General features: G+C 50.3%; 1 protein-coding gene and 1 long non-coding RNA gene across 3 annotated transcripts; one reads left to right on the top strand and one right to left on the bottom strand.

Moving 5' to 3' along the window:
• Nucleotides 1-29,196: 29,196 nt before the first annotated feature.
• Nucleotides 29,197-41,173, bottom strand: GATA2 (GATA binding protein 2). 2 transcript variants are annotated; one of them, XM_086755532.1, is made up of 6 exons: nt 40,863-41,173; nt 39,889-40,362; nt 38,623-39,225; nt 35,840-36,018; nt 32,726-32,851; nt 29,197-31,878 (listed from the first exon to the last, which is right to left on the bottom strand). In XM_086755532.1, exons 2-6 carry the CDS (start codon nt 40,115-40,117, stop codon nt 31,579-31,581), a joined length of 1,437 nt encoding a protein of 478 aa, XP_086611658.1. In that variant the 5' UTR covers nt 40,118-40,362; nt 40,863-41,173; the 3' UTR covers nt 29,197-31,578. The 2 variants fall into 2 exon arrangements, with proteins under 2 accessions (XP_086611658.1, XP_086611659.1); XM_086755533.1 differs by having other exon boundaries at nt 35,840-35,985; nt 40,863-41,171.
• LOC147599532 (uncharacterized) lies at nt 39,884-47,864 on the top strand. The gene is made up of 3 exons (XR_015259550.1): nt 39,884-39,996; nt 45,441-45,754; nt 45,840-47,864. It is a non-coding gene; the product is annotated as an uncharacterized LOC147599532 (long non-coding RNA).
• The last annotated feature ends 22,070 nt before the right edge of the window (nt 47,865-69,934 follow it).

Raw genomic sequence — 69,934 nt, 5'->3', positions numbered from 1 at the left:
TCTGCAGGGCTGTCAGTCCAGCACTAGAAAATTCCCCTTTCAACAATTCTCTTTTTTTTTTTATTAAAACAAGAAAAGCCTGAACAGTCAGACAGGAAGAAGTCATTTTTCCAAAATAGTCAGTGATGAATTTGGGAAAATTGGAGGGAGGCCAAGGAGCTGCAACAGAGAGTGAAAGTTGAGTGACTTTCCTAGGAGTGACCAGGGAAGGTTTCAAAGCCACCCCCGCTTCCCCACCACTGCCATAGGAGAACGAAAACCTTGGCGGGCAGAGCAGCCGCTGCCACCACCGCTGCCTCCTTTTCTTGCTGCCAGATAAAGAGGACAGACTCTCCTTTTTCAGCCCATTCTCCTCACACAATGGGAGAGGGGGATCAGCGCCAAAATTACAAGTGTGAGCCCTTAATGCATCAGGTTGAACAATGGGCTTTGGAGGCGTCTGCCTTGTCGCGAGGAGCAGTACAGCTAGTTCTGACTACCCAGTGCCATGGAAAAAAAAACCTCATTGTCCTGGCAAAATGCTCCCCAGAATGAAAACACCCTCCTCCTCCTTTCTTCAGCTTCCTGATGGGAAGCAAAATAACAAACCAGGCCCACAATTAAACAAACATGCCACTAACCAAGCAGAGCTCAAGTGTAACAGATGTTGTTGCAGTTGGACCAGGCTGGGGGCCGGGAGTGAGCTGTGCTGTCTGGCTGCAGCTCCCAGGACGCTGTCACTGCAAGGGTTTCTTTGCCACACCACAGCCTTCTCCCTCCACTGGTCTTTATTCCTTTTTCTCTGGTGTGCCTTTTCCTTGACCTCATCCTCCTCTCAGCACATCCCTTCCACTTGTCCCACCTGGCCATCTCAATTCGTTGCAACATCTCATTCCTTGCAGATGGTGATTTTAATTTTTTAACACTCAAACTCACAGATTTTATTTCAGAAAAGCTCAAGAGAAGGGGCAAAGCCCCTTCCATGTACTTTTTAGACCATTTTGGTATAGGAGAATATAACATTTTTTTTCCCTCGTTTCTTTTTTTCTTGCTCGGATCCAGTGCAGGGACCAGCTCTATCCCCTTCCTGTATCCAGGAAGACGCTCAATGCCACCTTCCAGTTCCTGCAGCCCCTTTGAATTTGATGGTTGCAGAGCAGGTGGTTGTGGGGCTGCAGCTGGGCACATGTGAGATCCTTGCCCTAAAAGTGCTGCCCCTGCTTTTGCTGTTCTCAAAAATCACTGGCATCTCTGCAACACAAGAAATTTGGTGTTAGAGAGGTGACAGAGATTGCTAAAAGAAGGGCAAGCAGAAGGGAAGCCGTGTTCTTTCCATATTTGGCTGAATCCATCTTCTCTGGGGCTTCACAACTCTGGTGTAGTCCATGATGGGGGTCTTAATACCTTTGAGGCTTAAAGTCCCTAAATTCCCATCTGGCACCAATTGATGCTTCTGACAGCCTGTGCATCCCTCATCTTTGCTGGGATCTGTTCCTTCCAACTCTGTGTCAAAGGGACCAAAATAATTTGGTGTGTCCCAGAGCCAGAGGCTAGCTGGTCTTGCTCACTCCCCTGCAAAGCTGTGCCGGGATCGTATGCTGCTGGAGGAACCAGAAGAACTCAGGGGTTCAGTGAGAGCCCAGCAGCCCTTCGGGCTTGGGCACAATCTTCTCAGGCCTTTAGCTCACTCCCTAGAGCAAAACCTCCCCCTCTCGTTTGGGAGCCATAGTCACCAACACCTTACTGAGGTCTTTTGAAGAGGAATGCAGGGCTGTAATGTGGGGCATCTGTGCCTACACACATTTTTGGCTTGTCTTTTGTCTACTTGCTCTTACAAGTACAAAGTCCTGTGCAGTGGGGTTTTGCCTTGCCCCAGGCTGCTGTAGCACAGCAACTTCTGCAACTATTAATAAAAGCTTGAAGATGTAAGAAAAGTTAATTCTATTTCTCCTTCAAGCAGGGGAGCTGGAAGAAGTGGGAAGATCCCTGAAATCTTCCCTGAGCTGTCTCAGAAGAGGGACTGGACCAGCCTGAAGGCCCCCAGAGCTATGGCTCACCAGCAGTTTGGGACTGTAGCATCCCCCACCTGCCATGCCCAGCAATGCTGTGGAGTGGAGCAGGTAAGCAGCTCAGAGTGAAGCCTTGCTTGGTTTACCCTTTTGTTAGATGAGACGAGCTGGATACCCTGGGGCGTTGGCAATATTAAGCCAACACCACCTCTCAGTTGCTCTGTTTGGGTGAGGAGCCAGCCAAATGCACAGCCTCTATGGACCAGGTCTGCTAGTTCCCCACTCCAGTGGTCAGAGCAGCACAGCCACAGACAGCTCTAGCCAGAACTGGCTCTCGTGTGCTCCCAGATCTAGCGCAGCACTGAGTGGTATTTCCACTCGTACAACAAGCTTGTGAACAAACAACAGGGAGCCCTTAGCAAAAAGCACCCCTGCTGTCAAAACCCCCTGCCAGTTCAAAATGAAAACTGAGTCCAAGTGAACATCCAAGTATTCCAGACCAGAGTGACACTGAAGGTAAATCACAAGTAAAACACGTATCAGTTTACTTATCACCTAAGATTTTATTTTTTTAATATACTTTTGAACTACTTGCACAGAGGCAAAGCACCTCAGATGGAAAATTTGATCAGGGTATTGGGTTTTAGTTCCTATTTCACAGCTGATAGGCACAATGTGTGCACATATGTGATGGCATGTTTGATAAATACAGCAGCAATTTCACAAGGTTGGCTCCGTTATAACAGTTGATGACATGAGCTAAAATCACTAGGAATTACCATCCAGAAGTGGATGTAAAATTACCGGACTCAAGAAACTCAGGAGAAATCCTGTCTTACAAAACACTGGTGCTTTGTTCAAAAAATGCATCTCTCTTCTCACTGCCCTTCATTCTTCACCCCCACCCCCTTCTTTCTCTCATTTGAAACTCAAATTTACCTCTGTTCAGTTCCCATTCTGTTGCCCATGGCATCTTTTATTTTCACAGCAGCTTGGCAATGCAGGTTTGGAGACTAAGAGCTAGAGACACACCTTGTTATAGTAATGTATCCGGGCTGCGGCTGCACAGCAGCCTCCACTCTCTCACTGGCTCTGGGGCTCTCTGGATCCTGCTCTGAGCCTGCTCAGGAAGCTGAGCAGCAAAAAGAAAGGGATTTTTGGCTGGGTTAGTTTTATGCCAGCTCAACATGTTGAAGGAATTCTTTACAGGGTCAAGTGAGAAAGCGAATGGAAAAGAGGAGACCATGTAGGTCAGCAGAGAGGTTGGCTAGGGATGCTGCAGAGCTGCTGCCTCCAGCCCTATTTTTTTAACACTTATATATCTTGTGTGGATGTTTGTCCTGGTTCTTGCTCGAGGCATTGACCTAAACACACTGTCTAACAGCAGTCCTCCACTTAGTCCCATCCCAGTGAGGACCGATGTGGCTTCGGTATTTTAAAGCCCATTTAATTTAGATCTTCTGTAAGCAGGACTATTTTGATAGAGCTGGGGAAGTGATGACACAAATAGATGACAACACAAATAGTTATGCTGGCAGATCAGAAGAGGTGGCAACCTCTGGATGGGAGCCATGAAAAGCAGCTGTGGACAGACACCTCTGCCTGGAGCTCAGCTGCAGCTGAAGCAGGATGCACAACCTAGGGCTTCAGTCACCGTTTCATCAGGTCAAAGGAAGGGGCAGGGTGAATCAGTCCAGAGCAAATGAAAACTATTCTGAATGCCTGCTCACAAAACCAAAGGGAACTTTTTTTTTTGCTGAGATATGAAAAGATTTGGCTAATCCTCTGCCCCTCTGTTATTTCTATTGTTGATCTAGTGCCTGGTTTAATTCCCATCCCAGACAAAAGCAGAATTGCCAGGATACCACAAGTAGTTGTTGGTCTCAGTAGCTCTTCAGGCCAGGTAGAGGCAGAAGTAGTGGGGATTTTTCATGAATTATCCACTCAGTTTCTAAAAGTGTATATGTACAGTCTTGAGTGGCTCAGCCTCTTCTAGAGCAGATACTGTAAGGTACCAGCAATAGCAGCATTTCTGACCACGATTCACTCTGATTTGGCTGCAACATCTCAGATGACTTGGATACCATGAGTTCCTGAGAAGTATAACCTCCATGCATTGCTTCAGGTTCAACTGAGCATTTACTGTAAAGCGAAGGGGAAGCACCCTATGTGACAGAGCAAGGAATGAAGGCAAGACTGAGCGAGACTAAAGGATACTGCATGACGGCAATTCCCAACCCTTGTAACAGCCCTCAGGAGAGCTGCTATGAACTGGAATAATTTGTAATAGCCCCAAGGGACCAGGGCCCAGAGCAAAGGAGATATTAGCCAGCTTTGTTCCCCCTCACAGGACTGAAGCTCAGCATGACTTGGAAAGCAAAAGATCTGGTTTGTTTTTTTTTTTCTCTCTGGGAAATGGGAATCTAAAGATGCCAGCTGATTAGAGCTCTTCTGATAGAGAGTGTAAAATAGGAGCATCACACAACCCTGTGATCCCCTCACTCTTAATCCAGTGATCGCTTTCTCTTTTAGACCCTTCTTCTGTCCCTCCTTGATGGAACCTCCACTTTTGCAGAGCACTGGAGACGTGATGCCTCCTCATGCAGGCCTGGAGAAGCCTTGCTCATTCCTGTGCCGCTATCAGGACGAAAACCGTGCCCTTTCTCTGCAGCTGGACCAGCTCTGGAGAAACCTGTAATCCTTAGGCCACTGGTGACAGGATCACCTGTGCCTACAAGCATACAGAGACCTCTCTGATGCAAAGCCCCTTTAGCCCTGTGCTACTATGTGGGGCATCGGCGATACTCTTTGCATTTCAATCGCATGCATCTACATTCTCTCATCTGGGAATCTTATCATTAAATCGCATAAAGTCCCCCCTGCGTAATTACAGGGGCCAAACTAAGAGGGTCCTTAAACTGTCTGTGAGTCAGGTGATCAAGATATGGCCTAAGGTATCAAAACTTCCAGCAATAAAGGGGACATCATCCTTAGCTAACCCCCTTCAGGGGCTGCTATGTGGCAAGCACTGGAATGTGCCACTTTTCTTTGTCTCCCTTGATATAATTACTTGCAGTGTTATTTAAAGCTCTGACTAATCACACGGCAATGGCCAGGTTTATAATGCAACAGTGTGTAGCCTGGAGCAAATTCTGCCATAATTACACTGTATAAATTCCCCCATTAGAAATGACACTGCATTGGCATTGTGTACAAAGCAGCCACGGTCCAGTCAACTGGCTCTGTGAAAATCTGTATGACAATTGTTTACCCTGTTGGTATCTTATTGACACTTCCTACGGTGATGAAACTCTTACATGACAGCAAATGGGAGCCAGAGGCCTGAACGAGTCTCTCCTTTCCTCTCACTTGCATGGAGTGTGGTTGTTTTCTTGGTTTTCTCCGGATGAGGGCCTGCTCAGTTCTGAACGCTCTGAAATAGAGAAGCGTATGATCATGGAACGTATCACAAAAGCCCACAGAAATCCTGGTTGGGGTGGCATCGCTTGCCACAAGGAGCGATTACTCCCCTAGGCCCTGTCCCTTGACTGCGGTGTGATTATGGACCATTTTAGGATTCATTCTGACCTGGCGTTGCCTGGCGCCATGGCAAGGTTAGCAGGAACCATGCTGTGCTCCCAGTGCTTTGTGGCACATTCCCGCAGGGCGTCACTATGGGCTAATTTGTCGGACCCTGCACTGCAAAATGATTGCACGCTGTATTTGTTTCCCACCACAGTGTCAGGGCTGTGGCGGGTTTGAAGGGTCTGAAGAGAAAGGGAGGCTGCCCTCTTGGTTGGAGGAGGATGAAGCTCTCACGGCTGTGGGCAACACTATTTGGGCAAAGGAAGCCAAACTCATTTCCAGTTTCAGAGCATTGATTCAGGGTAGGACGAGGATGGATTTTTCCATTTTCAGTCATTAACTTGTACAAGGATTGGGGGGGGGGGGGCAGGGAAGGGAAATACTCAGTAAGCTGGAGAAATTCAATGAATGCAATGAATATTGGTTACAAAACCAAAAAGTTGTAGAGTGCTTCAAAGGCAGTTTTATCACCTCCCTGAGGAGGTTTCAGAGGGAACCCACTGAAAACGTATCTTAAACAACAGGCTTGCTAGCAACAGAATAGCAACAAATGGTGACACGGTTCAGAGGACAGGGGATAGAGGAGTATGATTCCAGACCTTCTCTAACCTGGGAGACCTGAGATAACTTGAAGTATGAGGAATGGTATCTGGAGCCTTTCCAGATCTTTAATTTCAGGCTGGCTCAGGAGACCAGGAGGCCTCCAACATAGGCAAAATTGAGGGTGTTTTGAGTTGGAGCTGAAAAAGAAGGAGAAGTTGAATAGAAGTGTGCCTACTTGTGGAGGATTGTTCCTTGCAGTGTGTTGTCTATACCAGTTAATTTACAAAATATAAAAGACTGAATTTCTTAATTTCTCTGTGGAATAGACTGTTCTTTAAAGGAAGTATTGTCATGTCCCTTTGGAAATCTCTGGGGCTTTGTGCAATACAAGTAACTTTGGTAGCATTTGTTCATTTTCACCAGGTAAGAGCCGAACCTGTTAATCCCCCTTAAGCCTGGAGAAACAACCCATGTCTTTTTATTTTTGCGTGTGTGTGTGTGTGTTTTTGTTTGTTTTGTTTTTGTTTTGTTTTCAGTGTCATCAGGAAAGTTGTGACCCCGATGCACTGCACAGTCTCCTTCCTTAGCAGTATGTAATGCCCCTAAGACAGAGATTTTTCTTGATGGTATTCAGAGGCTGGAGCAAAGTACTGAGATGCTGTTGCATGCATGTCATGCGGTCCCCTGCTTGTGTTCCCAGCCCCAGTGTCCCCACACTGAGCTGGGTCCCTATGGGAATACAGTGTTTCCCCAGTCCCACTAGTGGTACTGTGCGACCTGAGCAGTGCCTCCCTCTCTGCGGCGCATGTCCTTGCCTCGGTGAGGAGCAGCATGGAAGAAGTTAGCACTGCTGTTCCCTATGGCAAACCAAGCTGTGGCTAAAGGAGAATTTAGATACCCTGGGCTGCCAATTCAGAACTTTCCTAAAACCAGCAGTAAAATTTGCCTCTGATTCCTTTTTAGGAAAAGAAGGCTGTAGTATAAAGTCCCATTTTCTAGGCATTAAAAGTTTACAACCCGTACCATTAAAAGCAGCATTCTGTGTCAAACTTAATGTTTGGTCTTCAGGAACAGCTAGGAGGAAAAGAGGTTCCCTGTTTGTTCTACAAAACAGGAAAGTGGTTGCTTTCTATACTGTAAATATGCATTATAAAGCTCTTATAGGCTCGTGCTGGGGATTTGATGTTTTTAACTGACTACATTCCTTACATTTTTGTATAACTGCCAAGAAAGCTAAATAAAATGGCTTTTTTAGTGTTTTCTCTAAGAATAGCCCTGCTTCTTTGTAAATATAGCAAAGGAATTGTTGATAATAATTCTTTGGGAGAATAACTGGTGTTATTGATGTTAAAAGTAGAAAGATTGCTGTTTCTCTGTCTCAGAAATACAGCTAACCAAGTGGGCTGGGACTTCAGAAAGCCTAAGCATTCCTTAGCCAGTTACTGAGATTAGACTGGTTTCTTTCCTGTGCCAGAAGGTGTAGAATCAGAGAAGACTGGCACTAAAGCTCAATTAAAAAAAAAAAAAAAAATTGCATTTTCTTTCAGCATGCAGAACTGAACTTTTTCCCTCCTTGTTTGCATTTCTCAGTTTGCAAATGGTTCTGCCTTCTGCCAACTTACCCTGGAAAGCTGGAGTTTAATCGACTCAGTCTGACTCAAATGCGCACAATTAATACTTGGGTACCCCTAAACCTCTGCAGTGTTAGGTGAAGTCCTGTCCTCCTGAGATACCAGCAGGCAAAGGCTGTCACTCTCATTTAGAAGGTGACAAGTTGAGCCAAATTTTAGACTACAGGCCCCTGGCTGTTGCTGGTTTGATGCCTTTCATGTCCCGAGATCTTAGATTTTTTTTTTTTTTTTTTTTAATGCCATATAACAAACTACTGGTAAAACCAGGATTGTAGCATGAGAGTTTGAACCAACCTATGCCATGCTTTGACTGCTAAATATTGCTGTCATCCAGGATCGGTGGAGGGCTCATAACCCACTTGTATGTCACTTCCAGGAAACAAAAAGGATAAAAGGTTGACTTGAAAGCATCTGCCTTCCCTACAGTTGAGACAACCTCTCACAAAGGTTCCCTGTCGTTAACCAGAGCTGCACTTCAGTTAAGCAAGCAGAGATTTGGTGCTTGTTCAACCCAGCCTCATCGGGGCTGGTAGCCCTCGTTAGGATTATTTTTCAAAACAGAGACTCAGTGGGGCCAGGCTGTAGCGTACGCTGCCCAGATGCTGCCTTCTGTTTGTTTAGTTTCCCTAGTTCCTCCCTACCTCTGCCGGAAAAGGAGGTAAACGGTTGTTCCCAATTCACCTTTGCCAGTGCCACTCAGCAGTTTATAGACCTCTATTATATTCTCTCACTTGTTTACTTCCCAGACTGAAATACCCCAGTCTCTTTAGTTATTCCTCATAGAGATACAGTAGGTAAAAATAAGATAATTTGGGGAAAAGAAGTAACCAGTCAGTCCTATCATGATTTTTTTTTTTCCTCTATTGTCAGTTTGGTTACAAGGTCTCCTTGTCGGTGAGATTTACTCTGTGCCAGATGGCATTTGAGGCCAACCATCTTGGCATCTTTTGAGCCAAAGGAATTGTTCTGTGTTTCACCTTCAAGCCTGTGCTTGTGCCACAGCTTTGACGATATTCTCTATCCAAAGCTACAGTATCTAGAATGACACCATAATTCACAGAGCCTGTAAGGGAAAGGCATCTCATCATCTCTACGAGTGACTTATGAATGTGAGGTGAAGAAGGCTGGAAGGCAGAGTTCCCACCCTGTAAGGATTTTCAAGATTTAAAAACTTCAAACAGCCCCCAGTGGTCCCCTTAGCTATCAATTAAAAAAAAAAAAAAAAAAAAACAAAACACCAAAAAAACAAACCCCAACCAAACAAAATCAACAACACCGAAAACCAGTTTGTTTTTATCAAGGTTGAAAGATGCCGCACAAGCTGACTACAGCATTAATAAACTTGTCTGTGCTTCAGGAAATTCAGATTCAGATCCTTCACCTGTTACGCTTCTGGGTTGTTGGCTGCTCTGAATATATCCCTAGATCTCATGTTGTCGCTGCTAGTTCCAAATTCAGGTTGAATCTCAAGCAGGCAAGGCCTTGTTCAGGTCCAAATAGCAGCCAATTTACCAGGCTTACAGAACTTCCATCTCGGAAGAGGACAAAATTATGAAAATTTCTGTCATTCAAAGCCCAATCCACATGCTAAACTTGATTTGTCTATTCCTTTTACTGCTCTTTGGAAAAGTCTGAGTATTGTGATAAGGACTGTGTGGAGTACGATGGGAGAAGAATAGGCTAAAAGTTGCAGATGTGCTCAAATCAGGGTTAGGGACAGAACCCAATGGGAGAAGTAGTCTGGGATCCAAACCACTTTGTGACTTCTGCATAACTGGAGAATTGAGCTGTAATGGGATGAAGAGCGTCTTCGTGTTTGTCTGCCCATGAGAGGCACAGCTTATTTTAAGTTGCCTGGACCACAGGCCCCAAAAGATCTCGTACTAACTATAGGATAAACTAACTGCTGCTTCCCCAAATCCCTCCATGTGCCAAAGTAAGAGGGATGTGAGTGAGGGCTGCGTTCCCAGAGTGGGTGCTGGGAGCACAGTGTGAGAGCGTGCGATGCTGTGCAGAAACACAGCTTAAGGTCAGACTCAGCTCTAAAGCTTCCCTAGAATCCCAAATCCTCTTTTTATATGAGTTTTACTCAAACACAAACAATTAAAGAATTTCATCTTCTCCTACTATGGTGGGAAAGCCTGGATGCTTCTCTGGTCTCTAAACTTTATTAAATAGCTCCAGAATGTTCCTTCGATGAGGGTCTCACTTGGCTTCAGACTATCCGTATCTTTTGTGTTTGGTGCAAATAAGTTGGCCACTGATGCCAGTTGGCAGTGAGGAAGAAAAATAACACAGCCTGTTGCAAAGAAGGAAAAAAAAAGAAGGGCAGCTATGAGCCTTGCATCTGCTCGTATGATCAGAGTCATTTAACGAGTACTGCCATCAATGGCAGCTTTTCAGAGGCCCCAGGGTGGGCTATTGCACATCTCTGCTATCTGCCCCCTTTTATGTTTCCCCTCCTAAGGACAACACACATGCCAGCTTTTGAACTTAAGCACCGTATATTCTGACGCCTGCCTGGAGCACAGGGAGACACTTTTTGTAGTTTTAATTTTGGAATTTGCCCCTTTAATAGCAACAGTCTGACGGAATGGGGAGAAACTGTCCCCCTGGGCTGGATTGTTCTGGACGCCAGCAGCTCTCTCATCACCAGGGGTTTGTCAAAGCGTGCAGTATGCTAACATCCTGCCAGCTCACCTTTCACAAGCTGAGTCGAAAGCATTAGTCCCACCAGTGCAAATAAGGTGTCTGCCGCATATCTGCTGGTTTCTCCCTGGTGCACTGAGGCAAAGCAGCCCTTCCTTGTCAGTCATTGACCAAAACTGTTGATTCTGGAACCACTGACTGTGTTGGTTGTAAAGGATGCCAAAACCTCTTGCAGGCTGGGAGGCAAAGGTGTTTTCTTTTTAAATGAATTAAGCTGTAGAAGGAATTTCCCTGAGAGCTTGTTTGATATCTGGAATAGAAATGGCTTTCCTTCTCCATCTCCACCTACTCAACACTCAGAGTCACATCCAGAGAGCCTTTAGACACATCTCTCCTCTCCTCTCCAGACTCCTTGTGTTGGAGTTCCTCTGCATTTATTTCTAGACAACTGACAAATGTCCCAGGTGAGTCCAACTTGAATTTGCTTGCTGGGTTAGTGTAAGGGACTTAGCTCAGCCTGGGGATAATGTAGCAGTTGTAGAGTGCATTTTCTGTTGTATCCAACATTTGTGGCAGGGCTGAGCTGGAGGAAGTTTGGTCCAGTTTGGTTAAACTGTCTGTTACTACCATAGCCAGTTCCTGAACTGCCTGTTAAAGCTCGGGTCTGGTACATCCCACTTGATGTATGTGTTCTCTGTTTTCCTGGGAGCCACCCCTGCTCGGTTCAGCCAGCAGTTCCCCCCTCTCTTCCCTTCCCAACAGCAGGCTGAGAGGGGCTTTGTGCCCAGCTCCAGGCCCCAGGGTCTCCCAGACACCTCCAGACCCCCCCAGCTCCCTTGAGAAACATGGCCGTGCAAATGGAAAGCACATTCCAAGATCTGCGTATGCCCAAAGCAGCACAGACCTCTCACATTGCTAAATGCTGTCGCGGGTTGTGCGATTCAGGCAGGAGCTTGCAACGCAAAAGGCGTTTTGCAGACACATAGGAAAGCAACCCCGTGATAAGAGTGGCTTTTAAAAAGCAAGTCTTATTGAGAGGAGTAGTAAACCCAGCCTTACCTGTATCTAAAGGCACAGATAACACGTGGTGGCACTGATAATGCACTGGAGCTATGAGCCTAATGCCCCTTGGCTCCTGTAGGAAACAGGACCTCTACCAGCATCTGTAAATAAATATCCCCCTGTGTCTTTACACACTGAAATACCTTTGCAAACCTGGCTCCTTGCATGTTTCCCATACTAGGCTGCTGCTTCTTTACTTTTGCACAGCAGCAGGGGCAAGGAGCTCAGCTGTAATTTGGAGTTGTGTTGTGCTAAGTGTAGTACAGGCACAGAACAAAAGACCTCTGACCACTTCCCAGCATCTAGCTCTTGTTTTAAAAACAACCTTCCCTGCTTCTCTTTTTTTTTTCTTTTATTCATTGTTTTCTTGCTTCCTTTATATTCCTGGTGCCTCCAAGCTAGAATATCTTTGCTGAGCTCCTGAGTGGGCCAGGAGAAGCAGCCACATGGAAAGGGGAAAGGACCTTTTACCTGTGTCACACTTACCTGCAAGTGGTAAGTGCAGCTGAGGCAATGCTGCAAGGATTGAAATGAAGGGTGTTAGGGGTAATGCTGCACAACAAACTTAGTGCTTCAAGGTTCCCACCGGGATTAGGGAACATACTGCTGGGAAAAAAAAAAAAAAAAAAAAAAAAAAGCAAAAAGTTTAGACCATGGAGAACTAAGCAGATGCAAACATGTGACACAAAACTGAAGAGCTGTGCTCCAAGAGGCAAATGTACCCCAGCTGCGCCTGGAGTGGGTAGGTCGTGCTTTTCCTATGCCCAGGCTGTTTATTCAACAGCAACTACCAGGATGGGATTTCCTCCAGGTTTATGTCAAGGAGCTTCATTTGTTGTGTCTTGACCCTTAACTAGGTAAAAGCTATTGTATTAACAATCAACCAACCTTGAGTTCCAGCTCTGAGTGATGATTTGCATCCATCTCTGAGTTACATAAATCTAAGCCACCATATTTTAAACAAAAAGTTCTTCAGCTGGTGTTTCTTGTGAAATCCCAATGGAGACGTGTGTTTTCTGGGTGCTTTGATACATTTCAGGTTCATTTTGGGGCTCTGCAATTCATGGCAGCTGGTTCTCTGATTATTTTATATTAAGGACCAACTTCCAGTAACATCAGTGGGAGCAGGATTTTAGCTCTAAAGCTATTATTAACTAATGCAGCACAACAATGCCTGGCTTTCGTTCTGTTTTGTTTTCTCCCAGGGTCGGAACGTGTGTGTATCCCATTAACTCTGTCCTCGCTGCTCTCAAGATGTTCCGCACAAATGATTTTATTTTTTTTTGTAAGAAAATATATTTTACTAGGCAGTTTTATGAGAGCTGACAAAATGGCTCGTAAATAACCCAGCAGGAAATATGGGGTAAATAAAATTTTTACAACTTTATCATAAACCTGAGAAGTCTTTGGTTCCTTTTCGAATGGAATGAGCAAGGTATTTCATTAAAGGAAAAGACATGCTCTCTAAAGCCCAACAATTATAGACACAATGCCTTTTTAACCTGCAATTCAGTCAAACAGGTTTGGTGGCAGTGGAAAATGTTAAAGGCCCTGTTTTGACACTTTGGGTCATGCTCCCCACAGATCAGTTTTGTGCTGTAGGTTCCCTACACAGCAGAGCTGGAGAACTTGTGCGTGCCTGACCTGCCCCCAAAGTATCCAGGACCTTTAGGGAATCACGTATCTGGGGGAACATGCTTAGGACAGGCTGAGGTTTTCGGTTACCTTTGTATATCTCCTAGCACAGGGGGCTGTGGCTGGGCCCCTAAGTGCAAAGGGAGTACCAGCAAATATGGTACTCAGGTCTTCAGCACAAGCCTGAAATGCGATGATTTGGTCAAAGACCAAGAGTCTGAAATAGAAACGCCTGGAACAAGCCTCAGTCCTTGAACTTTGCGTGAAGGGGGAATTCAGCTCTCAGCAGGAGGATCTTTGACATGTGATATTTTGGTACTGTGGGAAGACGAGGGGGGTGTCACTTTTAAATCCTTTGCACTTGTAAAAATTCATATTGACATCCATGACTATTTTCTACTTACAGTGAAACAGAAGTTTGGCAAAATACAACCTGTTCCCGGGTGTGTAAGAGGTATGGAAACTACCTCCCAAAGGAAGTGATAAAGTGCCATTGTATGCCTACTTGGTCTGATGAAATACCAAAGGAAATGATCTGGAGTGAAGTTCTTTGCCATTTCTCACACCTCTGCTCCTCTGATCCACCCTATTTGTGTCTCTGAGTTGGCTAAAAACAGAGAGAACAGTCCTGGAAAGGCTGAGCTTCACAGAAGAATTGGAGATGTTCAGATATGCGCGTTATCTTCCCTGCATTGAGAGCAGGGCTCTCAGACTCATCAGAGGAAGACCAGAGTGGACTCCACCACCCAGGCCTCACCTTGCTGGCACCACAGGTTGTACGGCACAGCCCCCACCCCTCCTCCAGGGCCCTATTGCATAAAGCCCACCACCTAGGGTGGTATGGGCCCCACCTTCCCTTAGAGGCACTGTTGCATTCCCCTGCCTTCCCTCCCAGTCCCTCCCTGCTAGATAGCCCTTCCCCACCCACCCACCAAATCACCTAGGTCCTCAGGACATCTACAAGAACTTCCTACAGGAATGTCATGTCAGGAAAGCATTTAAAGCTTTTGTAGCTCTAATGCCGTGTAAACAAGGAGGTAAGCCCACCCTACATCACCACTCCAAAACCCTTTTGATGTTGGTTTCTTTTATGGCCACCAGCCACACTTTGGGAATGCGGCACCTACAGGAGAGGCAGTCCTGTAGCCTGATGAGACATAACGCTGAGCGCTCAGAGCCCCTGGCTGACTTTCAAGCCAAGTCAGGGTGTCCCTGGGAGCTTTGCCTGTATAAGGGCTCCAGCCTCTGGCACATTGTCTGGAAAGCGCTGTGTAAATAGGAGAGACAATTATTGCAGCCCTTTCCCGAAAGGAAATTCCATATTGGCGCCGAACATCACGCTGGTATGGCAGAGCACAGCCCTGACGGAGCAGGCTGGGCTGCGCGCAGGGCTCTGCCCTCCCCCGGCAGCCACTGACAGTGTGTCGAGGGAAATTGCTTTTTTGGTGGGACATGCTGCTTTAGTGAAAGCCCATATGTTATTGAGTTATCTGTTCTCAATCCCCTGTATTATCCCCACGCCTCTGTCACCGCCCCCCTGCCTCTACCTTCCCCTCAGGCCCCCAGCCTGATGCAGAGGTCAAATAAAATATAATTTCCTTCTGATTTAGTCTTTGTCATTGGCAATCAAAATGCCCTTCAGGCCCCTGTGGATTCAACCTTCCAGGTCAGGGTAGGACATGGGAAACCCCTTCCCAGGCATTTCACTGTAGATAATGTCGTAGCTGATTCATGACACCATTCAAAGCACAGCCTTCCACTGCGGCTGCTGCTTTCGGTGCTGATGCTGCTTGGCTTGGGCTCTACCTCCTTTTCCGTCCCCGCAACACCACCTCTCCTTCTGGCTGCATTTTACAAACCACCTCCCAGACAGCTGGGAGACACAGGAGGGGTGCTTAGAAGGAAAAGAAAAATAAAGGCCAGGTTAGGTCTGCTGCAGCAGCCCTCTTGCAGGGGGAGGAACAGGCTGAGTGAGTAGGGAGAGCCAGCGAACTCTGTCCCTGCTCCGGGAGGGGCTGAGCCAGGGAAGCAGCACTGCTCCTGCAATCCTGCTGCTCCAGTTTGAGCCCCTGAGCACCAGAGTGGACGGAGAAAGCATGAGGGCTTCTGTTGTAATGCTGCTGGGCAGATATGGCAAGAGATGGGATAACATATAGACAGCAACACTAAGCATCACCTGTGTGGCATTCCCCAGCTTGAGGGTGCAATACAAAACAATGCCATGTATTTATTTATTATAGCTCTTCTAAATTCCTGCTCAGCGTGTTCCTGGAGACTCCCTTTAACATAACACCCAACAGAGATCATGCTGGTAAAAGCACCAGTGGTATAAGGGGAAGACCTATAAAGGACCATATATTACCTGTCTTTTATTATGGAGTGCTGTTACTTTAACCTCTCCTTCCTTGTGTAGTTTTACTTGGGTTGAAAGTGCACGGAGGCAGCAGGGAGATAGAGAGCACTGACTTCACTCTGTAATGAGCAACATAGGTTAAAAAGGGAGGAACGTTGACAGTGATTTTTGTAATGTGTGTGGTCTCCAAGGTAAGTAGGATGAGTATGGAAGGAAAGTCTCCAGTATTGGTGTCCCATGCACTTTGGCCAGGTTTGTCCATTTCTGAGTGGTTAAGTGTGCAAATATGTGGCTAGAGGGGAGAGCATGCTGCTGTCCTGGACGTGCAGCAGGTATACACAGGGATGCACCCTAGATTAAAGCCTCTGTGAGTGCAGGGCTTTCATCCACCTTGCTATTTGATCAAAACTATTCTAGTTCAGCCCCATACAGGGACACATATTGGTAGAAAATCATGCTGGTGAAAATTGTCCAGGAGTTGTTAGCTGTCATCCCCAAACCAGTGTCTATTGGCATGGCTCAGTTACTGATACAACAGCCAGGTCTGTCCTAGGACTCAGCTCTAAGCATCTCTTCGCTGTCTGCTCTGTGTAGGAGACCAGGTAGGGATGCAGAAAAAGGCAAGAACGGAGTAAAGGACAAAATACGGGTCGTGTGTGCATCCACCTCACCACGGGGTTATCCATGGGCCAGAGCACCCTGTTTCTTTGGCAGACAGAGCTGTGGAGGGTTAGCTCACTGGATTTTGGGCTGTGAGGGCGTTCTCTGGTTTTCTTTGCAGAAATACAGCCTATTTATCTATTTCTTTCTTTCTTTTTAATCAGCAGCCTCCTAAACAACTGTCTAAAGCATTTCAAAAAGTCGAGCTGGCAAGATGTGAAAATCAGAGGGAGACAACAGGGAGGGGAAAGGCCGGAGAGCCGGGAATAGAGGACAAATGGCCCCCACCCCAGCAATGGTCCCAGCCCCACATTCTCACCCTGCTAACATCCCTCCCTTTGGTAAACAGAGACAGGCAGGTTGGCACCTTGTCTCCTCTGACAAAGGAGCTGGCCCTTTGTTTCAGTATGTGACTCCCTGGCAGATGGGGGCTGGAGGGTGCCTGAGGGGTCTTGTTCAAGGAAAGCCTCCAGTATGCAAAACACGCCCACAGGCAGACAGGAGAGCGATGGGTTTCCTCCTGTGAAAGAGCTGGGTGAAACAGTTTCTATCTCCTGACCGTTCTTTTTTGACTTTGAGACAACAGAAATAGGCTGTAGTTTTTGTAATTGGGCCTCTTCTTTTTATAGGAACTGAGAGGGAAACTTGGGATTTGGAGCCAAACTTTATTTCTGGGGAGGAAGAAAGCCAAAATCCTGACAGCAGAAATGTGTGCATATCTTAAATATTTAAAATTCTTGCACAAAATTTCTTAGGAGGTGAGAATCTGGCCCACAAATCAGTGACATGCAAGTTTTGCTAAGTCCTAATACTTGCAAATCCCTGCTTCCAGCCCCAAGGGACTTACTGGGTTTTATTCTTGTTGATTTCAAGGGGGGTGAGCAAGGCAGACAGAGAGGAAAGAGCCAAACCAAGGCAGAAGAGTTAATGAAAAGCTCACAGTTAGTTGGTTAGTTAGTCTGTCACCCACTGGTGTGTTTTAACCAGGTCTTCTTCTAAGGCCATCGCACCACATATGTTGCCTAACCTTGTGCATGTGCTTTCTCCAGTCACTTACACCACAAAAATCTGGGCTGAGGCAATTAAATCACTGAAGATGTATTGATTTCTTCAGATAAGGTGTCAGGCACTGCAAAGGGAGACTCATGCCACATTTCCATACCAAGCTCTACCATGATGGCAGCTCAGATCTGTCCTTGTGGATGGGGAGTTGCTGGGTTGAAACCAGTCTCAGTCAATGGATCTGTCATGCTGGCTTGGAGGTCTCACATGGCTGCTAACAGGAAGATGCCCACGCTGCTTTTGGCATGGTTTGTCCCCTTGTTTCATTATTTTCCTTCCCTACTCTGACCTATTATTAACAGACCCACCTTCTACCTAGTGCTTCTGTTTCCCCTGATATATTTGTAAAAGGCCTCTTATTCGCCTTAATCCCTTTGGCTATAATTAACTCATTCTGCATTTTTGCTGCCCTTATCTTTTCCCTGCAAGCCTTAACTGACTGAATATTCTTGTTTGGTTGCCTCCCTGTTTTCCATTTCTACGAAAGGTTTTCTTTTTAATCCTTAGATCTCTGAGCAGGCTTTGCACACTCTTATTTCTTGCATTCTTCTTTATTTACTCTTCTTTTTCTCTCCCACCTTACTTTTTGTGCATGTAAGGACCCCTATCTGCCTTGCACATGGGTAGATTTCAGGACCGCCTCACATCGCATCTTACTTACTCAATTTCTTCATTCCCTTCAATGCATTTGTTTATTTCCTCTGGCACTATATGATTTTTTGGCTATGTTGAATATGTCCTTCCCACTTGGGAGATTCCGACCTTCTCAGGCAGTTCCTTTCTTTCACCCAATACCTTTCGTTCTACAGAAAACATGCAAAGTAAAAATTATGTATTTAAAAAAAAAAGTTATTTGTGTAGGTTTTATTTTTGACTCAGAAAACTAGAAAAGCTGAACATGGGTTCTGCACCACTAAGAAAGGTGGATGTTGTGTCTTGGTGCTAAAAGCATCTCTAGATTTTGGGTCTTCTTTGTAACATCTTGGTGCCTCTTCCCAACAGGACTCTCTGGACAGCCCTTTCTTTTATCCTCTCAGTCCCCAGCTTTTTCTCCCTGCCTCTCAGTTTGGTTTGCCTTTAGCTTAATGGCTTTGAGCAGATTTTATTTTCTTCTGATGTATTTCACCTCTCGTGCCAACAGCAATCTCCAAGGGGGCTGCACTCCTGCTGCTGGGGCTCGGCTGGGAAATGGGGTGTTCCTGCACACTCAGAGGAACAAATCTGTGGCACGTGATGAGGATCCAGTGTGTTTACCTGAAGGGAAGGTGCCATGGACTGGGGCAGTGACAGCCCGTGGGGGACAGTGGAGAGCTGTCCGCCATTGCAGCGCTGAGGCAGCCTGTCTCAACCGCCATTTTAGGCTGCAGAAGGAGAGGGCTTGAGCCACCCTCTCGCTCCTCAGCCCGCTGCTAACACTCACCTCAGGAGCAAGCATGGAGAGAGAAAACTTTTACTGCTAACAAAGAGGTGTAAACAGAAGTGGGATCTCCAGCCATGCTTTTCCTCTCCCTCCTGCAAACCCCGCCGGGGCACCACAAGGAGAGGCCACTGGGCTGTGCAGGTATGCTGCGTAATTTGGTGAGTGGGGATGGGGATAAACAGCCCATTTTTTTGTCGCCATTACTGTGGAAACTGAGGCTAAAAAAGACCTCCTTTAAAGAGAGTCACAGGTGAACTTGTCCTGTGTGGTGTCAACACCCAGGAGGCTGTCAGGGTGGGCACTGAGGGCTTGGCCCGGACACCATCTTCTCCATGAGAGGACAGGGCCACCTGAGCGCTGCAGCCCACGCCAGTCACCCTGGGAGAGGGTAACCGGCTCATTGTGGTTTGAAGAGGGGAGAAAGACAACTATATTGACCATTTTTACCCTGCTGCCAGCTCCCTTTGCCCTTCCCACCATGTTCCCCCAGGCCTGAGCCTCCATGCAGGCAAGGGCTGTGCTATTCGGACAGAGGGATGGCAGCAAGGAGGAGGAAGGTTTATGAAGGGCGGCACATGGGCTGCCTTCCCTCCTCAGGGTTCTCCCTTCCTGGGATCAGGCAGATCCCGCCAGAGCTGGGAGCTGGCTGCCCACTCCAGTCTGTGCTCAGACCTGAGTGAGGGCAGCAGCGGCTGCAGACGGCCATGCCCACGGCCAGCTTTGCTGGCCTTGGCCCCGTCATCGCTCTTTGCAGCAGCCATGGACATTTTTTGCGCCCTTTGCTCTCCTCCAGTTTCAAGCTCTGCCGCTCTGGGGCTGTGGTTCAGCGGGGCAGAGTGGGGGAGGGAAGAAGGAAGAAGTAGGGGGAGGCTGCTTTACAGAAAAAAAAAAAAAAAGTGAAAAGGCAGTCATTTGGGGCCTGGGCACGCTGGTGGTTTCGCCGCTTCCGTTGCCTGATCCACCTTTTCAGACACGCATGAGGAGACTTCTGAGAAACAGCCCTGGGCTGGCCCTGAGTGCTTTAGCATAACTGCACACATGTGCGTGCAAATACAGCCCTGCGCATAGGCTTGCACGCCAGGAAGGAGCCCGTGAGGCCGGGCTGCTCCCCAGCACACACTCACGCATGCACACCTACCATCCTCCTTCCACAAAAGAGGTTTCTTTCATTTCCTGCGAGAGGAGGAGGTGGGAGAGAGGGAACTTGAAGGCTGCAAATTCCTCAGCTACATATCTTGCCTCCCTCTCCTTTCCTATGCTGCCTGCCAGCTCCACGTTCAGAAGCCATGGCTCCCGCTTCCCATACAAATAGGCAAAGCTGAACAACTGTGCTTTTAAACCTTGTGAGAGATTTCTGTTGCTTTGGAGGTTGTTGGTTTTTATTTTTTTTTTTCCATAGCATTTTTGTGCTTTGCCTGTCAGAGCCACCTCAAGGCTGCTCTAACTATAAGGGCCAAGCTGCTCTTAAGCTCTTAGGAGGACAGGCATGCCTTGTGCTGTGGCTGAAGCATTTTTCCCCTAAGCTGTCCCCTTCTTGCCCCCAGCCAACCTCAGGAAGTTTGTCTTCATGTGTATTGACAATTACCCTGTGCTGGAGCAAGGCTTTTCCAGACCCTAAGCAGTACACAGATACGTGGCATTTCAAAGGGATACTGCTGTCAAGCACCCAGCACCACCAAACTGTGAGCTGGAGCCACTGAAGCAGCAGGTGGTACCCAGGTGTGTAGGTGTGTTAGGTTAATCCTCAGCTGTCCTAAGCCAGTTCCTTTCCCTCATGAGTAACTAGGACAAGCACAGGAGAGGCAGAGTGTGTTTCTGTTTTACAGTTACTTGGTACTTGCAGGCTTTCCCTTATTTTCTACAAGGTAGGTAGTATTACTTCTCCTATGTCATGGACCCTTAAGGGTAGTGGGTAAGATCCTGTTCTTTCTAGATCTGCGGCTGGAGATGGTGTTTCTTAGCCCATTCAGAGCATCCTGACACTGTGTTGTGGCTCAGGTAGAGCTGCTGCCGACATAGAAGCTGGCTCTCCTGTTTCTTTGCTTGATACTGCAAGCATAAACGAGTAGTATCAGTCAGAAACTATGCCTGAAAGGCAAGTAGATTTTGTGTTAATCTAAACAGGGGAAATCCTGTGCACAGAGATTTCAGGACCTGGTGGCTGGAGTGCAGAATGCATGGAGAGAACGTCCGCTTTTGCAGAACGTTTCCAAAGGCATCCAAGGACTCTCTCAAACCCACAAAGCCTGCCCTAAAACCACAGCTGCAACAAAAGAGGAAGAGTCCACAGCAGAAGTCAGAGCATATTAAACCTTCCAAAATAGGTCTCTTTCTGTGGTGGGGTATGTGTATAAATACATACATACGTGTACATGAAGAGAGAGCTGAGTTTGTTCAGCTTCGGAGCTAAAAGTGAAAGCATCCTGCCGGAACGCTGAGCAGGGGCGGTGATTTCAGGCAGGGCTAGCTAGCAGTGGCAGGGCTGGATTGCGTGGAGGAGCGGCCCGCAGTGGTGGCTTTGCAAGGAGGATGACCAGTTTTCCCAGGACCTAATGCAGCAGAAGTAAAGGAGACTGGCTGGCTTGTGAGCCGCAGAGGTAAATTCAGCACGGATGAATGGGAGAGAAACACAAAGAAAGAGGGTGCAGATGAAAAGATGTCCAACTGGTGCAGAGTGCATAGGCCAAAAGGAGTGTAATTCCACTAAGGAAGAACATAGGAAAGGAAAGTAAAAAGAGCATGTTAAAATATAGCCAGCTGTCTAACGTGCTGGTCGCATCTCTGTTTTTGTCAGTCCTGACACAACTGAATGCAGCTGCTGATGAATTTGGAGTTGTGCAGGCTCCCAGGAAAGCCCTGTTCAAGGCTGGCCTCAGTGAGACTCTACCTGAGGTGGCTGCATTCCTGTGCATTGAGTCAGGAGCCCTGAGTTAACTCTTTTGAGGATGCAGGGCCTTTGCTTAGAAGGTGTGGGTCCCTCACAGACAGCTTTGCTGGCTGGAGCTGAAATGACACTGGCCAAAGGGATCTCGCCAAAGAAAGGAAATTCAGGGACCCTGTGCCTGGCACAGTGTCTGTAAGAGCTGCTGCTTCATTTGGACAAGCCTCTGGCCCACAGTGCTGGTGCATACTCTGTGAACGTGCCTATGATATGGTTTGCAGTCCGAGCTGCGTATTTTGGCTGCTGCATGTATCCAGCTTCATGGCCATGTCCAAGGCCTGCACTAACAGACTAGTGGATTGCTACCACCCTATGTGAGGTAAATAAATTCTGTCTTACCTGAGCGAGCAGAGACACTAAGCCTCTGAGTTAAGCGTGTGTAGGGCCTATTCTAGATTTCAGGAGTCTGTAGCTCCTGGGCACAGTGGACTCGCTTCCTGGATCACTTTAGAAAGCACAGAAGGAGGAAATGCATGGAAGATCCCTGCTACCATCTCAGTTCTGTGAGCACACTAGGTCAGCAGAAGAAAAGCTTTTCCATGCTATGTCTGGACTGCAGGCAGACACGCTCCACTGGGCAAGCCACAACCCTTGCTCCCCAGTCATCTCATCCAGGCCAGGAATGTGGTTGGAGCTCCCTGACTTCCTTTAGCCCACACAGCCAGGCTTTCTTCCCAGGAAGACAGACCAGAGCTGCTGTAACTCAGGATGGAAGGACCAAGGGGTGGCTGAGACCAGAGGTTACACTAGAGTTTCCATCTCTGGGATTATCTGTGTCTCCACAGTAGGAGCAACATTTACGTCCAACATCCCTCAAAGTCAGCCTGCTGTGGAAGTGATGGAGGGAGAGAGTAAAGCAAGCAGATAATGCAGCGGCGAAGCATTTCTTTGCATCTTTCATGGATAGAAGCATCATCTCCGTTCCCATCGCTTGCAGGACCAGCTGTGATTTCTGGCAATGCCAGACACAGCTATCACCCTCTGGGTTCCTTTCCCTTTCATTATCCCTCTGGAGAACAGGACTCCTGTTAAAAACCCTGCAAGTATCACTGAGAGCCAGCTCTATTATTCACCAGCCAGTGAAGCAAGACAGGCATACTCTCCCACAACCTAGGGATGCCCCTCTGATCTATTACCACTGGGGCTATCTTTAATGGGATCAGAGCCTGCCCTTTTCCACATCCCAGTGGGACAACACCTGCCCACCAGAGAACAAAGGGGAAACCTGTTGTGATGGGAAAAAAGACAGAGTTCTCCCCAGAGAGGCAGCGAGGCTGTTTGATTAAGAGCATCTTTCTCTCAGTCAGCTGGTTTGCTAGCAAAACAACCAACTAAACTTCATCTTTATGCAAGAGGGAAAATCTCTGTGAAGCAAATGCCACAAGTCTAGTTTTATTCACCCATATAAGCCATGAGAAATCTAGGGAAATCATTGTAGAAAAAGACTACTCTCTTGTAGGAGCAAGAGAGAAAATATTTCTGCCTAAAACCAGTATTTACAATATTTTTTTAAAGTTAATTCAGAGCAATATTTGAAATGCTGCAGGAAAGAGATCTAACTAGAAGCTTAATCTCTCACTTGCCCTCCTCAAAAGACCCAGCGGTTACTCGTTGCTGTATATTTCTCTCAAGCCCCAGTTTTTGCAGAGGTGCAGCATCCAGTCCGACAGGTCTAATTCCAGCTGTGCCTTCTGCATGAATGTCCTCTGGAGACAGACTGTCCCACGTGTGCACATCTGTCCCAAGGAATGGCCTTCATCTATAGCACACCTAGCCCTGGGGTAAGGAATCAGGACAGGACCAGGACCAGCCAACCCATATCTCCTCAACAGTGGTGCCAAACTCCAAATCAGACTGTACCTTCTTTTTCTCTGCCCGTTTCTCAAATCAGACACCATAGGCTTGGTTGCTGGTGCTTATCCCATGAGCTGCCCAGAGCAAAACTGGCACATGAGCATAGATTTAGGCTCCAAGAGGGTCAGAAGAAAGCTGTCTATGACCCAGGGGCCACTTTGTGGTACATGGTTCATTAGCGCTGTCCAGAGTTGTAACAGAAAGACTCAGGCATGCTTGGATGTGTTTGTCCATCCCAGTTTCTTTGGCAGTTTTGTGATTCTGGCAGAAGTGTAACTGTGAGCAAAGCTTTATTCTAGTGGATGCAGCACGTAACAAGAAGTTCACCTTTAGTTAGAGAAGATCTTAATGTGACCTTCGTAAAAAAAAAGGGGCATTGTCTTGAGTTGTTAAACAGCTGCTGTGTTCCACCTCAGTAATGGCTGCAATTCAGTAGTGAAGAATATAAGCCTTAGATAAACAGCCGGTAAAATAATTTGGGATCTTTGCTGGCAAGGGGAAGCAGGCAAGTTACTCTACAAAAATAAATTATTATTCTCTCTGCCTAGGAAATGAACTGTTCTCCTTTTCACCACTAAGTGGGCTGTCTCACAAAATCTCTTCCCGCCCTTGCGTGCTGGAAACTGCCCAATGCCATTTGTGGTGCTCTCTTACCATCCTCACCTTCACAGGAAGCAAGAGGCACTTTTTGTTTGGATTCGTGCATCTTCTCTGTTTTCTCCTCCGACCCTTGTCTGCTTCTCCATCCTATCCCCAACATTCTTAAAAATAACCCTCCCAAATTTCCCGTCTACTGTTCTGCACAGGCACAAACTCCGTCCCCGTTCTTGGAGCAGCCATGACGTGACTGCAAGAGAAGCAAAAGTTTCCCCAAACCACTCCCTCCTGTGAAAGGCCGAGTGTCCGTTTGGTACACGCTGTGTCTGCCTGTGCTGGGGCAGGACTGCAAAGCGCCAGGCCTTGGGTCTTGGCCTCCATCGGATGAACAATTTCCCGTTGAAGGTTACTCACTTCCTGTTTTCCGTATTTAGACAATCTGGGCCTATAGGGAGGCTTTGATTTGTTGTAAACTTCAGCTGGTTTAAACGTTAAGTCGCGGGAGACCGAGGCGGCGGGGAGGAGGGGAAAGGCCTGGAGACAAATTAGGACTATTTAATACCACGACTGTGTTCTCTCACAGTTTTCTAGTGACCATTAGAGCATGTGAAAGGAAGGTCAGGGGCTGACAGCATGGGAGATGGAGAAAGGGCTGTTTCACAATGGGCTGGGGCTGGAGACAGTGCGTGCGTGTGTGTGCGTGTGCACGGGGCTCTGTGTGTGCGCGCAGCAGTTGGGATCAGCCAGATGATGCACTCCAATGACTAATTTCTCAAATGTGTCATTTTTGCCACAGACAGCTGTACAGAGAGGCTAATGGCAGTGCAACAGCTCCGCTGCAAAGGCAGGGAGGAGCTGCTAACTTAGAGAGGAGAGTGTTGTGCCCTTTTTCAGTGTCTATCAGTACACACCACACACTGACATTTGTTCAAACTTGCCCAGAAGTCTGCTAGACTGGAGCAAGTCAACACTTGTGCATAGCTGATAAGGCAGGTCATGTCTCTTTTATGCCTGTTTTGCAAGGGGAAACTGAGGCATGGAGAGCTAAAACTTTGTTTCTTAACAGAAAATGAGTGTGTGAGGGATTGGGGTGAGTCCTGGCACCAGTCAGGCAATGGTCTGTCTCCTGAGACGTGCTTCGTCATGAAGAACACCTTCCCTGTGTTGGTAAGAGTTATGCTTGGATAGAAAAAAATAGTGCACAGCCCAGAGTGCCTGTGGGCACAAAGGTTACGTGAATGGTTTTGGTCTGTTCCTTTTTGTTCATCTAGTTCTCTTCTAACAGGTGAACTATCAAAACAGAGTGCTTATGCTTCTAAGTTTTACAAGGGTCTACAAAAAAAGAAAAGGGAAAAAAGAAGTCAGATGGTCTGAAAGGCAGTGGAAGATGGTAGATTATTCTGAATTTTACAGCAAAATCCAGCAGGGATTTCTAGGGAAATCTCTCTAGCAGTATAACCTGTTACCAGAATGCCAATGTGGGCAGGTGGGATTGAATGAAAGAACCAGAGATTAAAAAATCACCACCAGAACAGCCAACATAATGCTCTTGTGTCACAGATAAAGAAATCTGCCATGTAGTCTCTGCCTGACGGAGAGCAGGCAGGAGCAGAATCAAGCTCCAGAGAAAAAGAAAAGCACTGGGGAAGACTTTAGGGAAGCACTGAAGTTTTCAGGATAAACAAGGGTCCATATTCACGCTCTGGCATTGATAGGACCAACTCCAAATGATTTACATGTGCTCTCGACCCTCTTGAGCTAGAGCCAACTTTCCTCCAGATAACTCCCCGCAGCCCAGAGTGCGGAACCATAGAGAGAGGCACAGGAGCAGGATCCAGGCAGGTAGCTGTTTTCTCCCTGGCATTGCTGCATAGGCTGGGTTAACGTTGTACTTCCCTGATTCAGTTTTTATAGACCAAACAGTAGCAGTTCCCTCCCTCAGCGGTATGTTGAAGCCTTTCCCTGAAGGAGGGTTTAGTTCTCTATTGTGTTGTGACCTGCTGGATGTTTTTTCTGATGTTTCTCCTACTCTGCAATTGCATTTTTCTCAGCCAAGGTTTTGGTGCTCAGAAATGCAACTTGGTTCTTATTGCAAACACAATGTAGTTCTTACTGTAGTCTCTCCCATAAGTTTCCTCTGATGGGGCTCTCGACATCCTAGCAGCACCTTGGTGCAATCTGAGCCCTGGATTTAGGAAGAGCTTTGGATCTGACAGGGACACATCAGACCGAATCAGGATTGACTGCAAAGCCGACAACAAGGAGAATTGCACCCAAAGCTGTTCAAGCAAATGGTGTTTCTGAATCGGCACCAACCGGCTGCCCTGATGCTGAGATTTGATCTGTTAGATCCAGAGCAGCCTGGTTTGCACTCATATCACCATGCTTAAAGAACAGCCACTTAATCTCACTTAGAAATGTTTACTTGGGAGGACCAGATGGCCCAGGGAGTTGGGCTAAACAAAGCATTTTACTTCTAGGTCACGCATTCTAATCCAGCCCAGGTTGGTGATAAATGAACATTTTCACCTGATAGCCACTTTTGGCTTCATTTTTGGGTGTTTTTCAGGCTGGTTTCCAAGGGGAGATGTCACACCACAAAATCTCCCTCTGTGCCCTGCCACAGTTGGTACTGATTTGACTGTCTCAGTGGAGAAGCCAAGGATCAAATGCTCCATGGCGCCAGACTGTTTTCTTTTGCAGCCTGCAGGTAAGGGGAAGTTGTCCTGCGTCTGGCTGTGTCATGCCTGCTCTGCGGATGGACAGGATTTCAGTTTGCAAAGCTGCTGGTCCAACCTCCTCCACTAACATGAAATTCATTAAAAAAATAGGGAAATGTTTAATTGTAGTTGACATGCAGGCACTCTCTGCTATGAACTTTACACGCAATCAGAGATAACAGCATCAAAATTAATGCCTGCTTCCCACTTGTCCTGCTATAAGCAATAAACGTTTGGCAAGTCAGTAAATAACAAAATTCTCATGTGGCCATCTACAGGTCACCAGGATACTTAAGAAGTTTGCGTTAATTATACCATGTTTGCCATCAAAGAGGGGATATTAACCCTTTCGAGCCGTTGCAGGAAACCAGTGGAGTCATTTGGAAGTAAGTAAATGAATTCTTATCACTGAAAGTGCAACCTTTGCAAAATAAAAGAAAAAAAAGAAAGTTTGAGGCAAAAACCTCACTAGACATCATGGAAAATATGCTACCTTTTCAGCTTTCCTTTTATTTATTTTGTATTTTGACATGAAACACTCCATGTAACCTAATCTTCTTGGCTTTTGATGTGGCCGTGGAGACATGACAATTAAGCACGGCTTAAAACAATAATCCCAACAACGGGAACCAAAGGCAAGTAATGTCAGAGTTCCACCCTCACAAAAAGGCTATCCCCCAGAGTTTGGTGGTAGTGAAAGGACCGTAAATCCCAATTTGTTGCCTCGATATCTCCTCTGTGCTTACACTTTGCGTTGAACTTTACATACTTGCTCCATTTCCATTCCCTGCTGTTTGTTTTTCTTCCACTATGCAAAATGTCTGGAGACAAACATGATACAGACATTGCAGAGAGATGGTTTGATCTTTCACAGATTAGTGCCACCTGACAAACACGGGATTATTTGTTATCTGTGTTGCGTGAACCGCTGAAGACCCCACTCAGAAGAGGCACGCTCCTCCGAGCGCTGGGGGATGCGGCACCCCTCCTGACAAGCTGATGGATTATGGCCCTGATTCTGCGAGCGAATCGGGCCGACCCGGTGAAATGCCTGCAGAGTGGCAACACCAAGGTAAGCCCTCATCGAAGCCTGAATGTGTGTGTAACGTGCAACCAAAGCAAATAGCTTGATTATTCTAAATTATTTTAAAGTGATGTTGTTAGTTCTCCTGTTCTCTCATCTCAGCTATTTAAATACGGAGGGAGACTGGCTGAGTTTACTTATAACCCCGTGTCTAAAAACGAACATGTTTCTTTTTAAATGAAGCTTGCACGGTATGCTATAAACTGCCTTTTTTTTTTTTATGGGTGTTTGCACTAAGCCTCGCTAAACAAGTTAGAGGGATGATTAACTCGTCTGAAATGATGCGGGAAGGCCTTGTCCCGGTTGCGTGTGCTTTCTTCAGCACATCTAGAGCTGCTGCGACTCCCTGTCGTTCGTGAGCAGGGCTTGCAAACACGGCTGGGGAGGAGGCTGCACAGTTAAAGAGAAGCAGTAATAGAAAGGGCTGGAATTTGCACACACATGCTGAAAAAGGAACTCAGGTTATTTTTTTTTCTTAACGAGTAAGGAGTTATCCCCATGTTGGTTTCCACAGAAGTGAGACACAACTCCCGGGGGGTTAAAGAAGGAAACCCAAAGTTCATTACAAGTTTTCTAGAAAATATTGTTTTAATAGCAGCGGTACTCTCCCCTACACATGGTGGGGGAACTTTGCAAGCAGACTTCTTTTCATTTTGTAAGGTCCCAAGGAGTTCATGGTGTGGGTCAGACTCGACCGTGTGGAGAACGCAGCCAGTTTTGACCGTGGGAGAGCTGCCTGGTAAGCACTCATCTCCTCACGCGCCAGCCCACGTGTGCACTCCCTTGCACCCATGTCTGCACCCCTTGTCAGCGGTTGCCAGGACAGCACAAAGCAGCCCCAGGCTAGCCGTCCCCCCTTGCTCCCTTCACACCACAGATGATGCCGAATGGTAAGAAACGGTGTTGCCGTTGACGGTGTTGCCTCTTACAGCAGCACAAGAAGCTATGGAGAACTTCGCCCGGTCTAATACGGGCCCTGCCTTGAAATCCATTAGGCAACTGGCTGCTTTTCTGTGTTTATGGTGCCTTTAAAACTTGTTTTTAATTGAAAACTATTTCTCCAAACACTTAAAAAAAAAAACAACAAAAACCCAGAGAAACTGCATTTCATCATCTGCAATGTGGCTGCTGCCTTAGATTTTAAACTGGTTTAGAAACTTTAGCACACTTAACTGCGTGACCTCATCACCCCAAAACAACACCAGAGAATGAGCTTTTGTACCTGTGCTTTTTATACTAAATCATTCACCAACTACTTTTTTTTTGTCCCACCCTAGTAGGTTTTTGAAATATCAATAGCTCGCTCTGCATAAAGTTTAAGCTAGTAATTCTACTGGCAACAATAACGACGATAATTTTTCCTCTCTCCTTATTAAAAGCACCTTTTATGACATGAAGCTGGGCACAGCTACTTTCACAAAAAAGGTATTTTATTATTCTTAGCAATATTCACCTTGAAGGAATATGAGGAAAGCATACACTTTTTACAGACAATATATAAACATGTTGTACATAATTAACAATAACTTAGTTCACTAATCCAAAAATAAGCAAAATACAAATTAAAATAAAACCAGAAAATACTGAAGAATTTTTTTATGCTGATACAAGTACAAAATAATTTAAATCTTGACTGCCGTTGTCTATGCTGCAGTGACTGACAATATATTGCACTTTGTCAACTGTATCAGTAATCCCTGTCTTCCACCCACATCCCTTCCCCGTCCCCCTGCCCAAATCACACAGAAATTTGAGTTGGGTACAAATAATGTACAACTGTACCATTCTGAAAGGTAAAAAGTAAAAGGACCCAATTTTTATTTCAGTAGATTAAAAAGTCTTACGATTTCTCCCAACCAATTTAATTTCCCATTTATTTCCACTTCTTTACAAAGTGCACCTATATGCCTACGCAGACCAGAAAAAGGAGAAAAGCAGGATTTTCATGGCTGCTTGGTTCTTAATTCATTATCAAATATTTGAATTATATGTTTAGAAAAAAAATTAACGTATGTCCATTTTTATTTGTTTCATTGTATTTTTTTCTTTAAAGCAGGACTTTTGCAGTAAAAATACAATTGGCTTGATCACAAAAAAAAAAAAAAAGAAAAACCCCAACAACAAAAAAGTTAAAAATTTAAAAAAAAAAACAAAAACAAAAAAGCTTGTCACAGAGTTAAGCTTACGTGGTTTACATTTTCAAACCCCTCTGTTCATTGGGGCATTTTCATCAGAAGTATAGCTAAATATATACATTGTATGTTATACTGGAGCTTGTGTTCACGAGAGGCATCAGATCATAACAATCAATAGAATACACTTCACATTGGCAATAGCTTTGTTTTCAGTCATTTACGTACAATATGGTTTAATAATGGGAGATTTATTTTTTTTGTTTTGTTTTTAATTTTTTTTCATATAAAATACGCTACGGAAAACGGACGTTCCCCTTAGAACGATGCTTTCCCTGGTCTCATCAGCTGTCGCTGTGTCTGGGATTTGACGGATGTGTGAAGCTCAAACTGATTGTCTCTCTCTTTCCCCTCTCCAGTGATCTCAACCTCATTTCTGCCCTTCCTCCCTGTGAAGTCCACCGGGGCCTGGATGCCTGAGACGGCACAGGCGCTGGCTGGCTGCGTGTGGACGTGGTGGCCACACTGCCATAAGTTTACCCAAGCAGCTAATCTGCATTTTTAAGCGACAGCTGCCAACACAACAGAACAAAATGCTTCAACCTCTAAAGTCTGTGAGTTGGATGTTTTTATGCCCTGTGATGGTTTTTGCTGTGCTAGAAGTTAGCTGCGACACAAGTTTGGTAAATGCCTGTGTCTCGTCCCTCGCTAGTGCGGGATTGCCTTCCCGAGAGTTTTTTCTTTCCCAACGGTTTGTCTGATCTAGCTGTCTGTTTTGAGAAATAGGGTAGTTGGGAGGGGGGGGCATTTGTGTTTGTTTTTTTTTTTAAAAACAAAGCTTTCATGATAGGGAAAAAGAATGAAGAAATTGTCAAAATAATCACCATCTCTGGCACATTAAAATCCTGTATTATGGCTACATTTTTGCTTTATTCCCCCTCCCAATCTTTTCCCCCTTCTTAGCAGATATTCTGGTTTGGAAGATAGATGGAGCTAATCCAAGGGGGCTGCTGAATAAGTTCCCTCTCCTTCCCCTTGTTTTAAATGCAGGTTTTCTTACAGGATAGCCATTGCAAACAGCAGCACAAAAACATGCGATCAGAGGGGCTGAGGCTTTTTTGTGGAAAACAAGAGCAAAATAAATATGACTTTGTGTCTGATTTTGTTTTAAAAATTATGTTTTTATAAAGATGTCCTTTTTTTTTTTTTTTTTTCCCCCCCCATCCCAAACAAAGTCTGCGATAGAAATCCAGCATGTCTGGCTTCCAGTGAGCCGATTTCATCCATCCTGGGAAGCTGCTTATACCTCTTTACAATATTCACAGTAATAACAAAGAGAGAAAGGAAAATCAGTTCCAAGCCTTTTCCTTCAGCTTCTGCCACCTTTTGCTTCCTGCTGGACCATTAAGTATCAAACAGGTGAGTTCTTTTTCTTTATACCTGAGGGGGCAAAGTGCATTACAGGCACCACTACACGTTTCTGCAGAAGACCCATCATTTGCAAGGTTTTAGTCCAGCATTAAGAGTTAGACCACATGGGAGCAAAGATTCCCTTTTGCCATCCCTACATTCTCCTCTTGGCAGAACATTTTCTTACTTGGTGTTGTCTTAGGCAAAGCTGCATGTTCTTAATCTCTGGGTGGGTCTCTTGGTCACTGGGTTTTATCCCATGGCTGTAACCATGCTGGATGGGTGTGGATGTCCAAATGAGATGCTGGAAGATGGGTGGATAGGGGTAGGTGTTGGTAGGATGTGTCCAGAGTGGCTGAAAGGTGGCAAATGCCCCATGGGCGCCATGTGACTAGCAAGGGCAGCAGCGCTGAAGGGAGATGATTTCTCCTGCATGCACTTGGACAGTTCCTCAAAACACTCGGAGCCTTTCTTGCTTTTCTTTGATTTGTTGGACATTTTCCTATTCCTGGTCTGAATTCCTTCCTTTTTCATGGTCAGAGGCCTGTTCACCTGCAAGAAATGAGAAAGTCAGGCTCAGGCAGACAAAATGACCTTATTGTGCAAAAATGAAAATATTTGGACAGCCCCCATGTGTTTTTCCTGGATGGAGACCTTTTTCTGGCCAAAAAAAATGATGTTTCTCTCTGCAGAACTTGTTTATATTGATTTGTTTAATAAAACTACACACACAAAAAACCCCTAGACATGAAAAACAAATTGAACTGAATTTGGCAGCTGATGACGCTCTTTCCCGTAGGCTTACCCTCAGTCCTCATTCATTTCCTAATAGAAGAGATCAAACCAGGAGGCACTCGTTGACCCAAATTCAGTCCTAAGACATGAGCAATCTTGTACCAGTAACCACTGTTACTTACAGTTTAAATAACGTTCCAACATGTCAAGTGTGACTCCTGCTTAGGATTAATTTCTTTAAAAAAATTTGAATACAACAAAGCCTTAGATATAATTATTTCTTAAAAAAAAAAAAATAAATAAAAAATGGGGATGCCCCATCGGGATTAATTTTTGCACAGAGCCCATTCTAAATGGCCTCTGTGTTGTTCCTGGAGGGACTCAGCACACAAAACACGCTTAGTTAAAACCAAGTGCAGTAGCTCTGTTTTGCCTGATTTGCCCAAGCGTTCGAAGCCAAGCTAATACATTGTAATGTCACTGAACTTAGCATCACTATGCCGACAAAGAATGGCTGCCACTTCCCAGGGGAACTTTAGAGACAGGGAAGGAATAAAACAACAACCAAAACCCTGAAACCAATAAAAGCCTAGTGTACACCACGCAGTTAAGACATCAATCCCAGCTAGGCAAGCAGCAACACATGAGATGAGTAAATACTCACATTGTGCAATTTATAGTAGAGTCCACAGGCATTACAAACTGGGTCCCCGTTTGCATTGCGTCGCCATAAGGTCGTGGTGGTTGTCTGACAGTTGGCACAACAAGTCCCTGCTCTCCTAGCCGCTGACTAATGAAAAGAAAAAGAAAATTAAAAACGTATCGACAGGAGGAGGGAGATCATGAGAAAGGTCACATTGAACTCAATGTTTAGGTTGGGTAGAACTAGTTACTAAGATTTTACAGTTTTGTGGCCGTTAGGTTTTTGTTTAAATTCAAGTATTCTCCTGTGCGGTCTGCAGCTTCAAGTCCCGTGGCACCATGTGTGCAGGGGACATAAAAGAGAGAAACAATGCATCTCTGACTCCACAAACAAAAATTTTAGCGGTGAAAACGGACGTCTGATTTGTTCAGGTTTTCCCTTTGCAGGATTCTAGAATGCATCATGAAAACACATTTGCCTTTTTTTTTTTTTTTTTAAATGACCGATTTAGTTTGTGCCAATGTTGAGACTGGGATTGAAAAGAGGGAATGATCTTAAAGAATGTGATTTTTGCCCCTACTCTGGCCCTTTAAAGATGGACACAAAAGAAAACCAACCGCATTACTTAACTGGGTGCAGTATTTATCAGAGCCATCACTGAAAATTCAGTTTCCATTTACAAGTGAAAGGGAGAAAACAAAACCGGCTCCAACTTTCTTTAAATATTTAGCAAACCAAATTTCATGCCTTGCAGCAATGATTCTGCTGACCCGTCTGCCGCCTCTGTCCCTACTCAGTTCCCTGGCTGACAAGCCCTCAAACAACTGTCTTAAAACAAAAAATGACACCCCCTAAAAAAATTAATTAAAAAAAAAAAAATCCATTACCCTTTCTAAAACTATTGTTCTGCTGAAACCAAGGTGGGGGAAAGAAAAATGCCCAAACATTTATACACCCCCCCAAAACAAGAACAGGAAAAGTAGAACTGCAGGCAGCCAGTAATGTCTGGATGGGCCCTTGCCTAGCAGACCCCACAATAATACATCCTTTGTGCAAGCAGGCTGTCGTATAAAGTGTTACGGACGGAGTAATTGCACCCCGTATTTTGCAAAATAATCTTCTATTAGAAAGCTTCAGCCCTGCCTCTGGAAGTGGCAAAAATACAGTCCATTTTGTGCAACTGGATTAATCTGAGGACTCAATGCTTTCTTTTTTTTTTCCTAAATTAGCAGAGTTTACTTTCTAAGGCATATCAATCGTAATTTTCCCGGGGCCTTGCTCCCTGGATATTGTTGCAATTAGCCACCGAGAGCCATAGGGTGAAGCGGCAAAGCTCACGTTTATGTGCAGGGCATCTCTGTGAGCAGAGCCCTGGAGCAGTGGGTTTCCCAAACAAGAACTTTGTGCGCTGCGGGCTCAGCTGGGGAGCTGGCACGGCTGGAAGCACAGACCGTCCCAGCTGGCAGAAGAGGAGCACCGGGTTCCCTTCCCACTTGCTCCTGATTTACACCACGGCCCTCTGCAACTTTCCCGAAGCTGACGGATGGCTCAGCAACTTAAGGCAAGAATCAGGTCCTCGGAGACTCCTATATTTCCATCCCTTACTCCCCTGTGAGAACAGGCCAAAGGCAGAAAGAGGGGGTACCCCCTACTGCAAGTACACTCATGCAACCCAAACACAATTAATGCCAGACTTCCAAACACTGACATTATTAATATGATCACTTTGCTATTGCATGTCAGATGAACAAAGTCCCAAGCATGGCCATCTCCTCTCCCTCACAAACAAGCAAAGTACAGTGGAAAAAGGGGCAATAAACAAAGCTGTAAATCAATTAAAACAAAACCAAAACATTAAAACAACTAAACTAAAATAAAACCTCTTCAATGCCCCCAAACCCCCTCGCAGTAAGGGAAATATAACAGTCTCCCAACACACTGGAAGGTGGAGACCTATGTTTGCATATTTGAGATGGCTTACTGATACTCAACTATGCTGCTTAACTCCATGGCCTGTCCCATTCAGACTGGAAAGCACTTGAGCCTGAGAGACGATAATGTTACACTGTTGTCTTAACATTTTTCTATATGTCAGTCATTTTAGAAGGCAAGTCATTAAGAAGCTTGCATAGTTGAAATTCTGACTCGAGACAGAAATCTTCTGTATCCCATCCCAGTGTGAGAGCAGCAACGCCAATTTTCTGCTCTCCAAACCTCATTGAAACGTGCCCACAAATAGCCAAGAGACTTAGGCACCATAAATCACAAAGCTCCAAAAAAATATATTTATTATTCTTAGCATTTTACGCATTATTTGTGGAGTAGAGTGTATTAGAAATTTCAAAACAGCAAGCCTGACTGGCAAGGCTTGCCTATAGAAACTCTCTAAAGCTTTTAGAGTCAGGAAACAGATACACAAAGTTTCCTTATCTTTAACGTACAGATATCCGGATAGGAAACTACTACCAGGAGCTTAGAAAGGACATTTTTTTAAAATCACTCAAATGAAAATACAAAGTATAGGTGACTCCATGGAAAAATAAGATGATTTTTTTTTTTTTTTAAACAGTAGGGGATTGTCTGGGGAGGGAACCAATATTAATATTGCCAGAGAATATAAGAGTGAAAATTACTTCATGGCTTTTATACAAATAATTATTAAGTAGGGAGCAGTAGCTTTGACTCATCTGATTTGTTTTGCTTTTTTGGAGCTGGAACTTTTTTTTTAGTACACGGTGGAGGACATCCACGCTCATAACCCCTTCTCTCCCAGTATGTGCCCAAAACGTCCCAAGAGGCCAAATAAATGAGGAATTAAATTAAAAGCTGTCATCCGAGGACAAACGGGGAGGGGGATACACGATATCCCGCACGCATTGTGAGCGGCAGGGCGGCTCGGGACGGAGGCGTGCTCGGCGGCGCGGTGGGTCGGGGCCGGGGGCCGGGCGGCGGGGAGGGGAGGGGGGCAGATCTGCCCCGGGGCAGGGCAGTGACCTCGCCGTGCCTGACCCCCATGTACAGTACAGCGCGGCTCCGCGCAGGGGCTGAGCGGAGGGGAGACGCGTTTGACTTGTGCCTGCGTGTGGTCCCTTTGCCTCATTTATCCCCAAACCCAGGAGAAACAGAGACACCTACCAGCCTTCGTTTAGGTTTAATGAGAGGTCGGTTTTGACCGTTCATTTTGTGGTAGAGCCCGCAGGCGTTACACAGGTAATGCCCGGTGCCGTCTCTTCTCCAGAGAGGGGTAGCAGTTGCTCCACAGTTCACACACTCTCTGCCTTCTAAATGGAAACACGAAGAAACCGGATTTCTTTCTTTAAAAACAAATTCACAAAAGCTTTTTGCATTGTCCTTTAGGCATTTTCCAGAAGTCAAAACAGTGTGTTAAGTCAAGCACAATCAGACAGCAGTGACATCTACAGCACATGCAGCAAGGAGCTCAGTGTTTTGAGAACGCTCAGACTCCAGCGAGCACTTTATGCCACGATCAGAAACAGGCAGCGCTCTCTGCAAGGTGAGAGAGAGTGACACTCTCATTGTGTCAGATGGAAGCGATCGTTTCGGTAACGAGAACTCCCTTCATCAGCGCCGGGCACCGCTCCCCTCCCGCATCTACTGCGCTCCCGTGGTTGGGTCCCGCGTACTCCCGCCACGAACACACACACAGGTGAACACGCACACCTGCAAACACGCATCGTGTTCAAGACCGCCAAAGGAAGAGGTTTTCTAGAATTAAATCTAAGCAAAAAGACCGCCCTTTCCGTGCTTTCCTTTTTGTTGCAAATGCTACGGGATGAGAAAGTAAAGCCGGCCAGACTGGGAATGGATACAGAATGCCAAAGGCTGTTACGATTTTTGTTCTAAAGGCAGAAAAACACTGTTAACGCTGATCTTTGAGAAAGTTCAGTTTCAGCAAGCAGTCTGGAAATTACTATTTAAAAACAAAACAAAACAGGCTTTGAACTCTTTTCAGTTTCTGTGATTTTTCAACAGTACAGTTTGGATTTGGTAGGGCGCAGTTTACCTTATTATTGCTTCATTATTAGTTTCAGTAGCACAACGTAGGAAACATGGCATTGTAGAATCGCTCTATTAAAACCCAGCGTGTAACTCCCAGATATCTGTTTCTGCCTCAGAAAGCTCTCTGCTAAAAGTTCATTTGCCTCTGATGGTTCGAGGGCAGGTCTGCTTAATATAGAAATATCTCTTAATATAGTTTATGCAAATCCTACAGTATTTAACTGGAGAGGAAATTCTTTTTGCTAATAACTGAAGCAGGCCATGTTGAGTTCAGCGGGGCTTGTGTCTCCTTTAATCTAGGGAGTGGGTGGCTTTTAAACAACACAGTCTGGAGTGAAAAATGAGGGGAGCTCTGCGGCGCTGCATTTGTAGCTTTTGTCCCTCCTAGGGCAGGAAGCTGCAGGAGTCGTCGTGTCGTGAGTCTTAGTTTTCCTACCAAAACACCGAGCGGTCACGAACTTTCCCCAGTTCCTTGCACAGGGGGCTCCCTTACAGAAAAAAAAAAATAAAAATCCCCAAAACAAAACAAAAGCTCCCTGCTTCGCCCATCCCATAAAATTATCGGCAACTACAGGACAAAAATTTAAAAGCTATTCGAGATCCCTTTATCTTCAGAGAGCTGGGTCTTGAATCCGTTTCCAAACTCGGGAGGCTCGGACTGCTAATTGCCTTTACTTTCTACTCTCTGCACTACTAAAAAATAAATATACAAGCAACTGCGTTTAAATAACAGAAGAGGGAGAGTGTGTTTTTTCCCCTCAAAGGAGCCATTTGAAACAGAGCTGATGAGCTTGTAAAATAGCTGATGTTGTTGCAAAACTCGTAAGAGATCACATTTCTAAATTATCGTTTGCTTTAAAAATAAATACATGTAGTGTGCTCGTAAGCATGTGTGCGCAACGATTTGTAAGAATACACACACGAAAGCACGTATAGCCAGTTAAAGGCCTGTCTAAATTCAGTCCCAGTATACCGCATTCATCTCCTTCCATTGCTGAGGATGTTAAACCAGGAAGATGAGCAGAATTACACAAATTGTCTTAATTCGTCTGCCTAGTTGTACAACTAGGGTGATTTCACAGTGGGATCAAAACTTCGTCCGTCACCTAATTTCCTGATTTAGCACTGCACTTTCAGGAAGAAATGCAAAAGGAAGGGTTGTGAACATGGGCAAGGTCTGCGGTCAGCTGTTTGGAAGCAGAGATATGTCTCGTTCAGGGCGAAAAAAAAGGAGGAATATTTTCTGGTTAAAAGTTAGGCTGGAGTACGACTAGCGATGACTGGATACCTCAGTCTTTCGCACTGGTATGTAAACTGTATTTGAACTTTTGTTCCTGTAAAACGTGAAGGAAATCGGGCCCTCTGCGAGCCGCAGCGGACCGGCCGGGTAGGTTTCGCTTTCATCCTGCGCTGGGGCCTTGGTTCGTATTAATGACAAGACGTGGAAATTATCGAGGGAGAAATACCGATGGCTAGGAAAGTCCCCACGGCTAATCCGCGGGTTTTACTGACTCGGGGGAGCGGGGTCGGGCCTGAGCCCCTCGGGTGGCCAAGGCCAGCTTTTTCTCGTGTTTTTTGTTTTTTTTTTTTCTCGTACAAATCCCTCTGTCTACAGCTCCGTCTGCCAGCTCACTCCGCACCGGTCCCCGTGTCCAGCGGCCTCATCCGCTGTGGCGGATGCGAGCTCCATCTCCTCGTTTAGAAAACCCAGAAAAGCGGGACCAAGCAGCCACCTGCCCTTCTGTCCCGACAAGAGCTGACACAAGCACCCAAGCCCGGCAGCACCCTGCGACCTCACCCCCAAAGAGCCAGCAAAGCCAACCGCGACACCCTCGCCCCCACCCCCCCGGGGACACCAGCGCTGCGTGGCGGGACAGCCCGCGGGGAGCGACGCTTACCCGAGCAGGACCTGGCCTTGCTTCGCGGCTTGGGGGTGAAACTGGACGCGGGGCCCCCCAGGAAGCTGCCGGGGTGGAAGAGGCTGCTGCTGTAGTCGTGGGCAGCCGGCACGTAGGAGGGGTAGGTGGGGATGGGGTGGTGGGTGGAGGGCTGGGCCCCCATGCTGGTGAGGCTGCTCCGGAGCGGGCTGGCGCTCTCCATCTTCATCCCCTCCGACAGCGACACTTGGTACTTGATGCCGTCTTTGTCCTCCTGCCGGGCCCCGGCGGAGGAGGAAGGGGAGGCAGCGCTGGTGGAGTTGGGGTCCGGGGACACTTCCTTGGGAGGGGTCGGGGGGAAGCCGAAGAGGTGGGAGCCAGAGTGCGAGGCCGGGGTGAGGGAAGAGACGGAGGCGGTGCTGGACGTGCTGCTGCCGCCCGGGTACACGGAGATGGCCCCGGGCGCTCCGGCCGCCGAGGGGTGCAGGGGGGTCTTGGTGAAGGGGTTGACGGTCCAGGGGTTGTGGTGGTGGGCAGACAGTGCCGCCTTGCTGCTGTCCAGCCAAGGGATCCCGGGGCTGTGGATAAGATGAGGCCGGCACATTTGGCTCCCGGTCAGGCGGGCTGTAGGAACACAAGAGGATTTGGGATCAGCCTGAGGCAGCTCAGACCGGAGCGGCCCTGGGACGTCCTGGCCCGGGCTGCTCCCGGGCCTTGCGGGCAGGGATCCCGCAACCCGGAGAAGAGCGGCCAGGCTGGCACAGCGGCCCCTGGGCCCGATCCCCTCCGAGAGAGCCCTCAGCCAGCCCGGAGAGAAAGGGCGGTGGGCGGCAGGAGCGGGGCCTGGCCGCCCCCTCTCCTCCCACCCCGGGGAACAAGCAGCGAGCCCCTCTCCGCTCCGTCTTCCGAGCTGTGCAACGCGCTCTCTTCGGCTCCTAAAGACACTCCCGAATAAAACCCATCGCCGATCTCAATCGGTTTGTATTTTGCATCCGGGAAGCAGCCGCGTCTGAGGAGTTCCAGCCTGTGCACACAGTATTTCCCCTTCCTCTCTCACCTCCCCCCTTTTCTTTCCCTCCCCTCCGCCAAGTCCTTGGTTATCCCCAGGGTTAAAACCCACCCGTGCCTCCCTTTCCATCCTGTTTTCTTAAATCTCCTCTCTCCTCCCCCTATCACCTCAGCTCCGGCACACCGCAGCGGCCCCCGGGTGAAACTCCTCGCCTCCACGCAGGACACGCGCGGAGTGGGTCGGGGGGCACAGAGGAGGGGTAGGGTGTCCAGATTTACCGTGTGCCTGGCTGTAGGAGACCCTGGCCCGGGCGTGGGCAGAATTGGCGTAGTAGGGGTTGCCCTGGGAGTCCAGGTGGTTGAAGAAGACGTCGACTTCGTCCGGAGGTAGGAGCTGCGCCGGTTCCATGTAGTTGTGAGCCAGCCCGGGGTGGTGGCTCTCGGGGTGCTGCCCGTTGAGTACGGCGTGGTGGGCCATCCAGCGAGGCTGGTCCGTGGCCACCTCCATGGCCTCGGGCCTCCCCTCCCGCCCACCCCCTGGACCGGGAGCGGCGGTGGTCCTGCTCGGGGCGGGGGTGCCTTTCGGGGTGCTGCCGGTGGTCTTTAGAAGACGGGGTGGCTTTTCTTAAAGAAAGAACTGGCGGGTGACCGGAGCGGGCCCTGGGAGGGGTGTGTGGAGGAGGGGGGGACACCCCCGAAGTCAGCCGGTCCCTCTGTCAGCAGGCGGGTGCGGGAGTCGGTCCGGGGCAGCACCTGCGGGAAGAGACGGGCGGGTGAGCGCTCAGCGGCCCCGGGGTGCGCGACCCGCCGGGCCGGTTGCTTTTCCCAGTGCTACAGGGATCGGGAGGGGGAAGCAGAGCCCCTCCTCCTTGCCAAAAATATCCTCTCCCCCAAAGTCCTCGCCTCGCGCCCTCCCTGCTCATTACCCCACAAAATAAACAGAGATCCCATTTCAAACTCTTTACCAAAAAAAAAAAAAAACCCAAGCCAAGCAAAAAGCTTCTTTTTTTTTTCCCCCCCTCCCGCTCTCGCTACAAACGTCAACAGGAGTTTTTCCAGCTGGCTCCAAAAGCGGGGTAAAAGAGGAAGAACGGCAGATTCAATATAGCGCAGTTCCAGCAAGAATTCCGACTGACACAAAAGGAAAAGGAGGGGAGAAAGAGGGAGGGGGGAGAGAAGGAACAGAGCGGGGAGAAGCGAAAAGCAGGGAGCGCGCCCTGGCAGCAGCCCCCCCCACCCCGCCCCACACTTACCCGGCGCGGGAGGCAGGGTGCCTCGGCGGGCGGGTGGTGATGGATGCCTGTTCGGAGGATGCGAGTGCCGCGAAGAGGGGGGAAAGAAAAAGGAAAAAAAAAAAAAGGCCAAAAAAAAAAAAAAAGGCGCCAGGCGGGAGAGGGGGGAGAAAGCAGCGCGGGAGGAGGAGAGGAGGCTGGGTGAGGGTGTTACTCAGATGGCAAAGCCGCTGCTCTGGCCGGCTCGGTCCCATCCCCGCGCATCCTATATGAGCGCTGGCGCCAGCTGGCCGTGGCGCCGCAGACGGGCCGGGGCGCGCAGGGCCGGCGGCCGGGCCAGCCAATCCCGCCGCCCCACACCGCCCCCGGCCGCACCCCCGGCCCCAAACCCCGGCCCGAGAGGGGGGGGCGGGGGGGGAGCGCCGCGCAGACCCCCTCCTCCGCCCCCCGTTCCCCCCGCCCGCCCGCAGCATCCTCGCCCGGCAGCGCCGAGGGGGCTTTCCCTGCCCGGGCGCTGCACGCCCCTGCGGGGCGGGGACGGCAAAACTGGGGGGGTCCCGTCGGGGTGTGCGGGGATGCGCGGGGAGGGAGGGACGGAGGGGGGAGGAGGGGGCAGGCGAGTGAGGACAGAGTGCCGAGCCGGCTCCGTCGGGTGCTCCCGGAGCTGCTGCCGGGATGCCCGGGGCTGAGGCGATGGAAATGGGCACCGGGGAGATAAATACGGAAAAAATCCCCTAAATCGGGCACAGCAGCGCGCAGCCGGGAGCGGGGCAAACCCCAGCGGGCTCGTCCCCATCACGTTAGTTTGAAATAACTGTCTGAACCGGGGAAAAGCAAGCAAACAAAAAGCATAAAAAAACAAATACGTGCGGGGTTCCGCGCCGGGCAGGCTGCGGGGCAGGGACGGACCCGGCCTGCGGCGCTCGAGCCGGGGTTTGCGTGGACTGCGGCAGCGAAGGGCTGGGCTCGGGGAGCCGAACCGGGCCGGGGCAGGCGGAGGGCACCCGGGGACCGGCTGCAGCCTCCCCGACGGCGCCGCAGCCCTGGTTGTGTCCCTCTCCTCTTTTAACAACCAAAAGTTTTAATGTTCGCAATTGCTCGGGTGCTTTGGGCCAGGGAGGAGAGGCACAGCCCGAATCAACAGGCTGCGGGGGCTTGCGGCTCTGCTGTGGCCGAGGGTGTTGGATGCTCTCTGTCACCCCCGAAGATGCCGATAAACCCGTCCACTTTTGGGGCGGGAAGAAAAAAAAAAAAAAAAGGGGGAAAATCAGAACCAAACCCCCCGAGCGCGGCCGGGCGCTGCTGCAGGTCCCGTTTCCCAGCCGCTGCTTTCGGGCAAAAACGCGAACACTCGTCGCAGCCCCTGAGACCCCCGCGCCGGACGCAGGGCGAGGAAGCTCCCTCCCCGCCCCAAACCCGGGGAGCGGGGCCAGGGGCGCCGGAGAGCAGACCCCTCGCCCGCCCCAGGCAGCAGCCACGGCTCCAAGCCCGACGGGGCGGGGGGCGGTGGGGGCCGTGGGGGCCGTGCCAAAGGGATGAGGGGGGAGCGGGGCGGCCCTGGGGATGCTGCCCCCAGCCCCTCCCCCCGGCGGGCAGCGCGGGGGGCTGGGAGCCGGAGCCGGAGCCGGCCTCCCCCGGCCCAGCCGCCCCAGTCACTACGACGCCGGGGCTCTGACGTCACCCGCCACTGCCAAATTCGCCAGGAAATGAACTTTTTTTTTTTTAAATAATAACAATAATAATAATAATGATCACGGTAATAATAATAAAACTCCCTTTCCTCGCTGCGGAGCCCGTCTGGCCGGAGCGACACGGGGCTCCCTCCCTAACTGTTCCCTCTTCACCCCCCGTTGTCCCCCTCCCTCCCCGGGGGAACCCCAGCGCTGCCCCCCAGGGGGACCCACAGCGCAGCCCGACGGGGCGGGGAAGCGGGGGCCAGGCTGGGGGCGCCGGAGCCCTGCGGCGGGGGGAGCCGGTATTGCTCTCCCCCTCCCCGCATCCTCTGCCGCACTCCTGCACCCATAGCCCGCGTTGTCCCGCTCCCCCCTGCCCTCGGGGGGTGCAAGCCGCGGCTGCCGGTCGCGAAGGGGCCGGCTTCTCCCGGGACGGGCTACTTGGCCCCGGGCTTGGGGGGAGAGGGGCCGGGGCTCAGGAGGGTCCCCCGCGCTGCCGAGCTGCTTGCCCGGCAGCCTTAGGCCGGAGGTACCAGGGAGGAAAGGGAAACAAAGCAAAAAAGAACAAGAAAAAAAAAAAAAAAGGAAAGTTAAAAGGCAGAGAGAGGAGCAAGCGAGCTTTCTAAAAATCTGGCTTCTCCCTCCGAAGCGTTTTGCTTTCTACGTGAACCAAAACCCCCAAAAAACCCCTCCATCCAAATATACCCCCCAAACGGATATTTTTTATTTTTTTTTCCTGAGGGAAGGGTGAATATGAGGTAAAGACGGGCGGTTGCAGGTGGGTCAGCCCACGGCCGGGGGGCTACGGGGGCCGGGCGTCCTTCCCGCGGTGGTCAGCCGGGATCACCCGGCGAAACCAGCTCATCACGACGCCGTTATTAATTAATATGGAGATTTTAATTATTGCCCGGCTGCCATCAGCACTGGGCCTAGATTTTTTTTTTTTTTTGGAGGGGGGAGTGGGGGTGGGCTGTTTGTTTTAGGCAGGTGATAAAATCGCAGTTAACGAGCTGATAATTCGTTCGTGTTTGTTTTAAAAGACAAATTGTAAAGATTAATCAGGCGGCTTGATTTATGGTGAGGCAGACCCCGGCGCGGCCCGGCCGGGGCTCCCTGAAGCCCCCGTCTCCGGTTACGCGGGGGCCGGCAGCCCGGGCAAAAACAAAAAGGGGGGAGCGGGCAGCGCCGGCGGCTTCGGCCTCGGGCCGGGACCCCCCCACTCCGGGCCAGAGGGTCCGTCTATCCTCTCCCCTCAGGCACCGGGGCCGGCTCCCCTCTCCTGGCACCCAAACCTCGCCGTTTGTGTGTGCCTCCCCTCCTTTAAACCCTTTGCAAAATAAATAACCCCTCCAGCGGGGATGAACGGTTTCTGCTGCGGGAGCGGGTTAATTCCCGTGGCTGAGCCGGGAGATTTCCGAGCCGGCTCGGAGGATTTTTACTTTATTTTAATTGTTTTACTTTTTTTTCCCCTTCTTCTTCATTTTATTCCCGCCATGTCCGGTCCCCGCTGCCTGCGTTTGGCGAAGCGGCTGCCGGCTCCGGTCCCGGCCCCTTACGCGCCGCGGCGGCACGGCTGGGGGTTTTTAATTGAATTAAATTAATTCACCCGCCGGGAGCGGCCGCAGCCGCGCTGGCTGGGGAGGCAGTGGCTTAGCTCCGCTCCGCAGCCCCTGCGCACGGCCGGGTGAGCAGCTCTCCCCGCAATTTTCTGCCAGACCTCCGGGGACGGGGTCTGCCTGCCGCCGGCCGGGCCCTGCAAACCTCCATTTACCTTCTTTCCTCCCTTTTCCACCCCTCTTTTTTTTTTTTTTTTTTCCCGATACAACGGGCTACGTTTTATTAACTTTATTTTGTTATTGCCGTTGCAATTTTTTTTTCCTTTTTTTTTTTTTCTTAATAAGGGAGCTTTCCCAGATCTGGCAGCACAACTGGTTATTTTGATTTGATTGACAAGTGATGTCATATCGTTGAGGGAGGGGGGAGACAACAACATGTTTTAGCAACAGTTAGCAGCGCCCTGCGATGGAGTTGACACCTATACCCGGGCAGACGCGAAGACAGAAAAAAAATACCGCGGGCAGTGCACGCAGACTATTGATTTACACGCGCGGAGTGGAGTTTATTTTATCTTTTTTTTTTTTTTTTTTTTCCTGGGTGCTCGGACCTGAGCAAAAAAGCGTACCTGAGCAACCGCAGCCCCCGGGCACTTTCCTCCGGACACCCCTAGTTCCCGGGGTGCCTCCGCGTCCCACCCAGGGCCACACTCAGTGAACAGACACCCGGGGGTCGAGACTTCCTGGGGCGGCCATGCATCAACCCCCCCCTACCCGCCCCCGTTCCGCCCCGAACTGGAACCCCGCAAGCAGGGAGGGCAGGAAAAACTCACTGAAAAGACAGAAAAAGAGGGAGAGAACCGCGTCGATGCTCACGCCGCCAGTGTGCGAGCCTCCAGGGCGGGGGGAGTCCAGGAAGGGGGGCGGTGGGCGTACCGACCCCCCTGCCCAGTAAAACACCGGCCGGTGCGAGCGGCTCCCGCCCGCAGGTAGGACCCCCGCATCCCCACCCTTCCACCTCGGGTTTTCCTTGGGTGTGATTTTTTTGGGGAGGGGAAGTTCTTGTTTTCTGCCTTTTTTTTTTTTCCCCTCCCGGTGTTTTCCTCCCTCTGGTCTTGCCTCCGCTTTGCTTTTCTTCTCCCCCGCCCCCCCGTCCTGCATTACTAGTTCGTATTAATGGCTGCTAATAGGGTTATAAAATGACACAGTTACCTCTTAACCACAGACCCTACTTAAGCTGCATTAAAAAAAAAAAAAAGAAAAAAAAAAAAAAGAAAAAAAAAAGAGAAACGAATGACGGTTTGGGGGATAAATTACGGAATACTCTTTCTTTTTTTCTTTTTTTCTTTTTTTTTTTTTTTTAAATACTGTAGGAGCTTCCTGGCTATCCCCCAGACGATTATCCCTCCTGGCATCCCGCAGACGATTTCTGCGGGGCATGTCCCCCACCGTGGGACTCCTCAGTCTCGGCCTCCCCCCCTGCTCCTGCACACGTCTTCACCTGCGCTTTGTCCGCAATTCGCCCGGCGCCCCCGCACGCCCCCGCGGCTCGCTCGGCTGCCGGTAAAGGGGAGGAAAAACCCCGAGTCGACCCCAGCCTGCCCACAAAAACGCCTTTTGTGCAAGTTCCCAAAGAAAAACGCGTGCGGAGGGGCGATTGCACACGCACAGCTTTGTCCAGAAAAAGGTATAAACATTTTTTGGACGTTGTCAGGAAAGATTTCGTTCGCAGGAGCTCGCTTTAATTTTGTACATTTTTTTTTTCTTGCGAGGTTATTTCGGGCCCGGCCGTTGCAGGAGGGAGGAAAGAGGCCGATCCCGCAGGTTTGATTTGTTTCTCCGCAGACAAAACTTCTCTGGGGAGGGACTGAGCCCGGAGCGGAGAGCGGGGCGCGGGGCTCGTCTCACGCCCGGCACCGGTACCGGCCGCGCCCGCGGCTGCTCCCCGCCGCCCCCAGCCCGGCCCCCGGCTGCCTTCCCCTGTTAGCCGCGGGGCTTCAGGCAAAGCCGGGGTTTGGACTTCCGAGGAAAAAAACAAAAAAAAAAAAACAAAACACACCAAAACCAACAAAAAGCGCCATTTCATAGAGATGCTCGGTGCTCCGAGGGACAACAATCCCCGCGACCGAAACCCGCATCCCGCTTAGTGAAATCGCTTTTCTTATTGAAATCGCCTCGGATACAGGCAGGCTCCGCTCCTGGTTGCTGCTATTTTTTTTTCTTTGCCTTCCAGCCTCAGCACCCCAAAGCAAAAGGAGGATAAAGAGGGGAACTTTGCACATACATAAAAAAAAAAATAAAAGAAAGAAAAAAAAAAGGGAGAGGGGGGAAGAGCCCGCGGAGGGGAGCGGCCCGGTCCTCGATGTGGCTGGGTAATTTTAAATCATGCAAAGCCCCGTAAAGCTGCCGCACGGGACTGGGACGGGGAGGACTCCCCGGCAGGCAGGTGCAAGGGGAGCGGGGCCGGGCCCCGGCGCCGTCCCGGGGCTGAACAAACCCTCACATCTTTTTCTTTTTTCTTTTTCTTTTTTTTTTTTAATACCTAAATCTGCCAACAATGGGAGCGAGGGAGATAGGATGTGGCTGCGGGGAGGGGGCGCGGGACTCTGCACGCCCTGTCTCCGGGAAGCGTCTGCCTGGCCGCCCTGGGTGAAACGCAACTTTCCAAGACGGAGATTTAAATAATTACCTCAGTGACAATGGGGTGGGGGGGGGTGGGGGGGGACACACACGACACAAAACAAAAACAAAACAAAAACAAACCCCAAAAACCTCAACCCCGAAGGCAGCCCTGCTCCCCCGGTGCTCCCTGGCCGGGGGGCGCTGCACCGGGCTTGGCTCGGCCGGGCAAGAGAAGGTGGCCCGGGCGTGCTCGGGTCATGTTTTCGGGTTTTGTTTGTTTGTTTGTTTGTTTTAAATAAAACCCTGCCAGGTTGTCCCCAGGAGAAACTGCCCTGAGCGATGCGCTCCAGCAGCGGGACCCACATCCCGATGCGCTGCGGCGGCGGACCCGCATCCCCTTACCTTGTCTTGCGCCCGAACGCGTTTTTCTTTCCGTCTTCCTCCCGGTGCTGGGAAAGGGCCGGTTTTCCTCCTCCGCGGGCCGGGAAGGGGGCGCCGGGAGCGGTGGGTGCGCGCAGCCCGGCGGAGGGGCTGCTGCGGTGCGCGCTGCTCGGAACTGGCGGCAGTTTTCGAGCTGAGCCCTTTTTTTTTTTTTCTCTCCCTCCTTCCCCCCTTCCCTTCCTCCCTCCGCCCTCCCTCTCTCTTCCTCTCTCTCCCTTCTTTCCCTCCCCTCCTCTCCCTCACTCTCCCGCATTCAAGGATGGCACGGCGAGCCGCTGTGTATTTATGTACATAATAAGGCAGCTCGTCCCCTCCACTTCATTTGCATCATTACAATATCTGTACAAGCACATCACATTGTCTGTTGCTTGCACCTTTTGTTACGGTTGCTGTCACAGTCTACGCGACTTGACTTTCATATTTTAAATGAATTGATATTACACCAACAACGCGCGCTCGCAGCCCAGGCGCTGGCAGACCCGGGCGCCGCAGCCCCAGCCTCTCCCCAGCTGCTCGCTTCTTCCACCGGATCCCCAGGAAGGTGGAGAGCGGGGGGAGCCGCCTTGTAGGATCAATTATTCGTATAAATTATTCCTATTCGTATTAATTTTGTTACCACTCCCTAGTGAAGGGGATGTTTGGGAGGGTTTTGGATTTTTTTTTTTTTTTTTTTTTTTTTTTTGCATTGGCCAGCCTGGCTTTTGAATAACCCTGTGTTTCTTCTCCCTGCTCTCCCTTCCCAAACTCGGTCTTTCGGGCTGTGCACCTGCACGTAAGAGGGGCAGCGGAGAAGCTGGAAGAAGCGCAAGCAGCTATCACACCACGAGCGGTTGTTACAGCTAGGAGAGAAACGGTAAAACACGCATCTAGTAGACCACTAGGAAACGCAGCCAGAACGAACGGCTTTGGAAACGTTCGCTCACCGCAGTCCGGGCTTGGCAATCCTCACCTGCTGGGTGTTTTCCTCCCGGTGCGTGTCTGTGCGGGGGGCTGCGGGGCGAGGGGAGGGGGGTCCCCTCGCAAGCGCCCGGTGGCCCGATGGGGTGGCGGGCGCCGGAGCTGGCCGCGGGGGGCCGCGGCGCTGGGGGCTGCGGGGGCCGCACCGAGGCGCCGAGGGGTGCGGGGAGATTCTCCGGGGAGAGCGGGCGAGACCCCCGCCCGGGGCTGCGGGGAAAAGACGTATTAATGGAGAGACAAATGCGGGGACCCTGCGGGAGCGGGGGAACGAAATACGGTTCAGGAAGGGAAGGAGAAAAGTTTCGCGGGAGAGGAATTATCATCATAATGGAGGTAAAAATGTGAGCAGGGGAAAGGGAGGGGGGAATCCTATTCTGCTGGCATTTTTTTTCTGTCTGTCTTTGTGATATGGTTCGGGGGAAAAAGGGTCCTTGATATGCGGCAGATAATTCTTATCAGCCCCACGCAGCCCATTTCCAAAGTAAGTGTTTTAATTACTCCTCCTGTATTACCCTTCATCCTCTGAGAGGAGATACATCGCCAGATTTATGCAGGAAGGAAAAATACAGAAGAATGAGGTATTCAAATATATACATATATATATCTCCCCCTCTTTTTTCCCTGGTGCCCAGGAAGAGGGAGACGCTGTCGCCTGCCGCGCCCCGGGATTGCCCCTGCACGGAACGACTCTCGAGCGAGGGACCGTCGCTCGGGGGCAAAAACCACGGGAAAAGCGGGGTTTGAAGCCTGCAGATTTTTTCCCCAAGCGGGGACAACCAGGGGTGTCCGAGCCGGGGACTGGGGTGGGGCTGCCCGCCGGCCGGGCTGTCCCGGAGCCAGGGCCACCCCCCTCAAGTGCCACCAGAGGCATTTGGGGCCAGAGGAGCGGAGGGGTGCGATTTTCCCCTCATGCCCGCTGGAAGAGAAGGATATTTTCCTCGGCTGTTTAGCTTTCGTACTAAAGATGTCATCTGAAAGTCTGGGAGGAAGGGGGGACCGTGCTCTGCTCTCTTCCACGGTAACAACCATATTCTGCATATTGAAAAACGTGATAGACAGTGGGGAAGGTGCTTTCCCCCCCCCCCCCTTAAGAAAAAAAAAAAAAAAAAACAACCTTTCAATATTGATTCAACAAAAAAAAAAAAAAGAGAGGGAGAGAATTTAAAAAGAGAAGAAGCAGCACGAGCAGCAGGGAGAATATAGGCTCAGCAACTCTCCAGGTTCGCTTCCTTATTATTACTATCCAGGGGTAATTTTTCATCTCTGCTAGCTAATCTTTGTTCCTTGTGAAGATAATGAATAGCCCAATCCTTATCTCCTGGGCTCCTGGAGGCTGCTGGAGAATGGGGTTGAACAGGGTTGAAAATTGGTTCCAAAGTGCTGCTGAATAAATGGTGTTCCTTATCTCTCGCTTCCAGATTATCGGAACCCTTTCAAAACTCACACAACAAATACAGCCACCGCATCTAATGCATCATTTACCAGAGCAGATCTCCGCGTTTGATCGGCAGATAGGCAAAATCTATGTATTCCTTGCTTTACTTAGTATGCATGGATGCGGGGCTGCTGTGCATGCGGGGTGCCCCCGGCCGGGCCTGGGACACCCCCGAGGCTCTGAGCGCACGCAGCTCTTTGCTGTGGACTCTGTCGAGTGAGGAGAATGTCCCCTGCCTGTCTTTTGGCGAGGGGAGCAGGGTGGGACAGCAACCCACTTCTCAAGGTGCTGCCACGCGACACGCTTGGAAATTCGGGGTTGCTCTGCTGGGGAGCTAGTGGATTTTCAGGGAGAGGAGACGAGGTGTGAGCATCACCCTGGGCACCCGTGCACGCTCATGCTCACTCCTGCACTCCCAGTCGCATTCACCCACACCCAGGTGCTGATGCAGGGGTGCTGAGCCCTGCCTGTGTGGCAGCACCCCTGTCCCCCAGAAAGCCACTTTTTGGTTCAGCCATGCCCCAGTCCTGCCCCAGTCCTCAGCGGTCTCAAGGCCCAGCTGGACCAGTCTAGTAAAACCTCCCTGTGTTCCCCCCAGCTTGTCCCCCTCAAATCGCAGCAGCCCAGCCATGGAGTCCAGTCCCTCGGGACCCTCAGGTTTGGGGCCACCTTCCAGCCCTCCCTGGGGGTGCTGGTGATCGCCCCACATCCCAGCCACAGGCAGGACAGGGTACCTCGGGCAGCCCAACTCCCAGGAGCAACTGGTGATCCTGGGGGAGAAAAATAAACAAATAAACACCACAGAGAAGGAGTCCTTCTTCCCTCCTGGAGTTAGTGTGAAGCCTGTCCCTTCCAGCTCAGGGCAGTATCAGTCTTCTCTTTTTCTTTCTTTTTCTCTTTCTTTCTTTCTTTGTTTCTTTCTTTCTTTCTTTCTCTTTTTCATTCTTTCTTTCTCCTTCTCTCTCCCCCCCACTCTTCTTTCTCTCTCTCTCTCCCTGCCTTTCCACAGGCTTTCTTGTTTCTCATTCTCTTCTCCCCTCCCAAAACATCTGTATAACAGCAAATGCCTTTCAGCCTGAGTGTGGAGCCCCTGGCTCCAGAGCAGGAGATGCCCTGACCCAGAGCTGGGGACAGATGTTCCCTCAGCTCTTACCCACCCCTTCTTTCCCTGGCAGTGCCTGAGACTGTGCCCAGGTACCAAACAAGGGGGCATGTTATTTTGTGCCACCACAGCACACCCCTGCATCCCCAGCGCTGCCCTGGACCCCCAGCCCAGGGGGCCAGCGAGATTCTGGGTTGGGCACAGGACACTCGCAGTGTCCCAGTCCTCTCTGCCTGTCTGGCAAAGCTCATCCCTCCCCTGCTCAGAAAGGGAGAGAAACTTTTGTGGGAAGTTGCAGGCAAGCAGCAGCCCCAGCCAGCCCCTGCTTGTGTTCAAGAGTTTTGCAAATGTTCAACTTGTACTAATTTTTTTATGGCTGTATTCAGTTGTTCCCTGTAAAAAATGGACCTGTGTTAGTTTATTAATAACCTAAACATTACGTATTAAAGACCTATGAGTGACACAAGATGACAAAAAGCTGTATTTTTCCAATATACACAAGCACACATTTAATAACCTTCTATTGCATCTCAGCTAGGCCTTCTCTCTGATGGTTCCCATGGCAACTGAGATAAAAAAGCAGCCATTTTCCATATCTCTATGAAAGTCTATTATATTGCAGGATTAGTTCATCTTCTGCTAAGGTCAAACACAAAGTCATACAACCTGAAATATTTAGAATCCATGTACATTCATTTTTTTTATATGCCCTTTCATTTTCCACAAAAGACTGGGCTCCTCTGAGGTTTTATTCCCCAGAAAATGCTAAGCAAAGCAATAAAAAAATCATGATTAGCAGCTGATGAAAAGTTCAATTGTTTTTTTTTTTTCTTTCCAGGTTTTTTTTTCTTTTTCTTTTTTTTTTTTTTTAAAAAAAAAGACCACTATTGTTGGGCGGATAGTGCCTTCCCCATTTATCTCTATCAGCAGCCGTGATTGCAGCCGACACCGGCCGCCTCCCCGGGCTGGGAGCGATCCGCAGGCGGACGGCGTCACCTTCTGGCTGCGGCGGGCGCGGCAGCGGCGGTGCGGGGTCGGGCGGGGGCGGGAGGGTGCGGGAGGCCGGCCCCTCCCCCCCTTTCGCATCCCCCGGCCCGCAAACCGGCGGGGACCGGGGCGGGCTGGGCGCTGGGGGTCCGTGCGATTCCCCACGGGAGGCCCCCGAGGTGCGGGAAGGCACCGCTCGGCCCCGCGCCGCTCGGTGAGGACCAACACCGTCTCGCTGCGGGCTTGGGAACGCGTCAGGAGTCCATAGCTGCTTATTCCTGCGGCGATTAAACGTTTTTATTTATTAGTGTGTCCCGATGAGGTGCTCACAGCCTCTCACCTACAAGTTTCACCTATTGCACTCTTGTAAAAAAAAAAAAAACGTTGAACGCATCTGAGTCGCTCCTGCAACCCCTGAACCCCTGATCTCCAGCGTCTCATGGAGTTTTTTGGGTTTTTTTTTTTTGTTTTTTTTTTTGTCTGGTTTTTGTTTTTTTTTTTTTTTTAAAAGGAGTTGGCTGTGTAATTCAGCTGGGTCTTGGTGACACTTTGAAATGCAATAAAATAAAACAAAACCTGGACAGCCTGCAGACAGTTTGCATGGTGACAAACACGTTATCGCCCACGACATGAAGAATTACGGCTCGCTCTTTTTCCAAGGTCACTCCTGAAAACCTGGAAAATCAGGGGAGAGAATTTGTGCATGTGGCCATCCACACTTGTGGCTTTGTTTTACGGGTACCTCCTGCAATGTGACATTTATTCTAGCCCCTTTTAATGTGGAAAAATAGAGGCTCTGGAAATATGTGCAAACGGGGGGAAGCTTGCGGGTGGCAGAAGGATTGAAGAATTTTTTTTTTCTCCTTATTTTCCTCATCCCTCCACCCTTGGGGGAACAGGGGTGTCCCAGTGGTCCCAGCCGTGCTATCAGAGCAGCGCAGGGTGGGCTAGGCAGGGGGTTAGCAAGGGCGGTGTATCCCAGGCTGTCCCTGGAGATGACCCGCGCCTGCTGTGGACAGCTGGAGCGGGAGCTGGGGATAGGAGCCTGTGTGGGCAAAGCCAAATCCAAGCCCTGGCCCACCGTCCCCTGCTGCCTTGGCTTCCCCCAGCCAGGGTGACGTGGGTGGCACAGGGTGCACACCCACATGGTGTTGCCAGAGGTCGGCGGTACCTGAAGGTGTTTTTAACAAACTGTTTGCTGGTCGGTGTTGCTCAGCAGTGGCCAGAGCCATGCCCACCTCCCAAAAACAGGCAGCAGCCCCTGCTCTCCGCAGCACACCTGGGAGGGTGGAGCTGGGGCATCTTCCCCACCTGGGGAGACGCTCACCTAGGGCACCTGCCCACCCATAAAAGCCCACACCTGCCCCTTTCCCCTCCCTTTGGTCTCTGCTTCCTTCTGCTCCTTTCAATAGAGAGCAGGCACCTGCATTTCTAGGGCTAATGCCAAGCTAGCTATTTTTAAGCCTTGGATCTATTTTTAAGCTCTGGATCCTGGGATCTGAAGGTCTCATCTCTCACTATTTTTTTTTTTTTTTTTAAGTGGCTATATTCCTAGTCTCAGAGTTTGTGCTAAAGAGAAGAAGCCTGAAAGTGCAGCCTGAGCTGCAAGCTTGAAGAAGGAATTCAGAGCATCACCAAGTGTAGGTGTACTTCTTTTTCGAATCTTCTGGTTTCTTTCCTTCCCTACTTCATCCTTGCCATTCTGGGCAGTAGCTGATGTGGTGTTTGCATGTCTGGGGTCTGCAACCTTGAGAAAGCCTCTGGAAACTCAGAAGTAACTGTGTCCTCCAGCTAAAAATGGGTGTTCCCCTGCCTGCAGTGTTAGCGCTGTCTTCTTGGAGTGGTCATGTTGGTCTTCTCTAATAGCCCTGGCTTTCTTGTGAGACCAGCTGCTGCGGGTAGGTAGAGGCTGAGCTGCCCTGCTGCTGGCAGCATGGGTGCTATGTTGGGGGGGGGCTGTGATGGAGCTCACAGTGAGGGTCCCTGTGCTCCAGCAAGTGGGGATGTTTTTGTGCCTGTGCCTGTTGAGGCTGTGGGAATGCTGCAGAGCTGTGCTGGGTGCCATGCTCAGTGCCGTTCAAACCCAGCGCAGAGCGAAAATGGGAAAAAACCCCAGTCCCCTTTGGGCTGCAAATATTTAGATTATTTCCAGTGGCCAGTTCCTGCTGGGGGAAGCCTGGAGGGATGTGGCTGACGTGGCTTTTTCCAGGAGCAGGGTGGCTGCTTGTGCCTGGGAGGAAGGGGCTACTTCCAACCCTGGGAGCTCGGAGGGGCAGTGGTGCCACGGAGGGGATGCTCTGTGGTCCCCCTCCCCAGTGAGCCCGGTGCCTGTGGTTTGGGATTTAGGACAGTGGTGAAATGCCCCAGTTTGGTCCCCAGTTGTTTTTCTGTCTCTGGGTGACATCTGGTGCGTTGCTGCAAGTTCCCAGAAAGAGGCCCTGATGGAGGATGTCAGGGTAGGAAGAAAGGAGCTGACCTTGCTGTTAAAAGGCAACAGAGATGGAAATGTTTCAGGCTGTTTCTAGCAGACTTCTCTGGGAAGAAAATCTCCTTGTTCTGCTCTGACAGGGCAGCTTTTCTCTGCTAATTGTTCACTTGATACCACACTGGAGATGCTTAATTTATCCTCGCCTCTGCTGCTGCATCTGAAAAGATCTTGTAAGTATAAGAAGGATTTAAGCTCTCTTGATCCCTCACGGTTTTGTACATTCCTGGTCTTATAGTGAGGCCAACAGCCTCAGTGCTATCAGATCAAAGATGCTCATCTTGAGCGGGAAGAGTTTGGGCCCAGATCCTGCTCTGAGTCCAGAGCAATCCCGTTGAATCCAGCCCAGCATTCCCAGCAGCACCTCTTTTAAAGAGGAAATCTCTCACAAATCTCTGACCCCCGCTCTGAGCAGGGTCCCGTGGAGGAAGGAAACCTTGCCATCGCATGGCCACTCCTTGTGATGGGGGAGAAGTGGAGTAATTACCAAGATTAGCGAGAATAAGCTTTGCTTACAGCTTGAGATGAATGAATGTTTTAAACCCTCTTGGCTTTTTGGCTGAGATCAAACATGGCATCAGTTTAACATCTGTATCTTTTATCTGGGGAGTGGGAACACTAACCTTACTTGATGCAGGGCGTGAACTTGATTTAAAAGGGCTTGCCTTTGATTTTTTTGTGCCTATGCTGTGCGATCCTGCTAGGTGATAGCGTGGGGAGCAGGGGCTGCGTTGTCTGCCTGGAAGGAGAGGAGGAGGATAATGAGCACAGCATGGGAGGCTGTGCTGGATATTTGGGGAATTCCAAGAGCAGCACATGTGAAATATGGCTGGGGGTGGACCCGTGCACTTGAGGACAGCGCGGGCACGGTGACAGCAGGCAGCCATCGGGATTGAGATGTACGGATAGTCCGTGCTGGCTGCGGGGCCATTGGTTCCCCTGGTTCAGTTTCCTCCAAGCTGTTATCTGCTGAGCTGTGGCTGACAGCCTATCTTAGAAAACCTGAACAGTGTATCTGCTGCAGAGGCATAAATCATCCCAGGTGCCCTCTACCTGCGCCCCATCACTCCTCCTGTGCTGCACGCTGCTGTTCCTGCTTTGTCCTGGGAAGTGCAGGGCTGGGAGAGAGCTGACAGCTGGCCTTCGCCCAGCGTGGGTGGCAGAGGGGTTGGTAGCAGCCATCACTGCTAATGATTTAAATGACTACTGCAAGGAGCACAGGCAGCTGCTATTGGCTTCAGCCAAAATGCTGCCGTTGTCCAGGACAGTGTTTTCCAGCCGCTCACTGTGGAGATGCCACCAGTGCTGCCAACAGCTGCCTTGCTGGGGCCGTGGTGGTAGGACATGCTGATAGAGTGCTTTCCAGATGCTGTGGGCACAGAGCAGGGACAGCTGGAGGCTTTCTGAGCTCTGCCCCAAACACTTTGTCTGTTTCCTTGGGATGGGCGTACCCGTCTTGGCTTGTTGAACATCACCTCCTCTCGCCTGTCCTGGCTCTGGGCTGCTGAGTGCGGGTGGGCTGTGCCCAGGCTACTGACCTGTGATGCTGCAGTGGCGGCCGAAGTGGGGCAGCGATGCTGGTGTGCCCTGAGCAGGGAAGATTGGTGTAGCTGTACATGGCGCAGGGGCTCAGGGATGGGATCTCTTGCAGCATTTCTGTGTGCTCAGTGTTTTCACTCTGTACTGGGCCGAAGGCACTGGCTTCACCTTCCCCATCTCTTTCTCTTGGTGTGTTGGTCTTGGTTTGTACTCACAGTCCATAATGGTGACAAGCCCCTGACCAAGTGACTTTGTTTTCCACTCAGCAGAGAGGGGAGATGGTATCTGGTAGAGTGCAGGAGACTTTCACCCCTTCAGGGGCTAGGCCTGGGGCTTGTTTGACTAAATCAGCCTGGGCTGACTCTGCCCACCCTTGCAAAGTGAACCCCATGCACACTGGAAGGAGGTTTTATTTGCTGTGCCGGAGAAAGTGAAATGCAACCTCAGCGCAGGGTTGGAGCCCATCTCACCCATCCAACTCTGGCAAGCAGCACATGGAGTGGCAGAGGTGGTCCTCAAAGCCCCTGCACATCCAAGCAGCCCCTCAAAGTGTGTTGCTCCTGCCCAGCGCAAGTAGCTGTCAGATCAGTGGGCGGATGTGATGCCTGTACCTGAGGGTCTCCAGGAAGGTCCTCTCCCCTTCAGGGGCTAAGGCAATGGATGCTGGGAGGCAGAGAGGGTTGTGTCTGACTGCTACGGACTCTTCAGACCTGCCGAAGTATCTGGCTGCTGGGGACAGGATATTGCAGCGGGGGATATTGGAGCTGGTCCACCAGCCGGTTCCTGCTCTGTATAGATGTGTAATGCACACCAGCGTAGGGTACAGCGTGGAGTGTGTGTCTGTGGATGTGGTGTTTATTTAGGTGTTGAAGGTGAAACCAATCTCTGCTGTTTCCCTCCAGGCTGAATCTTTACCTGCCCCCCCAGCTGAAAGCCAACACCGCTTCTCCGGAGCACGGGAAGCTCCTCCCAGCACGGTGGGTGGACATCTCCCGGATTTCAGGAGAAGAGCCCTTTCCCCCTCCACCCCCTAACGAAACACTCACTCTCACTCCCCCTTACCCATTTTACCACTTGCTTTTGCCTTCCTTTCCAGAAGCTGGTTGGGCTGCCACTGCTCTGCCCCTTTCCCTTGTTTTTCCTGGCTATTTTGGAGCCCAGTGGGTGGCTTGGGACAGAAACCTGCCCAGCCCACAGAAGCCATAGAAATGCTTCCTGTGGGGCTGACAAAAGCAGGAGTTTGTTTGTTTGGTTTTTTTTTTACCAGAACCCAAAATAGCCGTTTCCAGTGCAACAGGCGCATCACCGCCAAGTCAGCTCGGCACAGTAGCTGCGGATCCCGCCGGATATTGATGCTCCGCAGGAGGCGGCTGAGCTGCTCCTTTTCCCTAGTGTGCACAGGTGAACTGGGAGCAACTGCGCTGGGATTGGTGGAGCCACTGGGAGCATCTATCAAGGCAGTGCTTTCCTTAACCTGCTGATCTCAACCCCTGCCTGCTGGGCCGTTCTCAAGGCCCATAAACAAAGCCCATCCTTCACTTGGTAATGTGTCTGTGGTTTTTCTTTTTTTTATGAACGGATGGATTTCTTCGTAAATCACTTTTTCTTTTTTTTTTTTTTTTTTTTACCAAATTCAGAGGGAAGAGAAGGGGAGGAAAGGAAACCCCCCAGCCCTTGTCTTGGTGGCTTGTCGTGCCTGCCTTTAATTGACAGACCTGGTTATTAATGTTTTCCAGCCGCCTCTCATCCAGGGCTCAAACCTCCCTTTTAAAGCCCTGTCATGTTAAAAATTGACGTGTGTTGACTTTGGCCTGGGAGAAGCTGGGCCCTGGCTGTAGGTAGGAACTGCATGTGTTTAGTCTGGCTTACATTTTATTTTCCCCTTTCATCAAATTAGTTCAGCTGTATTTTTTCTCTGAAGGAAAGAAAAGAAAAGAAAAACTGTTTGACAATCTGAGGCTCTGGGTTAGAATTGCAGCACTGCTTTAAAACAACAAAAAATAACTTACAAATGTGGGCTGCGGCAGGCCCAGTGGAAACGGGGCCACTGGAGCAGGGATGGGAGGAGCCGCTGCAAGTAAACAGCACCTCTGAGGAGGCGCCCAGAGGTTCCTCCTGCAACCCCGCAGCCCCAGCTGTTTGTTTGTTTGATTTATTCCAATTGGGGTAGTTGCATTCAGCCTTGCTAAAATTACTGCTGTCCTGGCTGCATCAGATTCTTTTTTTTTTTTTTTCTCCCAACTCCTCCTAGTTCAGCCGGTGCAGCAGCCTTGCAGCGGGTACCCGAGGGCTCCACCCCAAAGCTCAGTCAGGGATGCGCAGCAAGCCAAACAGAATGAGCACCAGGCTGAACTGGGGCTGGAAAGCCAAGGAAATTCTGCTTCTTGCCCATTAAATCCCTGGGATTAGAAGCTATGTGGTGCGTTTCATTGTGATTACAGTTTGGATCCAAACGGCATCCCTCAGGGATGCTCCTGCCCATGAGTGTGGAGTGGAGGAGTTCCCACACACCGGGGAGAGCATCTCCTGCTCTTGCTGTGGGAGGTATCCTCCCCCATTCCCAGTGTGTTTCCCCAGGTCCTTCAGGGTTAAATGCATCTGGAATATCAGGGGGTTCGTTTAGTATACAGGAGGTGTCCCCAGCCCCAAGGCACTGAGGACCAGGGAAGCACCAGCTGCTGTTTTGGTGCCAAATGGAAAGAAACGGCTGAGACCTCAGGAAGTTGCTAACGTGCTCGTGTCACCATCCTGCCAGAGCTGAATCCAACCCTGCTCTGCCCAGGGCGGATGAGAGGCACCGGCTCAGGGCTGGAAACAGCTGGGGGAAAATCCCAGGTGGGGCTGCCATGAGGCTCCATGGGGGTAAGGGGGGGTCTCCACTCCCATCCCCTCAAGAGCACAGCAGTGGCATGTCCCCATGTCCCCCTTGGGGTTTCTCCTGCAGTGCCTGTGGACATGGGAGCAATGGGGCTGCTGTGTCCATGCACAGACAGTGTCGCTCCTGCAAGGAGTGACGGCCCCATCGCACCCGAACAGTGCAAGCCAAGCAGGAACAGGCAGCAGAGGACCTTCCTTTGCCCAGGGCTGTGTTGGGGGCAACCTGCCTTTGCGTCTGGAGATGTCTTACAGGTGGGTGCTGGCTTAGCATCTCCCCTCACAGCAATTCCCATACATTCCCAATTTTCTCGCGTCTCATGGTAGTGTTTCTGTGGGCGCTGTGGGATGCCCACAATGCAGCCCTGTATCCGCGGTGCCGGACCCCACCATCCTGGCAGCCCTGGGACCCTCACCCTGGATTAGCCCCCTGTTTTTTGGCCATAAAGGCAGACAAGAACAGGTCCCATCCGTGACGCTGGTTGCCCCACAGGTGTCATTGCAAACCAGGGGAGCTGGAGAGTTCCTGGCTCCCTGATGGACCCGTAATGAAATAGTTGCTCCCAGAGAAGCGTGGGGAGATTTGGCACCATGACCTCTTCTCCCCATAGCCATGATTTCCTTACCTGAGGCGGGGACTGAAATATTTTCTAATAGCTACTTTTGTAACATTAGCAAAATCAAAGCAAAACGTGTCAAAATTCCCATTAAGAGACATTTAACTTCCCCTGTTTCAAGACAAAGTGTCTTTGCCGGGAGGCAGGTTTCAGGTTTGCTGCGGTGGCCGTGGGAGGCTATTGGGTTACAGGCAGCACAGAGCCAGATTTTGCTCTCTTCAGGATAAAGGCTTTTTCTAATCAGGATCAGTTTAATTCTGTCATCTGGATTATTAGCTTGGCTCTGTTTCTGGCCTGTGCAGGAAGGATATGAGGGAAAGGAGCCTGTTGTTGGAGGAGGGAAGGTGAGCAGGGAGAGGGTCCGAGCCCCGAAGGGCAGAGCCTCTCCTTGCTTGGGATCTGCTCTTTGCACTGCAAAACCCTCCTGTTCGTATTGTAGATAATGACGGAAGGTGGAAGTTGTGAAGGCATCCGAGGGCTTTACACTACAGATTAAGCCTTGCACATGGCTCTGCCATAGATGAGCATCAACCTGATTTACTGGCGGGGAAACTGAAGCACGGGGCAGAGACCAGGGACGTGGAGCTGTGGTGCTGGCAGTGCTGAGCTGCACTTGCCTGCAGAGAGGTGAGATTAATTCCTCATTAAATAGAGGAGACTGCAAAATCCCTCCTTTCCTCCTGGGGAAAAAAAACAGCGTCTCTGCATCCTGGCTCATGTGTCAGGGGGGACTGTTCAGGCCTCACCACATCCTTGCTTTGAAAAGGATACTTTTTTCCCTTCCCTTTTTCCTTTCCTTCTCTGCTTCCCCCAGGAGTGAGGGTGTGCATGGAAATTTGAAGGCAGCGTTTTCCATGTTATTCCTCCAACGTCCTCACTCCCTGTTGTGGGTCCTGTCTGCGGCAGTAACAAATAATAACTGACTTGGTGGGTCTGGTGGCATCGTAGGGAGAGCGTGACGCAGCAGAGGGGGCTGGGCAGTGCACGTCAGGAGGTTTGGGTTATCTGCGCCTCTGAACAGGATGAAATCAGGCTGGACTGAGGCATCGAAGAAAAGCTGGTGCTTGCTCTTGCAGGGAGCAGCCAGTGCTGGTGCCTGCCTGTTTCCAGGCAATTCTTCAAAATTAGGGGAAAGTCGCTGGCATGAGTCTGACCCCATTTTTGTTTTCCCTGTGCAACTCAAGCGAGCCCACAAGCTGGGTACCTGCTTGTCCAAAGGTGGCACCAAGGCACCTAAAGTGAGAGGACACAGGCACAGGCGGTGTGAGCAGGATGAGCTGGGCCACCCCAATGTTTCCTTAACACCCATGAAGAACAAGAAAGACCTAGCTGGTGCATGAAGGGTCTTCAACCTGCTACATGTGGGGAGAAAAGAGTTGTTTGTTCCCTTGGCTAGGCCAGTCCTGGGGTGGGAGCAGGGAGATCCAGCACAGGGCAGGGGGATGACGTGAACAGCACTGAGCCTGGCTCACCGGTGATGGGGAAGCTGTGACTGAATCAATGCTGGTCAACGTGTAGGGGTCCCACATGAGGCAGAGCTCAGCTCCAAGGGGATGAAGGCTGACATGGTGGTTTTGGCTTTGTTCCTTGCTGACATAATCTTCTACAAGAGATGCTCTCCATTGAGCACCTCTGACATTATCTCACCCCCACTGTCAAGTGCAGGCTGAAAAAGTGTCCCAGTGCTTTCATTTTCAGCCATTTAAGCCCTGAGCATCTTTGAAGCCTTGGATCTATGCTGCCCTCTGCACCCACATCTCCTCGCTGATGAGCGGCTGTTGCACAGGGAAGCCAGCCCGTGTCTTTGGTGTCCTGCACTTGAAAGGTGTTCCTTTCATTGTGGCCTCTTTTGGTCTGTAGACTCCTTTAGGTCTCCTGTGTCAGAAATTATCTCTTTCCTCCTACATCAGGAGCTGATTGTTGCATGTCTGAGTCCAGGAATACAGCGATCCTGAAGTCCTCTTTCCTTGGAGCCCTTAATCTGATGGAGTCAATATGCTGTCTGTTCTGCTGGGCCCAAAATAATTCCAAAGAAGGTAATTTTGTGGTGATACTGTTGTGGGATGTGCTAGTTAGTCTGCATTTGGGATTTTGCTGTGTATTTTAAGACCGTTGAGGGCTGTGAGATGCAATGCCAATGTATGGGTTGATGTTAAGAGTCAACCCGTCTTTGGGTCACTGCTATGCGCTTCTGCCACGGAGTTGCTGGAGCTGGTGTCCATGGTGCATGAGGTACAAGCGGGGCTGGTGCCTCTTTGAACATCTTCACCAGCATCTTCCAGCCTGGTCCATGTATCCTGGAGTCCCTTTTCCTTTTCTAGGGAAAAGGCTGAGAGGATGGTAGATGGCATGGGCTCAGGCCGTGGGAGCTTTCACCCTCTGGCATGAACCACTGAACTTGGGTGACAGGGACAGCACTTCTCAGGGCTATCAGCTGGGAGAGCTTGCAGCCACCCTCAGCAGCTGGCCAACACCTCCCTCACACTTCAGCAGTGCCTCTTCCCCAAGGAGGTTGGTGCCACCTCAAGCCCTGTCTTGCAGCTACTCCTTGGTGAGCACAGACCGTGTCTGCAGCTCCCGTCTGGGCATTTCGTGGTGCGCTGCCACCCGCTCATGGGAGAGGGACCTTCTCCAAGCTGCTGGGGGTGGGCAAAGCTACGAGCAAGCCCACTGGGCTGTTGTGTCTCCAAAGCTGGTTGGTGCCCCTCACCCCAGGGTGCCTCACCAAAATAGCTGCTATGGAAAGAGGTTTGTTGACTTTTTTCTTTTCCTTTTCTTTTTCTTTCTTTTTTTTTTTTCTTCCTGTGCTCAAACTTCCCCAGACCTCCTCAGAAGGCTCTGGCATATCATCCTACAGATGTGGCATAGAAGCCTTGGTTGCAAAATATATCCGGCATGGCAGTTGGTAGTGTTGTGCAATCTCCATCAACTTACGGAAACCACTGTGAGATACTATTAAAGAGAGGCTCCGGCCCCATCCATCACTCCAGCCGCAGTCACGTGTCCCGCTGTCAGGCAGAAGGGTACGGTCAGGCAGCACCGGGGCTGTAAGCACCAGGAGAGCTTTTCCTTGCAGTGGGTACTCTTATGTGGGGGCAGATGGGATATGACCTCTCTTCTGGCACGTTGTGCTGCTTGGACCGGATCCGTTGCGTTGCCACTTTTCTCTTGCCATTAAATATTCCTCTTGTGTCTGTCAGTGCTGCTGGTTTCACACCAGTGGTCAAAATCTGGATGGTTGTGAATGGCCATGCAGAGCTTGGGGGAAACATGGCAGAGACAATGGTTATAGCACCTTTGAGAGGCCAGAGGTGAGATGGGAGTATAACAGTTACTGTTCAGATCTCAACACGTTTCCTTTTTCTTAACACAGCAGAGACCTTCCCGCAGGCTCCATCACTCAAGCTGTCCTCTGTGGCAATCAGTGCAGTGTACTCAAGCAGACCATCCGAGCATGGGACAGCCTCTGTCTGCCACCACATCTGACACCACCAAGCATGTGTGAGAAGGAGCTGCGGCAGCCAGAGACCCCAGGTATCTCCCTTGCAGGAGAAGGATGTTGTGCAACTCAGAGGATGCTGTAAGGACTGGAAGCCAGAGGAAGCAAGGGGATTGCAAGTGTTTGCAGGAACAAGGGCATCCACGCTGTTCCTATGCAGCTGGCTGGCTTTTTTCAACTAAAAGGAAAGCCCTTGGATGGGCAACACCAAAAGGGGAGCAGGACTCTACCTGCCCACATGCAGAGAGGCTCCTGGAGGCATCATCCTCCCATACTGCAGCTCTGTTCTCTGGGGCTTTTGCCTATTACCCTCCCAAATAAGTGGGGCCTTGGCTACAAGGAGGCACTTGTGCAACACCCTGGGTCTCCTGGAGTGGCAAGAACATCAAGGGCTGTGAGGACGGACTGGTGACCTTCAGCCCTGGGCAGACTTGGGCAAAGGGCCGCAGGATGACCCTATCCATCCATCCATCCCCTGGGGCACCTTCCCCACCAACCCAACTGTGGCAGATGCTGCAGAGCACCGGGAAGGGGCACAGCACTGCTGTGAGCAGCTATTGCTCACCCATCGCTGATGAACCCAGCTCAGCATGGCAGGCTCTTTATCGCCGTGGCTTCATTGCACCTTATTGCACGGCACCTCCTGGCCCAGCTCACCCTCTCTTCCCGAGCCGCCTCTCGCCCGTCTCTCTCTGCAGGCATATTAAATCCCCGAGGTCTGCCCGGGAGAAATTGCCACTGCTCCATTACTCTGCTGTCAGCATCCGCTGCACTTGTGAGAATCAGGCTCCGCATCAGAAAATAATAAAGGCGATATTATGAGCAGAGGGGAGAGGAGATTAAAAAACCTGTTTAAAGAGCCTTCTGGTTCCCGTGCTGTTTATTGCACATCGTGACTTTGGGTTATTTTTGTTGTCACTGAAGTTGGACTTTTAATTTTCCTCTGATCTTCAAGTATACTGGTTTGTAATTTCCCTGTGGCTCTGAGGATTAAAAAGACCATTTTTTAAAGTACCTGTTGCTCCCCAAGATCAGCTAGTGATACTTTCTCTGCCAGCTGAAGTGCTAATTAAATCCTTTATTTAGCCAGACCACAGCCATGGCATGCACGGAGTCCAGCCCCAAGGCTGAGCCCAACCCAGTGGCAGTGACAGAGCTGCTTGGGGATGGCTCTGTGTCACAGTGCTGGGGTAGTTCTGTTCTCCTCGGGATCTTGCTGCCACACTCGTGTTTATGCAGGACTTTTTTTTTTTTTTGACATGATTTATTTTCCAGGGTATTTTGGTCAATTTTCACTCTTTCATCCTTTGGCTAATGAGTCTGCTGAATTTCACGGAATGGTTTTCATGCACTGACACATTTGTGCTGTGGGCTGGCAGCACTATAAAGGGAAGGGATTTAATTCCTCCAGCCAAAAATGCTGTCTCCTCCACCCCTATGCCAAATACTTTCTGTGATAGGATTTTTGTTGTTGTTGGTGGTGGTTTTTTGTAATTAATGGGTAACTGCATACATAAATCCCATGAGCTGCAGAAGTGGTGATGGGTGTTGGTGCCGTGGAGCTGTCATGGGCTGATGCCACAGCAAGGGCTGTATGGGTGCGTGGCAGCCCTGGCCCCGGAGAGTGTGCGGTGTCCAGCGTGCATATGAGGCTGCTGCCGGCTGCCCTCCGTGGGTGCTGCCTGCTTCGACGGCAGTTCCCATCTCTGTACTGATGGGTTTGTGTTATACCTCCCTTGCCAAGGCTTAACTGTTATATTGCAGTGCAGGTCCTTGTGAAACCTGGAGAGCTTCACCACTGTGAATCTGGGATCCATCACATGTCTGCAGCTCCAGGGCAGGCAATGCTTCAGCTGGCATGGCCACAGGAGAGCAGGGTCCATCTTGGAGATGTTGGCTGAAAGCAGCTCCTGGAGGGCTCCAGACTGACAGAGCAAGACTGTTGCTGCCACTAGATCAGCTCAGCTCTGGTTTTGCTCTGTCAAGTCCTGCAAATGTCCAATGACGGGACTCCTCATCCCTCTGGGAAGACAGTCCACTGCTGCACTCCTGTCCTGCCAACAGCAAGAAGGAGCAGGTAGGGATTATTGTGATTCTGCTTGCAGCTCCTTGAGGCACAGGGCCATGCCAAACACCGTCGATGTGAGGGCATGGTGGAGAAAGGTGGGCCATGACAGTTGTAGTCACTGATCTCTACACAGCAGAGCAGCTGCACGTGTGTCTGTGCTGGGTTTATTGGGTTACTCCTGAGATGTGAGTGGAGCCAGACCTGTGCTGTGCGTGCACCCCAAGGGAGCCAGAGGTGAGAACTCTCCTCAGGAGCTACCGCTTCGTTTTGGTTTGCCGTCCCCTCTCTCCCCACTCTGCTCTCTGATGGTTAAGTTGCCTGCCTTTGCTGGAGATGAGTGCAGGTCTAGTCCCCGCTCAAGTCCCACGGCTGCCTGAGTGTCACCACGGGGTTTGTCTGGCAGGAGGACAGCTCTGCCTCTCCTCTGGTCCAGCCCTCTCCCTCCTCCCAGTCCCAGGGAGCTGGGTTTAGAACTCCCCCACCAACAGGTCATGCTGGTGCCAAAGACTAATATTTTAAAAATAATTTAAAAATCCACAAGTTCCTAAAAAAAAACCAAAAACCTCCAGGCTGAGCTTTCCCAGCTGGAGCGTCGGGGATGGTTTCTTTGTAATCACTCCTGGCTTACTGTCGAAAACATTTTGGTCAGATTTTTATCAGTGCCTGAACAGGAACAGCCCTGAAGGACTCTCTGGAGCCATTAGGTGGTTGCCTGGTACAGCGTGAGATGCTCCTGCCCAGTCAGCTGAGGTGCATTTTTAGTGACACCGATTTGGTGTCTGGCTGGGGACCAGCATCCCTGGTGTTTCGTGGCAGAGCTGGGTGGCCACTGTCTGGCCTGGGGAAAACCATTAGCTGTCAGGTGATGCCCAGGGTGGGGTGTAAGCATGTGGTTGTAACTCCTGCTCATGGTGTCAAGGAAGGGGCTGGGGATTCCCAGAAGGCAGGTGGGATGAGTTTACCTGTCCTCAGAGTGAGGTGAAAGGAGAAAAGGGTGAGGACACTTGGGGCTGCTCTGCAAGGAGACCTGAGCTGCAAATAGGGGCCCCTGCAGGGCCCCCCAGTGAGGGGACATCTTCACTGCAGAAATGGGCTCAAAGTGAGATCAGGTGGTGTGAGGGGAGCTGGGCTGGAAGTGGTGAGATTTGATCTGTGGTGTTTCTGAGCAGCTTTGGGGCTAAGGTGGGTCCCAAGGAGGTTACAGAATCCCCCAGGGATGGTGATCAGCGATGGGAGAGGAACCTGCACGAGAGGAGATGGATGTTGAAGAGGAAAAAATTGCTGATCCAGGCTGGGATGAATGTACAGTGGGAAGGGCGGAGACTGACCCAGTCCCCTTTGGGTGAGTCTGGATGCAGGGCCTGGGAAGGAGGCTGGGTAGGCTGAAATGCAAGGGGAGTGAAGAGTTGTGCTCCCACCAAGCAGTCAGCACAGCTCAGCGAGCCAAAATCTTGCAGGGATGAACCCTCTGCTTGCCTGATGCTGCTGAAAATTGGGTGGGAGCATGCTAGATGACCTCCATGGAGAGCACCTGCCCCAAAAGCCCAGGGACCAAGCGGGATGGGTTGGCTTGCACTCCTTATGGCCTCGAATGCCGGCATCATCTCCCACTGCCAGGGCTTGTGCCATTCCTCCCCTCTGCCTCTGCTGCCCCATTCCCTTTCACACTCCTGTGGAAAGAAAATAAGCCATTTGCTTCAGCAGCAGCACAAACTGGAGAGGAATGGGGAGAGCAAGGCTGTGGCTTGCACCAGTCCTTGGCAACCTGGACAGTGCTGGTGGCTGGGCTGGGAGTGTTGGGCAGCACTCAGGGTTTCCAGTAAGGCCAGGGCCATGGCGGGGGCAGGGATGTGGGCAGGAAGCATGCAGCAGGAAGCTGGCTGCCGCGCCATCCGGCATTCCTGCGCACTGGAAACCCGAGTCACGCTTCCTGCAGCGTGCCGGGAGTGCCTCCACCCTGAGCAGCGCCCGCCGCCGGGCTGGATGTGACCCCGGGCTACAGGGCTCCTGCTCTCAGGGATGGGAGCAAAGTGATGCTCAGCAGCTTCGGTCCACAGTGCAGGACGTAGCCCAGCAGCCATCCCGCGGATGCTTCAGGCACAGGTCCAAGCTGCTGTTCCTCTGGTGATGATCACACCCCGATGGGAAGATGATTGTGCCGAGGGGAGATGAGAGCTAACTCCAACAGTAGACGGCACATGTGTGTTTTGGGTGACCTCAGTGTGGAAACGAGCAGTGCCTTGCGGCAACGAGTCCCAGACAGAGCCCTGTGCCCCCATGACAGATCTTAACTGATTAATAATTATTGTAATTCCCTTTGCTTTCCTCTTAGATCTCGGTGGCAATTCCCCCTTGCTTATGCCTGTGTTCCATTAATCAATGTGCCAATTAAACAAGCCTGGGCTCTGCCCTGGCACAACAGCGTGTCTCCAAGAGGGCTGTCAGCTTTCTTCTCCCCTGACAGCCCACCAGGTGAGTTCAATCCTCTGCAAGATCCTAAGGTCCAAGTTCATTCTTGCACCAGAAACTCCATCCGATGGTCGTGCCCTGCCTGCATTTCGTCTGGTATCTTGCAGTCGTGCAAAACCGCTGCTGCCCTCGGTTGTGTCATTGCTGCTCCATTGCCTTGTCATTTCTTTCCGCATGCGGGTGACATTTCTCTCCTGAGGTGCTAGGAGGTGTTGACAGCTGTTCCGGATGGCGCTGAGCACGGGAGCAGCGGTGTGAGCAGCAGGATGGGCATGGGAGCCCCTGCCTCCAGGCTGGGCTGGCACAGGGGGGAAGTGGATGGGTACCAGTGGTGAGAAAAGTCCCACTGGGCAACTTTTTGGATACAAAGAGGATCCCAGTGTTCCCATTTGAAACCGGCACATGCCAACATGGCTTAGGGGCGTAAACTGGAGCAACTGAAGCCCTGCAGGGGAAAATACCATATTCCCAACCAACACTGCGAAGCTGGTGCCAGAAAACCCAGCCCAGAAAACTTGTTTTTCTGTTGTCTCTCATTCCAGGACAAGTCTGACCACCCTGGTGAGCAGGACAAGCCTCTTCGCTGCAGGGTCTCTCCAGTGTGGCTCTGCTGTGGAGAGGACTGGTCTGGTTCAGCATCCAAACCCCTGGTATTTCCTCCTTGGCAGCGCAGGTGCTGGAAGCGTAAGCCTGCCAGCTTCAGCCTGGCCCACCGGTAACCCCTCTGTGTCCTTGGCTGCCTTTCAGAGCACCCCTGGAAGCAGACCGGTCCCTGTTTGAAACCCAAGCTCTAACTGTAAGCACCACCAAGCCCATAGAGCTGAGCCCAGCCTGTGGGCTTTGATGGCTCCAAAGCAGCTTGCGGCAAGCCTGTGTGAGGGTGGTGCCTGCGTCCCTGCCACCTCACTCCAGCAGCAAACCCCAATTGCTAAGAAAAAAAAAAAATAATTACCAACCCCAGACCCCACCACCAGCTTTCCTACCCTACAGAGGGGTCAGCCCTCTGCCAACCTGCCGCCGTAGGAAGCGGGAACGTGGCTGGCGGCTGCGGTTTCCCACGCGGCTGCTTTCCCGGCCGAGATTGCAGGGGCTGGAGTAATGAGTTAGCCAGCCCTCCGAGGAGAGCGCAGCGGAGCCGGCGGTGCTTCCAGGGAAGGAAATCCCAGCGCTTCGTGAGCTTCCACATAATCGTGGCCGGCAAGGAGCAGGAAGCGCTTGTTAGGAAGGAGCAAGGAAACGGAGCTGCTGCCTCGACCCTAGCACACTTTTTAGGACCGGAAAGTGGGAGTAGGAAGGCGTAAAAGCTCTTTGAGCTTTCGCAGAGGATTGCAAAGGGCAAAGGGTGAGGGGAGAGGGAACAAATACTGGCGCGGTGCTCGAGGAGGGGGGAGCCGGCGTGTGCATGCTGCGGAGGGGACTTCACGGTGGAGCTGCTAATTAAGTAAGAAAGGCTCGTCTCCATGCTTGTTAGGTTAACTCAGCAGGGATATGGCACAAGCAAATTCCTCCCAGCATGTGTAATTAGGGGGCCGGAATTCCTCTGGTTCCTTGTCTTCCCTGCGAATCCTGCTAAAGCCATCAGGTGAGGACACGGGGTGAGGGGGGACACACAAGTCCTGCGCAATAACAACCCCCCTCCTGGCGTGGCAAGGATTTTGCATCAAGGCTTGACATTTTTTCTCTCTGATTATTCCAGGGTGGAAAATACACATTCAACAAAACAGGCTCCCTCTCCGGGCTGGGTCGAAGGGCCGCTTCCCCCAGGTCAACGTGCTGAGGTTGGAGGTGGAAAGAGGCCTGCGAGGGGTCTGGGCAGGGTGCCGGCGCCTCCCAGCCCACAGGATTTGGGAGGCGTCCGCACACAGCGCAGCGGTCCTGGATGGTGCTGCTGACCTGTCAATGGTCTGCCTCACCCCCCTCATTGAGGGGCACGTGGTTTTAACCCAGCGCATCGTTTCGGGGCTCCCCTGGCACACAGTGGCACTTTGTGCCAGTGCTGCTTGCGCATGCAAAGGAGGATGCTTGTGGAGGGCAGCGTGTGAAGATGTCTCGCCTGGCACTGGGGGATGCCAGGTACCTCTGGAAATGTGGGGACAGAGGACGATGTATGGCATGGGTGAAAGAGGAGAGCCCAAGGATGGAGGGCACAGATGGAGAGTGAGGGGTTGGGAGAGGAAATGTGGTGAGGGGGAGAAAGGGTGAGCCTGGGACCTTAAAGAGCAATTAGTCAAAGCTGAATTGTTTTTCTAAACTCTTAATGAAAACAAAGAGTAGGGCATGGCCCAGATGGTGCCAGGGGATCAAATAAATGTCGCACTCAGGAAGCAGCTGCTACTGGGAATGTTTCCTGCCAGCCCTGCTGCTGCTCACAGCCACTTTTATTATTTGTTATTTTTCAGGACTGCAGCTGGGGTTTCCCTCCAGCTGTGTGGAAATATGCTTAAGGCTGGTCCACGCCAAGAGGCGAAGGGCCTGCTAGGGTTTGTCCCTGGCCGGCGGCAGCGGGCAGCCCCGGGACACGCAGCATCCATGCCCAGCATCTGTGGCCACCCTTCTCCACAGCAAGCCCTCTGACGGAACAGTCTTCTCCTCCAGCTCACACTCAGCCTGGTCCAGCACCATCCCTGGCACACATGTGTGCCTTTATCTTGGGTATGGTTTTATCCAAGGGTAGTGTCCCATTTCCCTGCCCAACCCAAGCATCCACCAGTAGGGGTTCAACCTGTCCCTGGTCTGTGTGATTGGTGTGAACAACCAGAAATCAAGAAATTT

This window comes from Chlamydotis macqueenii, chromosome 10 (genome assembly GCF_036417535.1).
Source record: "Chlamydotis macqueenii isolate bChlMac1 chromosome 10, bChlMac1.mat, whole genome shotgun sequence".
Classification (NCBI taxonomy): domain Eukaryota; kingdom Metazoa; phylum Chordata; class Aves; order Otidiformes; family Otididae; genus Chlamydotis; species Chlamydotis macqueenii.
The sequence above is the reverse complement of the archived record's forward strand: the minus strand, read 5'-3'. Positions and strand labels throughout refer to the sequence as shown.

Bases quoted from the DNA above. Each gene is read 5' to 3' on its own strand.
- GATA2 (XM_086755532.1), bottom strand. From the start codon at position 40,117: ATGGAGGTGGCCACGGACCAGCCTCGCTGGATGGCCCACCACGCCGTA. The intron at 32,852-35,839 runs GTAGGTGTCTCT...TCTTTTCATTAG, and splicing joins TTAAACCTAAACGAAGGCTG to TCAGCGGCTAGGAGAGCAGG. The intron at 31,879-32,725 runs GTGAGTATTTAC...CATTTCTTGCAG, and splicing joins TCTACTATAAATTGCACAAT to GTGAACAGGCCTCTGACCAT.